The sequence below is a fragment of the Capricornis sumatraensis genome, chromosome 22 (assembly GCF_032405125.1).
Source record: "Capricornis sumatraensis isolate serow.1 chromosome 22, serow.2, whole genome shotgun sequence".
NCBI lineage: Eukaryota > Metazoa > Chordata > Mammalia > Artiodactyla > Bovidae > Capricornis > Capricornis sumatraensis.
Window position 1 is genome coordinate 52,880,107 of NC_091090.1, and position 72,089 is coordinate 52,952,195.

Here is a 72,089-nt window from a genome sequence, read left to right on the forward strand (position 1 = left end):
ACAAAAAGTAAATGTGAGAAACTTTAGAAGTGAAGAAAGAATGAAGAGAAACATTTTGAATGTGTTAAGAAATATTAGTTTTATTTAACCAGTTTTCACAGCTGAATATTTATTCTATAAAAACTTTACAGATTGTACAGTTTATATATAGTTCAAACTACGGAACGAAAAAAGTAGGTCCCACAGATGCAAAAATACTGCACCAACCAATCCAAGTAAAGGCAGATTGACACTCTGTAAGCTCTCCGCGAGGCCGGGAGGTGGTCGGTTCTAAGTAGAAACTTCAAAACTGTACAAAAATAAGGTTTTGATTTTATTTCACTCTTCATACATTCAATATGATTGCGAGCTCAGAAGCCTGCCGGGGGGACAGGCTTCTGGAATCGCCCCCACCCCTGGCGGGAATGCGGACGTCTATTTACACAGGGCACTCTCGGACAGCATCCTGAACTCGGTATATTGTGAAGACGTGAAAGCGGAGACCAAGACCATGAAACGTCGACGTAAGAAGGTAGTTCTCTTAAAAAGGAGTTTCTGCATTTAATAGTGTGCCAGAAGAATCTTAACTTATTAAATAAAATATATTCTAAGTGAACCTAAAAATTACACTTTATAAACATAAAAATACCTTTTATTTTTGGTGTAATACATCGATCGTATCTGCAAATAGAAAACCAAAACGGTGTATGAAGTAGTAGTTCTCACCCAGCAACAAGAAGCACTTGTGTAGTTATTTTTCAAAAAGGTCAGAAAAACTGATTATAAACCTGCTAAGATTAACTTACAACTTAAGACACCATACTGAAGCTAGTCAGTGATTCACTAATACTGCAAAACAAGCTTTCCCCTAGAGAGAGTGGTTTCTTCCTGTTAACTGGGTAAGAATCAGACATTTAAAAAAGAAGGAAGAATCAGCTGATAATCTCAGCATGAATCCTAGGCGTATTTTACTTCAGGGGTATATCCATCAGTGGGTGTTTAATCAGAAATATCGTAAAAGATAAGTCTTCCATTTGATTTAGAATTTTCTATCTATCTCTGAGGCTTTGGACCTCTTAGAGATAAGGGCATATCTTGTATCTTTCCATATTTCTATTTGGGGCAGGGGATGGCGAGGCTGGCTAACACCTCTTTCTTTTCTTCTAAAAGGAAAAAAAACCAAGGAAAACAAACATTTTTTCTGACACCCAAACCAAGAAAACACGCTTTATACAGTACTAGCTGAAGATAACAAAATTTAGAGCCTCAAAGAGCAACCCAGAGCTCCCCTTCATACTTCTACACTTGTGTGTGTATCAAGTATAAAAGAATGACGTTTGGACAAAGGAGTTTTGTAGTTATTTATTTTAAAGTTACAGTACTTAAAAACTCCTTGGCAATAAATAGCTTGGCTGTCTCAAGTCCTGCTGGCCGGCGGGCGCTCCGGGCGAGCCTGGCCCGGGCGTGAGGGCGGCGGCCCGGCCGTCAGAACTCGTCAATCTTTCTCTGCAGGTACTTCAGCATGGAGTCCATGCCCTGTGCCGAGCCCCAGATCTTCTTCAGCACCTCGCACTCCCGCTCGTTGGCCTGCTCCAGCTCCAGCCTCATGTTGCAGCGCACAAGGGCCTTGGATTCCTCAAGCACCTGTGCCAGACGACAAGCAGGAAGTGAGCGGGGACTGTGGCTGCAAGCGCTGGCGCCTCGCGGCCCCTACGCTTCTGGAAGCAGATACTAGACCCGAGGAGCCACCTGGCAAGAGGATCAAACGCCTTCTCCTAATGCACGCCAGGCCTGGTGAGTGTGTGACACACATTTCACCCACTGTGGGTAGGGGGCCAACTTGACTTCAAAGGGCTGTTAAGCTATTTCTTGACAGCCATGCTTTCCACACCCTGGTCCTGCCCTGGCAGCAATGATGCCCACTCCTGGGAGGCTCGCTGAGAAAGCCCACTGAGGGGACTTCTAACCAGAACTTACTCTCTGTAATGGGTTGTTGTGATGTCTGGGACAGTTTACAAGGGAGCTGTGTCAGTTAATAGGAAATAACGTTTCACCCTGTCATTTGCTAAATGCACTTTAGTAAGTGCTGGATATATGCCAACAAAACACAAACCTACGTTCACTGAGGGGAGAAAATGCGTGGAGAAATGCAAGGCTTTGGAAACGGTAAAGAATTTAGCAAGAATGCTCTCTGTACACCTCCACGGGACGTTTCTCAGCGCCTACGTCTGTCTAACTGCACTCCCTTAGCTCCTGCCGTGTGCAGAGGCCCAGCCTCGGCGTCTGGCTGTGTGTGCACCCTGCAGAGAAAGGGCGGAACAGGAGCTGGACGTACGACAGGGTTGCAGGAGGCGAGCTCCTTGATGCGGACCATGACTTCCTGGGTGAAGGTCCCAGGCCAGAACACCTGGGAGACCAGCCCTTTGCCGCACGCCTCCTGTGCCGTTAGCTTCCGCCCGCTGAGCAGCATTTCATTAGCCTGGAAGGAAGAAGAGCAGAGGCCGTGTGAGCCGCGGGGAGAGGCGGCAGGGAGACCCAGCCTGGAAACTCTCTGCTCCGAGTTCAGATGGTGCCCAAGGGTGAAGCAGGCACCGTGGGGAGTGGCCCACTGGCCGGGGACTCTCACTGAATCTAAGAGGTTCATGTGGAGCAGTACCACAGAGACTAACCAAGAAATCTAAGGCCTACCTGCTGCAGAGCCGAAGCTGCAGCGACACGCGGCTCTGGGGGCGGGGAGCTGAGCCAGGGAGGCAGGGGGCGCCCACCATGCGAGGGGCAACAGACACAGCGAGGCCTCCAGCTGGACACGTGGGTGGGGTCTCGGGCGGCACCAGGCAGAGAGGCCCTCCAGGGGCAATGGGGGTCAGGTCCCCACAGGCTGGGACCCAGGGGGCAGGTGTGGCTGCCCCTCCCGAGGACACGTCTCTCCTCACAGCTCTGGGCGTGGCCGGTCCCTCGGGCCTCGGATCCATGACCACTGCCCAGGGAGGTGGGTGCCCGGGAACCCTGCAGTCCTCCCTGCCCAGCCTCGCTGCCCACGGCCAAGGGCAACAACCAGTGTCCCCCTGCCTCACCAGGACGGCCCCCGAGGCCCGCAGCGGGCATCCGGGTAGGGGGAGATGGATCATCAGTTTCCTGCCCTTTTCACCTACTAATTTTAACGTCTGGTGGTGCTTCCTGCCTGAGGCCTCCTCTGTGTCTTTCCCAGGCAGGGGGAGGCAAGTTCTGAACCCAGAGGAGCGGCCGTCCCCGTCCCTGGCTGCCCAGCTGCCAGAAGCCATCAGGACAGCTGCCTGGACCCCCAGGGACTCTGTCAAAGGGCAAAGCTGGAGCCTGCACTCAGCAATGACACACAAAGCCACCAGCCACTCTGGTCCATGGCGGGTGCCCCGGAGCTCCTCGTGGGGTCAGGGGCTGCCTCACAGCTTCGGTAGCCCCCTGCCTGCCTCCGCCTCCTGCCCTGGCTCCAGGAGCGAGGACCGCCACGCATCCTTTCCAGAGATACAGAGCTACAGCCCAGACTCCTGGTGCGGCAGGTCACGCGGCAGAGCAGTTCTGTGCGGAAGCCCCTGGAAACTCGGCCCGAGGCGGCCCTCAGAAGTGCAGCTGCCAGGCTATCAGGTCAAGGCCCTTTCCACTGCAAACTCTCGGTGGTTTGAGTTACCGACCAGGCTAACGCTGGGGAGGGTCAGCGTTAACTATGCAGACATGGAGGCGCCTCGTGGAAGGAGGGCCTCTAGGAAATGATGCCAAACAGTGTCAATAAACATGCTATGAACCACAGCATGACAACCTCCCACGGGTTCACGAATGAGGACAAGAGCTGGATGACACGAGCGTCCAACGGGAACTGCCCAGAGGGACACCTGTACACGGTTAAGAGCAGCAGCAGCCGAGGACGGCTCCCAGGACGCCGCGTTGACAAGAGGTACTCACAGATGCTCCTCCCATGATCCTGGGGAACATCACGGTGGAACAGCCGTCTGGACTCTGCCCGAAGGTGGTGTAGGGCGTCTGGAACCACGCCTTTTCATTGGCCCAGACCACGTCACAGAGAGGCAGGATGGATGCTCCTAGCCCAATGGCCGGGCCATTCACGGCTACGATAATAGGTTTCTTGAACTGAATGAAGGTGTTCACAAAGTTTCTAAAACAGAAGGCAAATGGGGGATTACTCAAAACACTGCAAATGTGGGCAACAGAAAGAAATCTACTTGTATGGAATTCAGTACATCAAGACGTCAAGGCCGTGCGCGTTGACTGTAACTGGCGGTTCTGACGGCCTTCTAGCTGCAAAGGGCCCTGGCTTGTACCGCTGTGCTGCTAAGGCTGAGCGGCGTCCCAGAGGCTGGGCAGGCAGCTGTCGCTACAGGACCCACGCGAATTCCCAGGGAGCGGCACAGCAGAGGGCGCTCTCAGCTTGGGCTCCAGGAACCCTGTCTTCCCCTGATGACAGGGGGGAGCCCAGGAAACCTGAAAGGCCGCAAACCAGTCCAGCAGCTCTCCCGCAGGAAAGAGGGTGTGGGGCCACACAGGGCCACACGGACAGCCTGGGATCGGGCAGGAGCCTCAGGGCCTGAGTCTGGACTTGGTCTGTGACTTCAGACAGCTCACTGATAAACTGAAAACACAGGCATTCCTGAGTTTATATGGACCAGACAGAGTGATTCAGACACAGAGACGAGATGCTCAGCGGCTGGTGTGAGACCCAACAGAGCATCCCCCAGCCTGACACATGTCTGCACAGCACCTTCTGCCACTCGCGACAACCATAGAGCAGGCCTCCCAGGGGGCCTGGGCCCCTCACACAGGGGGGTGAGGGTCTCATAGCCCAGACAACGCCACTGGCCTCTGTTTTAGGATCAGGCTGGAAAGCTGGGCTGCTCTTCAGTTTAGGGCCGGAATCTTAACTGCATTCAGAGGCTGCGTCTTGTGAAGACTGAACACAGTGAAGGGAAGGACACACACACTGGAAATGAATACAAGATAATCCTTCAAGGCCGTCTGAGCTCTAGCTCAGAAGGACAGAATTCCAGATCCTCAGTCTGGGTGCTACTCCCTACAATTCAGCAATGTAGTCTGTTCAGATGGGCTCTGAAAGTCAGGACTTAGCATGCAGTCTCCCCCCGCCGCAGACACAGACATGAGGGGCCATGGATTTCTGGCAGGATGAGGTGTGGCGGGGTGGGTGGGTGTGTATACAGTGGGGAGAGGGGGCCTCAGTGTTTGGCAGCTGCACAACTCACTCGGGGGACTGTTCTCCAAGGCCTCTGGAGTCAGCCCTCAGCCCACTCAGGGTCCCTGGAGGTTGGGGGGATTGAGAATTAACTCACGCCCATGAAAGAGCATGGGGTCCTGTCAGGACGATCACCCTGGGATTCAAGGACACAAAGAGAGCCAGATAACCTCTAACATAGGTCCTTGAAATAATCCCAGACCATCTCCATGAAGCTATTCAGTTCTGCCACCTTCTGAGGATTCTAGATCAACAACCCGTGACGGAAATGCATCGTCTATGCTCAGTTACAGACGACTGTCAACAAAGTAACTGCCAAACTGTAACCCTGACTTAAAGCAGACATCTTCCCTGAGTGGCCCTGCATTCAGCTGCTCCTATGAACGCGGGCAAAGTGGAGATGGTTCCAATACTCACGACTGGAAGCCACGGACAGGGACGGTAGCTTCACAAGAAAGAGGGGATCAAACCAGTGTAACAATAAAGATTCTAGAGAGCAATGGTAGAATCTTGGACTGCAAGGAGATCCAACCAGTCCATCCTAAAGGAGATCAGTCCTGAATATTCACTGGAAGGACTGATGCTGAAGCAGAAACTCCAGTACTTTGGCCACCTGATGAGAAGAGCCGACTCATTGGAAAAGACCCTGATGCTGGGGAAGATTGGGGGCAGGAGGAGAAGGGGACGACCGAGGATGAGATGGCTGGATGGCATCACCAACTAGATGGACATGAGTTTGGGTAAACTCCGGGAGTTGGTGATGGACCGGGAGGCCTGGCGTGCTGTGATTCATGGGGTTGCAAAGAGTTGGACACGACTCAGTGACTGACAGAGAAATGGTTAAGGGAAGGGATTATCTCCACGCAGCACTAATCCTTCTCGTGCTGTATGTTCGGAGAAATGTTTGGAGCTGAACTTTTCCCCCTAAGAAGATGAGTTTTCTTTTTCTCTTGCTTGGGATGATAGCCTGCTCTGCACCCGGGGCTCCTCCCAGGAGCAGCAGGAGTGGACCAGCTTGCCCGGGAACGGACACCATCGCCTCTTCTCGTGCTAAGGACTCTGAGATGCCAGAGCGAGCACAGTCCGCAGAGAAATCCGTTTCACGTTAGAAACAAACAAAAGCTGCCAGACAGAAGTTTGCACAACTGCTTTTCTGTCCAGTAGAAACACGAGGGCTCAGCCCCACACTGCCAGAGGTGGGAGCTGCCTCTGGGCCCTGGATGCTCGGGACCATCTGCCTGCTGCTTTGGGGGGCGTAAAGCAAGCGTATTTTAAACCTTAAAATAAAACTGCATGAGCACTCAGATGTGTCCCATACAACACACTGAATTTAAACGTCAGCTTCCTCTCAATTGAGTGAAAGGCTATGCTGGGAACAGTGGGAAGGAGAGAGATTATATTTGCCACAAAGTTCACTTTTTAGTGAAAGTGAAGTTGCTCTTTGAGACCCCATGGACTGTAGCCTACCAGGCTCCTTGGTCCATGGAATTTTCCAGGCATGAATACTCTGGATTGCCGTTCCCTTCTCCAGAGGATCTTCCCGACCCAGAGATCGAACCTGGGTCTCCTGCATTGCAGGCAGGTTCTTTACCATTTGAGCTACAGGGAAGACCTTTAAAGCTTAAAAAGACCATTCAACAAAATCAAAATTCTATCCATTCTTTTGGAGAATATTTGCCATCCCACAGACCTCAGCAAAAAGTGAAAAAACCACCTACAAACGGTAAGCCTCAGAAATGCTTCGGGGAAATGGGAACCGAGCTGTCCAGGGCCGGTTTCCTGCCTCTCTCAGCCGAGCTCCCCTGCACGAGTACATCTGGGCCGGGACTGAACGCGACAAGGTCAGGGTGAAGGGCTCGTTTCCTCACGGGCTCTGCTCCCTCCTCAAGCCTCGGCTCCTCCTGGTCCCCTGGACTCCAAGAGCCTAACGCTATAAATTGATCGCTAATAACTTTATCACTCGTGTGCTGAATATTTTTATCACAGTTAATCTGCAAACTGGTCACCACCAAAAATCCCAGCCAGGGTCAGCCCCACAGAAACGTGAGCAGCTCACAGTCTACGCCTGTTCCTATCTCCTACCTTCCTTTTCAAAACTCAGGGTGGTGCTGTTCTCTGCCCGAAGATTTAAGGAATTTGAGGCAGGACACCACAGAACCAAACAAACAAGAAACATGCCCAGTAACAGCTTTGCACGTATAAACCAACTTCACACACAAAGCAAGAATTTCAGTGCAGATGAGCCAAGGTAAAGGGTAAGTCGATTGGCATCAACAGGACTTCACACCGAGCTGGGGGCTCAGACGGTAAAGTGTCTGCCTGCCGCGCGGGGGACCTGGGTTCGATCCCTGGGTTGGGAAGAGCCGCTGGAGAAGGAAATGGCAACCCACTCCAGTAATCTTGCCATGGAAAATTCCATGGACTGAGAAGCCTGGTGGGCTACAGTCCATGGGGTCGCAAAGAGTCGGACACGACTGAGCAACTTCACTTCACACCGACAAAACACATCATGTAGACAAAAACTGAGTGGATTTTCCTAAAGCAAGATTTGGCATTTCCCTACAAGACCAATCCAGCTTTTTGTGGGGCGTGCTGGAGTCTCAGAAATGGAATGGGTCGCTGAAGAAAACAAGCATTTAAAGCACCTGGGGTTCAACACACGAGACGGTGCTGATTTTTCTTCTTCAGCTCTGTCTGATCCCAATAATACAAGCCTGTGCCACGGTCAAGGGCAACCCCGTCCGGGGTGGGGCGCGGGAGGCACAGGGGGTGCCTCAGGGAGCTGTGTACGGGCAGGGCGGGGGGCTGGAACTGAGGCAGACAAACCAGCTCCCAAATCACACCGTCAGGTGGAAATTCACTGTGATCTTACGGAAAACATGCAGCCACCACCTGAGGCAAAAGTGTCTGCATCTTAAAAAGAACACTCAGTCCAGTCGCTCGGTCGTGTCTGACTCTCTGTGACCCCGTGGGCTGCAGCACTCCAGGCCTCCCTGTCCATCCCCAACTCCCAGAGTTCACGCAAACTCATGTCCATTGAGTTGGACTCTTCTTGTGTGACGTTATAGAACTCGTGTGTCGTAAAGCCTAGTTGACTGATTCCGGAGTTGACCAAATCTAAGTTATCACATACAGGAGAGGGCGTCTGTACTCCAGGGCTGCAAGCCCTGAACACATGGTGGACACTCCAGCCATGTGCTACCCTGGGCTCTCCCCCCAGACCCCACCCCCCTCCAACACGTGCTGGGCTCGAGCCAGCCTTGACATCGGTTACCTGCTCGAGGCAAGCTGCCCACAGAATAGACAGAGATGTATTAACTCTTGCTAGCAGCGGGTCTCAGGGTAGGAGACCCATCTTGGGGTCTGGTTCACGCCGGTGACCTCGCAGACCAGGGTGCGTACCTAATGGCCTCAGCCATCTTCCAGGGAGGAGAACCCTCATCCCACTCATCACTCATCTCAGGGGAGGAGACCCCCAGCAGCAGGGTCTGGCTCAGCTGGCCATCCCGTGGACAGGGGTGCGTACCTGATGGCCGAGGCCATCTCAGGGAGACCCCCAGCAGCAGGGTCCGGCTCAGCCGGCCGCCCCGTGGACAGGGGTGCGTACCTGATGGCCTCGGCCATCCTGGCGCTCTCCCGCTTGCGGTCGTCCGTCAGGCGCCGGATGAAGTAGATGAAGTCCAGGCCGCAGCAGAAGACGCTGCCCACGGCGCTGAGCAGCACCAGCTTGCTGTCGTCGGCCGCGGCCGTGCTCAGCGCGCTCTGCAGCTCCTTCATCACCTGAAAGGCACCCAAGAGCGTCTCCTCACTGCGCCATCCCAACTTGATCCACCGGAAACGGGTTCACCACCTGACACTGCTGCCCCCGTCTACCGAATGGCTCGCAATTTCCTTCTTTTCTGAAGCCGGGGGTGGGGAACAGTGGGGACCGAGTGTCATCACAGAGCCCGTCGGGAACGGAGTGTAACTCGGGGGACGTGTGCATCTGAGTTGCTACGCAGCGCTGTGCTCGTGGCTCCGGGCGGGCGAGCTCTGCTCTGTCCTCTTGGCATTTCTACCGCTTGGACAGCAGGTGGCACATGCAGCCAGTTCAAAGCAGCTGCTGGTTTGGTCCTGCTTTGTTTTCTGACACCAGACTCCCATTCTTGGGACGGAAACCTTAAGTTTGGTGCCCAAGTGCAGCAAGAGGAAGCACAGCATGGAGGCATTTTCAGTGGCACAAACCATCTAAAATGGTCCCTGCGGAGCATTTACACACACCAACATTCTAACGAGGTGCTGGGGACCAGCCCGGACCTGGGGTCCCCTGACCACTGGCCAACACCCAAGCTTTCACCTGGAGAAAGCCTGATCTACCATCCACAAGTGGGACATGAACTAATTTTAAGCATGAAATAGCTCAGGTTCAAACAGCTCTGATTTTTGTTAAGTCACAGAACTAAGCTTTTGAGCCTCTGGGAGCACCCGTCTCCCTCACCCCCTGGAAGCTACTTAATGACCAGCAATAACTGTGTAGGAATCACCGCAGCTGAACCTCCATTCCACGTGGAGCTGGAGGCTGATGGGAAGGAAGGTGGGGTGAGTTTCTGGAGGGCTGGACCCCAGGGGGCCTTAACCTCACCTGAACCGAGAGCTCTGGGAGCCCGAGGTGGGGGCGTGAGCACACACCTCACATGTGATTTCAGGGAGGCCCACCCCCTGACCCAGGCGGACGGGGGGCTCTTGGCCAGGAGGCAGGGGCTTGGGGCACCCTGCCCTCCCTGCTCGTAGCTGGACCCGGCCCGGGGCGGGCGGGCGGGGTGGAGTGCCCAGGGGAACGGGGGCTTGGCCTGCGGGCCCAGAGACGGCGGCCCCACGGCCCCCGCAGCAGCGCTCACCTCCGGGTTGAGTGAGTTGTTCTCGGACGACTTGGTGGACAGCAGGATGTGGGTGAAGCCGTCCTGCTTCCGGACCACGATGTCCCGGTACCTGTAGGCACTCTCTGTCTGCCGCACGCTGAAGCGCAGCCGCTTGTCAAAAGGCTGGTCTCGCCTGTCCTCGATGAACTTCCTCTTCCCGGCCGTCACACCCGTGACCGACGTCTGCAGGGTGGTGGTCCCGTTGGCCGTCAGCGCATCCATGAACGGGGAGGTGCCTGCGGGAGCCGAGGAGCACAGCGGTGAGCCAGCCTGCCCTCGACCCAGGGCTGACCGACAGTCCCAGAAGGTTAGAGACCAGAACCTCTGCAGAGCCTGCTTTCAAAGGGGCCTGCTGTCCTCGCACGTCCGACAGGAAGGAGCTTGCCCTCAGCCTTCCCTCCGAACAAAGAAAGATGGAAGGAACAAGCTGGGGGGAAGCTGCAGGACTTGTCTTTCGAAGAACGGAACTCAACGAGAACAGAGGACATGTCCTGGGCGCGAGAAGTTGAAAGAAAAAAGGAAACGGATTCAAAGAAATATTACTAGAGCCAAGGCCGTCTGGCACTGAGCCGAGACTGCTTCCGGGTGAGGGTCCACTCGGACAGACGTGTGAAGCAGCCCCCAGCTTCTGCAGGCCCACGGCCCCCGCGCCACCTGGGGCTCTTCCACGGGAGGTCTGGGCCTCTGTCCACAGTCCTGGTTCCGCTGCGTTTTCAAAGAGCCTCCTAGACGGCTGGAGACAGCGTCCCCTTCCCGCCACCCAGAAGGCCCGTCCCGCTTAGACTCCTCGCTCCCAGTGCAGGGGGCCCAGGTTTGATCCCTGGTCAGGGAACGAGAGCCCACACACTGCAACCAAGATTCGGCACAGCAAAAGGGGTAACTTTTGAAACAAGAATTCAAACGTTAGGGCAAGCAGTTATCTTCCTACTGGTGTGAACTGTCTGAGCATCATCTAACCTGGTAATAAATGTGCAGCCTTGGGCGGAGGAAGGAAGGGAGAGAAACCTACGACAGCTGGGCGACGCTTTGCTAACTCGACGAGTGAGAGGTTCTCTGAGAAGAACATGATCAATTGCGAGTCAGAGGTTTCCTGTAATGTGAAAGGGAGCTGGAGCCGCTGGAGGACTGGTGAGTGGATGCTCAGAAGTCAGATCATCCCCCTGCTGAAACAGGCAGACTCTCATTCAGCTGCTGGGACTGGAGATTTCTGAAGTTAAAACCAGATTCACTCTGGGGAAAATCTGGGAGCGGTGATACGTATACGGTACAAGAATAAAAAAGCACGTGGTAAAAGGTCCCGCCGTCAGCCAGGGACCCATCACCATCCCAGTCGTGGAGTCTGGTTTCCAGGTCTCCTCAGGGACAGGCTCCACACACAGCAGCAAGTGCTACACGAGCGCCGCCCTCCCATCTGCCGCGGATAGATCCGCAGTGACGCACGAGCCCCAGCGTCCTGCCTCGCTCGGCCGCACCCGACGGCATCTCAGGCGCCGGCGTCCACCCTCAGCTCAGCCTCCCTGCGCTTTTCTGAGGCTGCTCAGCAGTCCCCTGAACGGATGCTCTGTAGTGCTTTTCACCAGCGACCCTCAGATGTTACCGCTGAAGCCGCAGCGCATACCCGGGGCTGTGCTGTGCCTTCCAACGTGCCGGCGAACCTGCAGGGTCAGCTGCTGACGCACTCAGAAGCCGAGTATTTCTAACGGGAGAGCGTTTTACCAGCGGTCACTAGCGAGGGGGCACTGCTGGGGTCTTACCGAGGAAGCCGTCAGGTACCCTTCTGTTTTAACTTGTTACAGTGCAGTTTTAAGGGGTGTGAGTGCTGGGGGCGAGCTGATGGAAGAGAGGCGAGTGGACGGCGCGGGCGCCACACCACCCAGAGGCGCGGGCGCCCGCGGCTCACCCGTGCAGGGGGCACATCAGCCAGGCTGTCAGCACCCGAGCTGTTAACTGGCGCAGGGCCGGCCCGCCCACCCCACCCTGCTCCGCACGTCTCCAAGGGCCCCCTGGAGACCCCTGTCCACAGAGGCGGGACTTTCAGGCTACAGGTCCACCAGCCTGGACACGCGAGCTTGGCAGCAAGCTCCGCACCTCTGAGGCGGCAGGTCCCACGGAGCTCTCCGTGGTTCTGCACGTTCAGACGTGGACTCCTGCTGGCTCGTGTGACCAGCCCTGCTGAACTGGCCTTCACCTCCCTGTTGACACCCTGCTGGCTCTCGGTGGACATCACGGGCCCTGCAATCTCGCCAGCGGCTTGAGCGCCCTCCACCCCAGGGACCCTCTGCTGCCCACCCCTGGGGCCTCGTGGCTGTGCCCTCTTTGGGTGGAGAAGTGCTCACAGCAGGGCTGACCTTGGGCGCACAGGCGCCAGCCCGGGGCCACCTCCCTCTTGACATCTGTGCCCGGCCTGCGCTCCCCTGGGGCCTCTGGACTCGCTCTTCCCTCTGCCTGGAACGTTCTGGGCCTGGAGTTCTGACAGCTGCTTTCTTCTGCTCATCTCAACGGCAGCTGCACTGCCGCTTCCTCTTGGACCCACGTCCATGGCCCCTCCTGGCACCATCCACGTGCCGGCTCATTCTGGTGTTTCTAGTCCTCACCCCAGCTCTGTCTGTCTCATCTGACTTTTACTAACAAATCGTGGCTGGATGCCGCCACGCTCCTGAGGGCAGGGTCCCCTCTTTCGAGCTCACTGATGCGGCCCCAGTGCTCAGAACACGTGGTCACTGCTGACCGAACAAACAAGCGGAGGGAACCCCGACACCCCTCAGCCAGCCCCCTCCGCTCCGAGGGCAGGGTCGGAGGGCCAGCCGGCGTCAGGACAAGCGGGGACCGGAAAGCCGCACCGCAGAGCAGAAGCCGAGGCTCAGGACTCAGTGAAGAGGCAGACGCCGAGACCCGGGCAGAGCTGCTCCCACGGCATAGACCGTGCGACACGCGGCCCGCCTCAGACCTGAGCCCCGATTGACGGAGATGCAGGAACCGACAGCTCCTGGGGGGGGCGGGCGCCGAGACCACCAGCCGCTTTCCTAGGAGGCACTGGCGTGAAGTCCAGCCAGGAAAACCCACGTTTTAGTGTTGCCCTTGAAAAAAGTTTTATTTTAAAACAGCCTAAGAGCAAAAGAGATACCCTCAAACAGGTACTGCTGACCTGTTAAAATTCACTGCTTCAGAAAGTGTATTTCAAAAATGAAACGTGCTCCAACCATAAGAGAATCGGTCTCTGGATTTCCTCACTGGCCCACGAGACCCAGAAAACGGAACAAAACCCACCACATGACCGGTTCAGACAGCGGACTCCGGGCAGCGAGGACCGAGGTGGACACAGTGAGCCCGCCGACTCACCAGCCATCTGCCTGGAGGCTGCGTCCACGCTACGGGCAAAGGCTGACCCAGCGCGCAGACGGGAGGCGAGGCGGCCCAGGCGGCCGGAAGAAGAGGAGGGCCTGGGCGTCTCGGACAGTCGGGGCCATCCCTCTCTGTGATCTAAAGCCAGAGAGCCGGCAACAGAGTCGACAGAACCCTCAGCCCTCCTTTACCGAGTCTCACTTTTCAAAACGCTGTTAGCTACACTCTCACTGAACCCAGTCCTATTTAACAATATAAAAGCCTATCATTTCATTCCGATGAGGTAATCTGCATGCTGAATTCATGGAAAGAAAAGTTTTCAAGTGAACATAAACTAAAGGCAGACAGGCTTTAAACCTTCTCACCGCTTGCTTCCACAACACGCGCAAGGAGCCCTTTATCAATCACTGTACACGGCTCTCCTCCAGCTCCTTCCCTTTCGGTCCTGGCCCACGGGGCTCTCCGGATTTACGGTTCACAGGCTGGCTTTGGGCGGTCTTCACAGGGGACACTGACACACAGCAGGTGCTGCTCGAAGGCTTGCTGCAACATGACTGGTCCATCAGGAACAATCTGAGCACCTGTGCACCCAATGCCCATCGTGAGAAAGCTTGGACTGTGCTTCCTGGTTCCAACTCAGTGTGCCCCCCGCCCCCAAGCTGAGCCCCCTGGGCCCTCGCCAGCTCTGGGCCGTAAGAACCGACTCCTCGGAGCAGGAGGGCAACCAGCACAGTCGGGACACACGTTACAGATGAACATGCCTGAGCGCTGAGTGCGCAGCACCGGGTCCGGGAGCCTCCCGCCTTCTCAACAGCATCACCGGCGTCTCCCTCCCCCTGGCTGGTACCACCCTGGGAGGCGGGTGGCTGGAGGGGAGAGAAGGACGCCTGTCCTGACTGGTGGCTAGAGATGCGTGGGGTCTCGGCTGCCCTGCACGCCCACATCGCGTCCGGCACCTCCACCCTGCTCTGTCTGCTCCGTGTCGTTTTTCTCCTCTCGCTTGACCCTCATCAGCCTCACCACTTCTCTGCCTTCTAGTCTGGATAACTAGCTGTGTTAGCTGTAGTCAACTCACACACTCACTGCCTGTGTCCAACTCCAAGGCCCCAACAGTGGGCCTCCAACCTTTCATAAAAGTACCTCTCCTACAAAATGAGAAACTTTAAAACGTCAACTTAAATAAAAACACCTCAGGTGAATAATCCGGTTTTTCTGTAAGCCATGTCTCTCTCGTGTCTCTGACATCCCCTCTTGGGAATCAATCAGGTACCACCACACGCTCCAGGACGCAGGCAGGACCACCTGTATCCCCGCTTCCTGAGATGCACTGGAGCCATACTGAGCCTGCGGGGCTCCGAAACTTTGTACTGAGGAGCCACGCGCACACAGCATCTGTACGCAATTAACTCTTTATCTTTAAAGAGTAAAAGAACACCAAAGGATGGAGGGTGCAAAAAAGTGGCTGTAGTGTATGGAGCACACACAGAATTCCTTGAAATGACTAAATAGCTCATGAATGCCAGAGATACATGAAGGCAGGTAAATGGAAAACAGTGAAGTGGATTAGTTAAAAGTCTACGAGTATCAGAATTAAGAATCATTCTGAAAACCGACAGCAAAAACGACACAAGCTGTGACGTCTTCAGTTGATATTTTGTTTCTGGAGGGAATCAATCTAGGAATATTAAGTATGAAAAAGCGATGAGGTTTAAAAAGACAAATACTGTTTTGTGAGAAAAAGCGGCAATTAATGAAGACTATGCGATTTTAAATAAATGTTAGCTAATTAAATTTCCTGAAACCCACATGACATCAGCCTGATTAAACCAAAGATTCTCAACTGTGAGGTTCAGTCGTGTGACACTTGACCTGAGAAGTGCAACATCCCTCCGTCCACAGATTCTCAAACTGATTCACAGCAGCATCAGGGCGCAGCTTCAAAACCATGCTCCCGGGGCCATTCCCCACCACCTGGGGTTTCTGGGGTCCCTGGCAGGGAGGCAATCCTCTTGGATGACTCCGACGCCTGCTGCCTGACCAGCACAAGTTCCGTCTTAACGGGACTCTCTGGTCCCCAGAGGGAACAGCCTCAGTCAGAGGACGGAGACCAGTCAGCAGGAACGGTCCCTCCCCATCAGAGGAGTGTCGTCAGCGTCCAGATGCCTGGAACAAACAGGGAAATCGAGAGACCGAGCATGTGGCACAGACCAAGCAGGGAAGGACGCGGACCGGAAGACTGCAGGGGGCTGGCAGCTGCTGAAGCGTCGATCAGGGTGTCCGAGACGCAGAGGACAGTCCACACGAGCACGTGTGCTCCTCTCGATCAGCCACGGAGACGAGTGAACCAGAGGTGACAGCAAAGTCTCGGGGTCGGGGAACCAGTGGGGAGTCCGACAGTCGAGAGAAACGACAACTTCACCGTGGTCCGATCAGAACTGCATTCCCACGCTCACAGCTCAGGAGCCGAACGGTTCTGTTTACAATTCTGAAACCTTTCACAGTTCATGTCACGGAGAAGTGCAAACACCTCCAGGTCCGGAAGACGTCTACACCTGCCGTCACATGGCTTCCCGTTCAGTGACGACTGCTCACTTTCCCCCTATCCTTCCCAGAAAGCAAGAGGGGGAAACGTCAGTCATCAATGGAGTGTCTCAAGAAGTCACGACGGGGAGGCGGAGAGGGACGACAGACATCATGGGCCCGTCGGCACTTGGGGTCCCGGGCATCTCACTGAATCGGTTTCAAAACATGAAAACCAAGCTCCAGCATTCAGCCGCCCTCCTGAGGTCACGGAGCCCTCATCCAGAAGGTCAGAGGGTGCCTGCAACTCCCCTCTGGATCTGCCAGTCCTATAGAAAACCTCAGGGCTGTCTGTCACCTGGAACTCCTGCTGCCAGGCCAGGCGTGGGGAAGGGGCAGTCAAAGCCCTCAGAGAAACAGCTTCGGCTTAGCTGTGCTTCACACACACACACACAATTTTTGTCCTAAATAAAATATTAGCAAACATAATTTGGGACATAATTTTTTATTATGGCAAAATCACACAGCATTTACCATTTTAATCGCTTTTGAGTGTACAGTTCGGTGGCACTCAGTACATCCACACTGATGAACAACCACCACCGCCCAGCGCAGAGCCCTCCGCCCCCCAAGGCGAGCCTGTGAGCCACGGCACGCTCACCCCTCATTCTCCAGGGAACCTCCTCCTCCTCCCTGCGTCCACGAACATCATGGCTCCAGAGCCTCACGTAGGTGCAATCGCTTCACATTTGTTCTTCTGTGTCTGACATATTTCATTTAGCATAATATCTTCGAGGTGGATCCCTGCTGTAGCCTGTGTAAGAACATCATTCTTTTCTAAGGATGAAGAATACTCCATTCCAATATTAAAACAAAAAAAACCCACATTTTGTTTATTCAAGGATTCCCTGGTGGCTCAGAGAGTAGAGTCTGCCTGCAATGCGGGAGACCTGAGTTTGATCCCTGGGTTGGGAAAATCCCCTGGACGGAGGAGAAGTCTGGCGAACTACAGTCCAGAGGGTCGCAAAGAGTCGGCCACGACCAAGTGACTTCACTTTCATTCCCCAATGGCTATCTGGGTTGCTTCCGTGTTTTGGCTGTTGTGAATAATGCTGAATGGACATTTGTATTCACGAGTGGACAAATACCTGACCCTACTTCCAATTCTCTGGATATTAACCTAGAAGTAGAATTAGTACAGATCTGTGTCTGTTGACAGAAAAACAGACCATACAGTAATTCTATGTTTAGTCTTATGGAGCTGTATTTAGTATTTTCCTAAGTTAGCTAGACTGTGTTTAATTAGCAATTCTAACCAAACTCTTGGAGAAGATCCAAGTCACGGACTGGACTGGGATGACTTCCACTTTCTCGCTACGTTTCTCTGACTTTCCTGGGATAGGGAAGCGGAGGAGACAAACGCTGGAAAGGTCACTACAATCAAACACAAACTGTACAAGCATCTGGAGCCGGTTTTGAGCTCCTGATCCAGAGACAAAATCCTCATAAACACATTATTTGCTTCCCTATGGCCAGGACTGCCTTTCTCCCAGCCAGCCTTGCAGTCTGCAGGTACACGTGAGGCTGCCTGCCTCCCTGAGGGTGGGATCCGGGCCTCGCAGGCCTGCGCCTCTGGTCCTGAGTACCTGCCTTGCAGTTAGAGACCGTGTCTGCTGATGACATTCTGACAGGAGAGTAAAAGGAACCTGAAAATTGTTGTTCTCTGGAATAAACACACTCTGGTCAGCAATGTCACCGTCAGTTCAGTTTAGTTCAGTTGCTCAGCTTTTGTCACCGTCCAACTCTCACATCCATACACGACCACTGGAAAAGCCAGAGCCTTGACTAGATGGACCTTTGTTGGCAAAGTAATGTCTCTGCTTTTGAATATGCTGTCTAGGTTGGTCATAACTTTCCTTCCAAGGATCAAGCGTCTTTTAATTTCATAGATGCAATCACCATCTTCAGTGATTCTGGAGCCCAAAAAAATAAAGTCTGACACTGTTTCCCCCTCTATTTCCCATGAAGTGATGAGACCAGATGCAATGATCTCCGTTTTCTGAATGTTGAGCTTTAGGCCAACTTTTTCACTCTCCTCTTTCACTTTCATCAAGAGGCTTTTTAGTTCTTCTTCACTTTCTGCCATAAGGGTGGTGTCATCTGCATATCTGAGGTTATTGATATTTCTCCCGGCAATCTTGATTCCAGCTTGTGCTTCTTCCAGCCCAGTGTTTCTTATGATGTACTCTGCATATAAGTTAAATAAGCAGGGTGACAATATACAGCCTTGATGTACTCCTTTTCCTATTTGGAACCAGTCTGTGGTTCCATGTCCAGTTCTAACTGTTGCTTCCTGACCTGCATAGAGACCTTCTCAAGAAGCAGGTCAGGTGGCCTGGTATTGCATCTCTTTCAGAATTTTTCAGTTTATTGTGATCCACACAGTCAAAGACTTTGGCATAGTCAATAAAGCAGAAATAGATGTTTTTCTGGAACTCTTGCTTTTTCGATGATCCAGCAGATGTTGGCAATTTGATCTCTGGTTCCTCTGCCTTGTCTAAAACCAGCTTAAACATCTGGAAGGTCACGGTTCACGTATTGCTGTATGTCACCATATATTCTGCAAACATCTACGATCAGTTCAGGTCACAACAAGAGACACGGAGAGTCTGTGCTGCGTTCAGAGGATTCCTGGCACAAAGGTCAGTCCTCTGCAGCATTTGTGTGGAAGAGCCTGCTGCCGGCTCCGATCTTCCCTGGGGGGGTCCGCTGAGTTCCCCAGGGGGCACTCATCCCTCAAGGGACTTGGGCTTCTGGATCCAGAGAAGCAGGGAGCCCTCAAGGATCAGAGGAAATCTGAGCATCATTTTTACTCAGTTCAGCAGAAACGGCACTCACGCATCCCAAAGCTGTCGGCAGCAACATCTCAGACTGAAGAGCTGGAAACCCTCACAAGTGAAGTGTGCCCTTTGAAGAGGCTGATGGAAAACTTTCAAGCAGGGAGTCAAATTTTAATTACAGATGCAAATTCAAGCTTTCTAGTTTAGTTTTACTTATGAAAAAGCAAAATAAAAAGGAAAAACTACTACCAATAATAAATTCTATCATTCTAAATACACGTATCAGGATAAGTTCCTAAAGCGAATCCAGTAAGACTGGTGATGCTTTAAATGCAACGCACTTTAGTCTCTCATTAACAGCTGCCAGTGTAAGTCATATGCTGGAGAGAACAAACCTTAGCAAAAAATCTTTATGCTGTGTCACTTTAAAGTTTCAAAACAGGAACAGAAAATGGTCAGACCTACACTCTTTAGTCCTGAAATAAAGGATTCACAAGAAAAAAACTACAAGAAGGATAACAACTACCTACACGCTGTGAGTCTTCAGCAGTGGAATCTTACTGTTCATCTTACCTACAAAAATTTTATTTCTTGCAAAAACGATCCTACTTTATTTGACACAGGACTGAATTCGCTCAACACTTTTCTTTACAAAATTTGCACTGACTTTTAGAACTAGCTTTTGCAACTACTGCTTCAGTAAGAGAAGTAATTGATTATAATCTGATCTCCCTGTTTAATGGTGCCTGCCCAATAATTTTAAATCCTGCACCTTAAAGGAAGACATACTTGTGGTCAGGTATATGTGGAGTACAACCCGAGCTCTACTCCAGGTGAAGTCAGCTCAGTCTGCATTTACTGCGCTCAGTACGTTCCTGGCTAAAATGCTCAAGCGCCGACTTGCTAGTTGGGGTACAGGGGCGCCTCTCAGAGGCCGAGACTCCAAACACCCCTTCTTGGACCACACATCGTCACCCAGAGTAAGGCTAACAAGGTCAGGGTGTTTGCTGGTGTTCACGGCGAGGCCTACTTCAGCCTTCCATCTGCAAAGCCAACAGCTGGGGACCGGGGTGGACCCCGTCACCAGGACTTCCCGTGCTGCCCACGTGCCCCATCGGAGTCTGGGTCTCGCGCATCATGCGTCAGAGGACAGCAGAGCAGCACTTCTTCCTCGTGTAAAGTGACGCTGCTCAGTTGCATCCGACTCTTTGTGACCCCACGGACTACACAGGCCATGGGATTCTCCGGGCCAGAATACTGGAGCGGGTGGCCTTTCCCTTCTCTAGGGCATCTTCCTGACCCAGGGCTCGAACCCAGGTCTTCTGCATTGCAGGGAGATTCACTGGTAAAGAATCCGCGTGCAATGCGGGAGACCTGGGCTCTTCGTGTGACTTTCTAAAGCAGCCCTCCTCCCCAACCCTCACCGCATCTCTAAATGAGCAACAGCTTAAATCAGAAGTGCACCTGCACTGACTTGAACTGTGTTCTCAAACACGACCACGACTCGAGGTCCACAGCTCAGTGTGTGTTCCAGATGGGCAGGAGAGATCAGTGAAGCCACAAAGGTAAAGCTGCTGAACACACAACTCGCCCACAACAAGGTGAAGCCGGGGAGACAGCGCCGCGGGAAGCTGAGGCCCTGCACCTGGTCAGCAAGAGCGGAACACAGGCTGGGCTTCCTGGAGGCCAGGGCAAGGCTGCAAACCCCACTAAAAGACGATTCTAAACGAGAAATGTACTGCCTAAGTCGACGACCTGGTACTTCTAAGACCCAAGAGAAGTCACTCCCTGAGGGTCTTTGAAAGACCAAGAGACCAACACACACACACCCTCAGCCTCCCCAAACCAGAAGGAACAAGAGACAACGAAGGCAAAGAAACAGCACACAGCGCAAGTGCAATGAGAGTCGCGCAGGCGTGCCTGACTCTGAGACCCCACGGACTATACAGTCCACGGAATTCTCCAGGCCAGAACACTGGGGTGGGTGGCCTTTCCCTTCTCTGGGGGATCTTCCCAACCCAGGGATCGAACCCAGATCTCCCGCATTGCAGGCGGATTCTTTGCCAGCTGAGCCAGCAGGGAAGCCCAGAACACTGGAGTGGGCAAGCCGATCCCTTCTCCGGGGGATCTTCCCGACCCAGGAGTCCAACAGGGGTCTCCTGCACTGTGGGCGGATTCTTCACCAACTGAGCTCTCAGGGAAGCCAAGTCCACGGGGTCACAGAGGGTCAGACACAACTTGAGCACACAACGGAGCGGACTGCACACCCAGTGGGTCCCCCGAGTGCACCAAGGCGGTGGCCTCCCCCGCGTTCCCCGACACACGAGGGCCTTCCTCCTTAAACAGACTCTAACGTGGAGCCTCAGGCGCAGAGCTGATCCAGGCGGAGGGGAGGGGAGGGGAGGAGGATGTGCCGGCCCCTCGTTGGCCCCCAGACCCGCCCGGCATGGACGTGGGGCTGGACCTCCACCGCAGAAACATAGTGTGTCCCTGAACTGAGGATGCTCCATGAGAAAATGAGAAGATATGGTTTTATTTTAAAAGGAAACTGGCGGTGAGGACTTGATGCCTGTCTTCAGAGCTCAGCCGCTGGGCTAGGGTGACTGCCTGGGGGGAAGGGCAGGGTCAGACGGGCCACAGGGCAGGCCTGGGGCCAGAGACGGTCACCTCAGGCTCGTCACCTGCCCTTCCAGACAAGCTCTAACTGCACTTTCAGGGAGTTTACAGACCATGAGAACGAGGTCAAAATTCAACCCACAGGGAACTTTCAGGAAGCATTCTAAGTACCTGTGACGCTCACTCAGAATTCAGCTTCTTTTTAGTCAAGATTTATCTCATGAGGACCTAAAGGAAATTTACTCAGAACACAGAATATCTTTAATGTTCAAAACATCTGGTGTGAAGAATCAACTCCCGGAAGAAGGGCCAAGTTATGTTGTCTGTACTGAAAACACAGTCACCCACCCAGTGACCCCGCTCCAGGGATTTAACCAAGAACACTGAAAACATGTCCACGCAAGAGCACGCACACATGTGTTCACAGCAGCGTTACGCACAGGAGCTAAACGAGGGAGTGACCCAGACGTCCATCAACAGCATGGAATATGCACACTGCGGAGAATTATCCAGCCAAAAAAGGGACGAGGCACCCACTTAATCACTAACACGGATGAACTTTGAAAACACGCCGAATAAAAGAATACAGACACAAAATCCACACAGTTGGTTTCATTTACATGAACTGTCTAGAACAGGCAAACCCACAGAAGCGCAGAGTGAGTTCTCAGTTGCCAGGGGCTGGGAGGAAGGTGGAGAGGGGAGGGATTCCAACAGGCTAAGGTTTCCTTCCAAAGTGAAGGCAATGTTGAGGGACAGAACGGCGGCTGGGCTGCATAACATGAGGATGTGTTCAATAAAATCTGAAGTACAGCACTTTCAGAGCATGCATTATGGTGTGATGTCTATCTCACTTTTCTAAATGCAAAAAAATTACCTATTCAAACAGCAGAACCTCAACAGACAGTTGTTGGTTTGACATATATGTTTACATTCAAATTATATAAGGTGCTGTAAGACTAAAACCAGTGAAATCTGAACAGTCAGATCACTATTCCAAGAGGGGAACATTACAGGTCAGTGCCAATAGGATCTTACGTCTATAATATTATTTAGTAAAACAAATGCAACTGTGTATAAACAGCATAAAATATCATAGCTAAGCTGAGTTAATTCTAGGACTCAAGGCTGATTTGGTGTTTAGGGAGAGGGATGAGGAAGCAGCAGAACCCAGAGTAACTGACCCGTTTAAAGGAACAAATGGGAAAGAAAAGTCTCAACACATGTAGGCGACGCAACATCGACTCGTGATAAAACACTCTGCTGGAAACAGAGTGAACCTTTAACCAAACTACGGCCGAATTCTGAACTCCACCGCATCCCCGCCCTTCGCCGTCCCCGGGTCTCCCGCTGTGGACTGGCGGACTCTGGCAGCCTCGAAGCTGGAACAGAGACTCGAGGGGCTGTGGACAGGAGCCTGCCCCGCTGTGTCCTGGACACCACCACGAGAACGAGGCCAGAACAGCTGGAGGAGGAGGAGAGGCCCAGGCTGCTGCCCCGCCGGTCCTGGCTGAGGCCGTGCAAGGCCCGACGAGGATTTTCAGTCTCACTCTCATCCTCTCATCCTCTCATCTGATGCAGCTGTGGGCTGGGCGCCCGAGTCAGACCACCTTGAGCCCTTGCTGGCTCCCCGGCTCACTGGCAGCCACCCCACACAGCGACCGTGGGATCGGGTGACTGATGCACACAGAGCGCCTGTCCAGGCCTCGCCGTGCATCCCGCACCCACTGGAAACACGCTACACTCGCTGCACACACGCAGCAGCGCAGGCACTGGAAACGCCGTGCTCATGCACACACGCAGCAGCGCAGGCTGCCGCTTTCACCGCCTTTGTGCCCAGCCTGCTGCACTCCTCATCACCTCAGCCACGGTTCAGTGACAGACACGTCCGGCTTCTACTAGCCTAGAATGAGGAGAGAGAGTAATTCTAAAGACTGTGGCTGCAGTGTTTAAACTGAGGCAACGCCGGTTTGTAACACTGTACGTTTCACGCGCCTTCTGTGCACCCTGCGGCGTGCTCGTCAGCGGAGTCCGAAGTGTCCGCTGGTCCCACGCCGCTACCCGTCCGCCCATCTTGCCCTCCTCCACCTCCCTTCCCCTCTAACCAGCACCGTGTTTTCTGTCCACTTACACACACACACACAGAAACGTCACGCACGAATGTCGTCATCTGTTCCCTTCAGCGCAATGCCTTCTAAGTCCATGCTGTCTCAAACGGCGAGACCAGGTTTCTGATGGCTCGGTATGCCTTTGTGTGAGTGTGAGTGCGTCTGCCTCACGTCTTCTTTATCCATCCATCTGCTGATGGGCGCTTAGGTTGCTTCCACGCCTTGGCTACAGTAAACGCTGAATGAACACAGCGGTGCATGTCTCTGAATGAGCACCTTCACATTCTTTGGGTAAATACCCAGAAGCAGAACAGACAGACCACAGCTCTGTTTTCAGTTTTCTGAGAAACCTCCACACTGTTCTCCATAGCGGCTGCACCGATTCACATTCCCACCCAAAGGGCCCTTTTCTCCAACCCTCACCAACACTTGTTACTTCTTACCTTTTTGGTAACAGCCCTTTTAATGGGCATGAGGTACTATCCCAGTGTGGTTATGATTTGCATTTCCCTAGTAATTAGTGATGTGGAACATCGCTTCATGTATCACTGTTTTTATCCTTGGATCACACCTTTAAAAATCAGGGTCAAGTTCAACACTAATATGTTCCTATTTAAAAATAAGTTGCATCTTAGAGAAGAGGTTCGGGGGAAACGTTCAGCACTTCCATCTGGTGGCTCTTGGACAGGCAGCTGAACGCAGACCTAGGGGGAGTCTTGTTGAGATCAGAGACGCCCACCCACCCACCCCGAGGTTCTCAGATCGGCTGAGTGACATGCCCGACATGCCTCTACAGCAAACCACCTTAACGAGGAAACCTCGAATTAGAACAAAGAACAGCAAACAGAACATGAAAACAAGAGCTTAGATTATGCCGTTTAGAACAGCAGCCAAAACTACTAAGAGAATCTAAAGGAATCCGCTAATGAAAGACATGTAAGGTCTCTGCTCACAAGACTGAAAACACCTGTGCTGACTGCAACTATGCCAATCTCCCCTAAATGACAAGAGTGACCGCAACCTCAGTGCAGACCCCAGGAGGGCTCTGTTCTCCTGGAGAGTGGAAACTTCAAGCTGACCCTGCCCTGGACGTGGACATGGACAGGGCCCTCCTGAACAAGGACACGGGGGCAGACTTCCTCTACCAGACGCCAAGACTTCAAGACACTGCCGGTAAGACAGCGTGGGACGGTGAGAGAACAGACCAGAAGCCTGGAGACGGACCTGCAGAGATGGCCCCCCGGGGGGCCACCCGAGGCGGTTATGCAGCAGGGATGGCAGTGTACAGAGCCTGACAGCCACACATCCTCCAAGGCAGAGAGACCCAAACACAAAAGCTCCTAGAAGAGCGCGTGAGAGAACGGGTCTGGAGGTGAGACGAGACGCAACAGCACAGAAAGGAGCAGAAGAAACGGGGGACTGGAGCGCATGACACTCAGAACTTGGTCACCAGAGCACCGCCGAGCACGGAAGAGCTCGTCCGAAGACTGGAAAGGCCCGTGCCGCAGCCCCACAGAGGCCCGTCTCAGGCGCTGTGTACAGAGCACACACACAGGCTTCTCAGATCACTACAGCCACCCGGCTGTCACGCCATGCCCTGTTCACCTGGAGACGTGAGGAAGGTCCCGGTGCTTTCAGGACCACCGGGGGTGAGGGCCCTGCTTGTAGGATACCAGACTGTGCTCCCCGAGGGGAAGGAGCTGGCGAGGACGGGGAGGCAAGAGCGACCAGGGGCCTGCCCACAGCGCCCTCAGGCCAGACCCAGGCGCAAGCCCAGCTACCTGTCACATCTCCGCTGCCGGCGGCCCCTTCACAGCAGAGCTGAGTGTGGCATCAGAGCTGAGTGTGGCATCGGAGCCCGTCTGGCCCCAAAGCCCACACCACCTCCCACCTGGCTCTTCACAGCAGAAGCGTGCTGACCCCTAGGCTAGACTGTCCTCTTTGGTCCAGAGTATTCACCGAGCGAGGCCCGGGAGAGAGGGAATCCCCTGGAAGGCCTGAAGGGGGTCACCGTTCAGCATGAGGACTATTTCCGAGCCGAGAATTATTCAACCAGACTTTGTGTCCTCGGTGAAAAGCAAGAGGTATGGCAATGTCACAGAATCACCAAAGTGAACTACTTAAGACGAGAATCATGGCCTGTGTTTAGAAACTAATCACTTAAAAAAGTGATCCTGAGGCTGCCTGAAAGAAGCCACATTTGCTCCAAACAGACGCCTGTAAGTGATCTCTCTCCTTGATCAGAGCGGAGCAGACACAGGCAGCTGCCGACGATGCCGCGGGGTGAAGCGCCCCCCAGCTCGGCGGGCAATTGCGAGCGCGCGCATCCTGACGCCACTCTGTCTGCACCCCGCACACACCTCCGAGGGCGGGTGTGACATTCCTGTGAAAAGTGAGGCCCAGCTGCCTCCACAGCCCCTCGCCAGGGAAGTCGCTCCTTCTGGCCGCCTCCACCGCTATTTCTCCTGCTTTGAAAACAAACGAACAAACACACAACAGCCCAGGCTCCCCCGTGAGCGGTCTTCTCCTTAATTGTATTTGAAACTTCAAAATGACCATGATGATTAAAAACAAATGAAAGCAATGGTAGTTTTAGGAGGAAAAAAAAGTTCATCTTGAAACCATGTAATTTTGACTTTGATCACATGATATCAGTGTCGATACTGGGGCTGCTTATTTTCCCCAAACTCAAGAGAAAGCAAAAATAAACCAAACCTCCCTGGCTCACAGGACCGCCCTAGAGCGGGCATCCTCAGAATCACACGCGGCTTTGCTGCTTCTCAGCCACCCCCAGCAAGAGTCCGATGCTCCCGGGGAGCGGGATGACTTCTATGTTCTCAAATGATGAGAACTCACTCATACTCCTCGAGACACCTACACATCTTCTCAAAAGCTTCTTGCATCTCGACTTTTTACTCGTAACTTCAGAGTCCTCGCCGCCTGGCTCTCCCCTCCAACAGTCTCATGATCCTCTGTGCCTTTCCAAAACATGCCCCGAAAGAGGCAGGCTTCCTCTGTGTGCGTGGGGAAGCGAGACAAATCAAGCCAGTAACTGCTTCCCTCTTGGTATTAACAGCCATGGCATCCTTAAAGACACAAAACCACTTTCTCAAAATTGAGACCGAGAGTCTATTCAACGCTTAGAAGAGGCGCTCTCACACTGATTATTAATGAGGACTTTAAAGCCCACTATGACTGGATCCTTCGATCAAAGTTCTAAAATCAACAACTCTGCTAAAAACAGGTGCAGCCGCTATGGAAATACATTTTGGAGGCTCTTCAAAAATTTAAAACATACAATTACCATATGACCCAGCAATTCCTATTTCTAGGTATTTATCTGAAGAGAATAAAAACACTAACTCAGAAAGATACACACTCCTTTTTGTTCACAGCAGCGTTACCTATAATAGCCAAGATAGGGAACAACCTAAGCGTCCGTGGATGAATGTAGAGACGTGCGGCATGCACATACACACACCTGCTGTGTAACGCCTCAGAATTTACCACTCGCAGACACGGAAGAACTGTGGACACGAAGCAGCTGAGGACACAGAGGCCATCTGTAAGTTACAGGTTTCACCTGTGTGCAGGGCTGGCATCCCCAACACCCCCACAGTGTTCATCACGGGTCAACAGTAAATAACTATCAACCACCTTGAGATACAAATGTGTCTATGTCCCTGCTGGACTTGAAAAGTTGGTTGCAATTTTTGTGTGAGCTAACAATATTTTCAAAACCAGACAACTTGAGGCTGAGCAGCAGCCACCCAGCACTGGTCACTTGATTTCAAACCCCACCCCCCATGCTGGTTCTCCCCTGGCTGTATGCCAAGTCCCATTATATGCCCACGTTATATAGAGAAACGGTTATACCATTTCTATCTCATGGTTTCCAAAACTCCAAGTCCTATACTAAAAGGCAGTACTTGGCAGTTAAAGCAACTTCTCATTCATAAAATTGAGCAGCACAGTTAACCTGTCATCCTCCGTGGTGACGGCGATTAGGCTTAATTCCAAGAGCCTGGAGACAGGGAACAAGAGGAGCCTTGCTCCTGCCGCACCGCCCCTCTCACAACCCCGCGGGGTCCCGTGGAGGCAGAGGTCAGGGGGCGTCCGGCCGTCCTACACTCTCCCACCTCTCATGGTACCACTGTCTGTGCGAACACTGCGCTGACGTCTCAGTCCTGCCGCCCCCATCTGACACATGACAGGTAGACTCACGGGATGAGATACAAAGTCCTTACCCTGTTCCCAACATGAATCAATCAGAATCGTGGGCATACCTCCTAACATACCACGTCTCGTTAACTACTTGACTTGAGGGTTGAATTAGAACCAGAGATTGTCCCTGTTAAGGCTCTGATCCCTGTAGACTCCCAGAAATTGCCATGACGACAGCTATCCGCAGAATCAGCCCTGTGGGCTGGAGAGAGAAGGGTGCTGTTGAAAGTGGACCCCCACTCGAGCTGCCAGCCCCGGGGAAGCAAGGGGCTCCCAGACACAGGACGCATTTCAGGCTCCACGGCCTTCACCCCTGACCCAGACGGAACCAAGTGTTTTAATTCTCAAAAGCAAACTTTAAGGCTCTTGACCACACCCACCCACCCCCAGGATGAAGCAGGTCAAGGGAGAAAAGGCATCGGGACGCTCATCAGCTGCCGTAAACCCCTGAAGGCAGACGCCAGACAAGCCTGGGCACTCTACCCACTGGCGTGGGCGCCCTCGTCCTGCGTGGGGCCAGGAGGACGTGCACACACACGGGCTCAGACGTGAGCCGAGTGTGGTCCCCGGGTAAGGCTGATGCTGATGTGGACGTGAACTCTTCACGTTTTGAAAAAGTTAAACTACCCTCCCCTCTGCCCCCACCCCCTCCCAATCGGCAAGGGATATATTAAGAAAATCAACAGAAAAATGAATGCAAACAGGCAATTGTAACAAACGATGATACCATTTTCTGCCTTCTCATTAGGCAGGTAGATTTATGAAGAGTCGATTAAGAACAGGTGAATGGGCACCTGGTCTTCAAGTTTCTTTAGAGATGAATTTGCTCCCATCGATCAAAACCTTAGTTCCGCTGTAGCCCTTGTATTCACCCTTGCTCGCAGCAGCAAGTGATTCAGGAGGAGAGCATCTCCACATGTGCGTCCCCATGGGTATAAACACATACGCGAGGGGCGGGGGTCGCAGGGCGAGGAGATGAGGCAAAGCACAGAAAACGGTGAGCACGCGGACAAGGGCAGACGTGCTCTCCTCGCACTGCCTCCCAGCACCCCCGTAAGGCTGAAATCATATTAAAAAAAAAACAAAAAACTTACAACTTAAAAAGAAGTGAGGCAGAGATACGAGTCTTAACACAGAAAGTTCTCCAAGACGCAACGTCAAGTGAGAAAGACAAACCCAAGCATGTTTATGGAGCAGGACTCCACGCTGAAGAGTCCAAGCAGACGGAAAAACATCTGGACTGACATGCGTCGAATCACGACCGTTCCCTCTGGGGAAGGAAACGGGATTCCGCGGGGAGCAGGTGATGGCACACCGTCCCATTCCGCTCAGTGTACTTGTCCAATCCACAGCATTTATGGATTACTTGTGTTTAAGATGGGGGTATCAATAAAACATATTCACTTACAGGGGAAGAAACTATTTATATAATGTGGTTCTCCCCTAAAGGATGCACCAAGACGCCGGCCCCTGGGAAGGCGGGTGTGCAGGCAGACGGGAGCAGGACACACTGCCGCCCGTGCGTGTGCCTGAGGCCAGGCTAGCACCCAAAGGCAGAGCCAGGGACGCTGAGCAGGGAGCGCCCGGGCCAAGCACAACACCCCTGCTGAAAAGCATGCCACCGCCGCTCTGACGGCAGGCGCCAGGAGGCATTCACGGCAAAAATAACCACGACCCCTTTAAAGGACGGAGAGCTGTCCACCTGAGTGTGAAAACACATCCAAGACGTGTCAAAAAACTGAAAAGGACCCTAAGTGGCGGAGCCGTGAGACAAGCAGGAGCCACTGACGTGTTCAAAGGCGCGCGTGCCTGTGCAGCTCCCGCAAGGAAAGGACGGCCAGCAGCAGTTCTCAGAGCAGGACGAGGTGGTGGGAGCGGGAAGGTGGGGCTTTTACCTTTTTTTTTCCTTTGAGATGTTTTAAGATATTACAGAAAAACTGGACAGAATTTTTTTTTGGCCAACCCAATATTTTACATCTTCCAGTTCTTTAAAAATTTTAACTGTTAAAACACTTACTAAAAAGAAATTACGAACACCTGAAGACAATTTTAAATCAAAACCAAATAGGAACTAAGTCTAACTCTAAGAACCTAGAGTAGAGCAGCAGACAGTTAGCTGAACTTAGTATTAGCGGACAGTTATTTCCCATCCTGCTCCACAAAACCACAAAGTTACAGGAAAACGGCACAGGCTGGCACTGGAAGGTGCCCCCTGGAGGGCACCCTGGCCCCTGAGAGCTGTGGGCACGGAGGCGGGACGGGGCCTGGGCAAGTGCCCGGGTGCTGCTGCTGCTGCTGCCCTGGGACCACAACCCTGAGAGCCGCTGGCACGGGAGGAGACCCCACAGAGAGTGGGGAGAGAGAAGCCACACGGTCCCAAGGACCCCGAAGTGTCACTGGTCAACACTGCCCAGAGTCCCAGGTATCCCTGAGTGTCCCTAGAGACAGGGACGCAGGGGAGTGAGGAGGGGCGACCCCCAGGAGCAGAGGACAGAGCACAGAGCTCGGGGGGTGGGGGTGGGGCGTGGGCCTCCTCCCATGGGGACCCAGGCTTGTCCAGGCAGTTGGGAGCGTCCAGGACGCGGGGGCCCGTCAGACAAGAGATGCCAACCGACGATCTGCTGCTTTCAAAGGGAAATGCTTCGTGTAGCGCCCTTGGGCCCACGTTTAACTGACTGTCTGCTACTGTGTGGCTTCAGACACCCTCTTGTCCTGCGGGCACTTCCTGCAGCGCCCCAGCCTCCTGGCTTCTTAACCTCCCTGGATTCAGGTCCCACTTTCCGCACCTTTCGCAGTAAGCGGCCCCAGGCTGCCTCTGACAAAGGAGCTCTGAGCTTCCCCGACAGGCACAGGGGCCAGGACCTGTCTCACATTCTTACCGGAGGACTTTACGTGCCCCTCTCTGGAAGTAGCACGCTTCCTCCGGGGTCCTTGCTTTGACTAAAATGATCATGAGGTGGAGAACGTGGTCCACTGAGGTGTCTTCTCAGTCATTTTCCTCCTGAACCTGTTGTTACCAGCTGACTCTTTGCAACCCCATGAACTGTAGCCCACCAGGCTCCTCTTTCATGGGATTCTCCAGGGAAGAATACTGGAGTGGGTTGCCATGCCTTCCTTTAGGGGCTGAACTCTCATCTCCTGCACTGGCAGGCGGGTTCTTTACCAATGAGTTTGGACTTAAAATCCAGCTGCCAACCCTACACCGTAACGATAAGGTTTAGATGTCATGAGAAAAAAAAGTTTGCTAATAACATTTTCTCAAAGTCATACTTGTGGAATGGTGATTAACAACATATTTGAATTCACAAAAAAACAAAGTAATGATAATATAGTTTTTAAAAGCAATTGCTTTTGTAGGATTAATTCACCAGGCAATTAAAAGAGCATAAAAACAGAATCATTAACTTATTAATAAAATAGACTAGAAAGACAGCTGCACTGCCTAAATTTAAAACTTTTTCTATTTCTGAGTAAAGCAACATATTCATCTTTTAAACCTGTTTCATACTTAAAATCATCAAAAACTAAACACACATATGGTTAGTCTGTAAGAGTCACTGTGTGTATGTTAAAATTCTCCAGAAACATTTACTCTTTTGGGTAACAGACATTTAAATATCTGTTGTGCTTGGTAGCAAAAATATCCCCCCACACGATTAATGTTTTGAATAGGAGATGGTTCGTTTCCCAATGACCACGAGTAGCACTTCAATTAGTTTTAGAAAAACAAATCAGGGTTCTGGTGCAGCTCTAAAATTAACCCTGTGTTAAGAATGTGCGAACGTGGACCAACTCCTCAGAAGGGCCTCAGCCCAGCTTGCTGTGAAAGAGACACGCCAAAGGCAAGCACGGGCTTTTCTGGAAGGTTCTGTGCTCTGGCCCATGGACCTGTCTCTGCAACAGCACGCGCTCCCACTGAGCATGACCCAGGGATGGAGCCACAAAGGATGTGCTCCAGCGCCCCTGCAGTGAGCACCGTCCTGCCTGACACACTCACCCCACGCAGGCTCGGCTCTGGCCAAGGGGTGCGGGGTGCTGAGCCCCATGAGAGAAGATCCCTCCCGGAGCCCAAGTCCAGCGCCTCTACGCAGGAGGGTGACGGGAGGCGAGGCGACCTGACACCCCTGCAAGCCGGGCCCGCCGCGGCCCTGCAGACACTCCCGGGGGGCTGCCGGCCTCCCCACCATCTGTGTGGGGGGAGGGTCTCAACCTGTGGCGGATTTGGGGGGGCAGAAGAGAAGGACGCTCCCGGGGGCCCTGGGGAGTACGTCACTCTCACCCCAACCCATCCACCCCCACAGAACAAGATGAAAGGCCTGTGAGATTTTACGCTCACGTGCCCCTTGTGGTTTTAACCACAGCCACCCTTATAGATACTGAAAAAAATTTTTGAAAGAGTCAGAGTACTGAAAACAGAAGTTAGCAACTTTTAATTCAAATAGAAGCCACGGCACACCTTATGCCCAGAACTTAAGGCTTTTGCTGAGAGCAGCCAGCCCTGCAGAGCTGTGCCAAGAGCAGCACGTGGAGACAGAAGGGTCAAGACAGCTTCTAGTTTGTGGACGACCAACCACAGAATCTGAGTCCGCCCACCGGGACTGTGGCTGCCTAGACCAGGCAGAGTGAATGAGTGTGTGTGAGTGTGTGTGTGCACGCCTTCAGTTCAAAGGCGATGCGGTCTCTGTCACAGGATTCTGTATGTGTGTGTCTTCCTAGAGCAGGGGCGTGTGAACCTAGAAGAGGATGTGTGTGTGTGCCTCTAGCGTGCAGGCTACACGGGCTCTGTCACAGAGATTCTGTGTGTGCGTGTGTGCGTGCGTCTGTGTGACCTAGAGCGAGTGTGTGTGTGTGTGTGTGTGTGTACACCTCCTTCAGCCCGCAGGCTGCGCGGGCTCTGTCACAGGGACTCTAGTCTGTCCCCACAGCGGGAAGGCAGACGCAGACCATCAGCGTGAACACACATGGCTGCGTTCCAATAAAACTTTATGAAACAGAAATCAGTTTCTTATATTTCATGGTTCATGAAGTATTATTCCTCTTGATTTTCTCAAATGTCAGAAGATGTGAAAACCCTTCTCAGGTGACAGGCCACGTTGCACAGGCCACACAGGGTCTGGCCTGCGGGCGCAGGCCCTGTCTTCAGCAGCAGAGCTGGGCGCAGAGTAGGGCCCGGCGTCTGCCACGCAGGACGACACGTCCATCTGTCCATCTGGCGGGGGCAGCCAGTGATGGTGCAGAGAACAAGACGGGAGGAACTGAGAAACAGCGCGGATTCCTGCTCTGCTTGAACCCCACAAGCTCTGCGACTCGACCTCCCCATGAAGTGGAGCCTTCTATCGGCCACCACCAGGTCTTGCCTACCCCTGAACCGCTACAGCCCTTCCTGACACTGAGCTCAAGGCCCGTGGATGAGAGGTCAGCTCTGCAAATGCGCTCACACAAGCTCCCGGAGGCCGAGGGCAGGGAGGGGCAGAGCACACCGAGGCAATGGTGGAGCAGCCTGTCTGGCGACTGGGGATGGCTGTTCCGTTCAAGAACGGATGGGAAGTGGAAGGGGGCTCTCAGAGGGCAGGAAGCAAGGGGACCGGTAAGAAAGCCATGGTAGGTGAGAAGGCACCAGTACCCACCGTGAGGCAAGGCTTACATCAGAGGAGATGCGGCAGAATCCTAGAGGTGGCGGCTCACCAGGCCTGGGGAAAGCGCTGGGAGGGAAGCCGTCTATGCTGACGGCCAGGTGTGCGACCCAGCAGTCGGGCAGCCCACAGGATGACCACCTGAGCTGCACGGTCCAGAGGCAAGAACGGCATAAAAACACAACAGAAAACAGCACCCATGCTGAACGGAGCCCTACTCTGCAATAAAGATGCCAACAGCTGACTGTTTCAGAGAGACCCCCCAAAGTCCCAAAGTCTCTATTTGTGGTCGATACCCTATTGAAAGGCATTTCTGGTTATTTAGATGAGTTAGGACAGTAAGAACTGTGACTTCTAATCAATATTGCTCACACTTTGAAATTTCAGATGGATTCCTAACATGAGACCCAATGTGTAAAGATGCATAAAAGCAGAAACTAAAGAAATACCAGCCACGACCTACCTAGAAGGGGACGTTGTTTAAACCAACCGCAGGCGGCGGGCCAGCCCGCAGGCAGCCGATGGGACAGAGCCCGTGCTGACTTCAGAGGCCGACGCCCCAGGCTTCGGGTAAAGAGAGGACGGGCCAGTGAGCTCTCTCCAGGGTTCCCACAGACACACCTGCTCTTGTCGGGAGCAGGGCCCGCGGAAGCCCCCGGGCTCAGGCAGGCCAGCTCGCCTTCCGGAGCAGAACTGCGGAGGTGAGGGGGGCCCCCCACGCCCCTCCGAGACTGTCACTTACCTTTCCCATTCACGGCCAGCCCCGTGGCCATGGCCGCGGTCACGGGGCCGGATGCCTGCGGCACCAACGGGTGTATCCGGGGCCGGCTCCCCATCCGCGCCCGCTCTGCCCCTGGGCCCAGTAGGGCCCCGACCGGCTTCTCGGCCGCTGCCTCCGGGGCCGCCGTGTCCTCTGGCCCCTGCTCCACGGGGTCCGGCTTCTCGGGGCTCTCGTCCTGAAAGCCGTCCACTGCGGTCCTGCTCTTGATGGGGCTCTTGGGCACGAGGATCTTGATGCCCGACCGGGCCAGGTCCATGTTCTTGCGGGCGGCCAGGCCTGGCGCGGGGCTCTTCCGGAACTTCTGGCTGGCGGCAAACAGCGGGCTGCTCTTGGCCTCGTGCTCCTTACCCACCACTAGCGCTTTGGGGGCGGCCCTGGAGAAGCTGCTGTTGGTGGACCTGGAGATCTGCTTCCGGGCATTGTTCGGGGAGGTCCGGTTGGCCCTGGTGAAGGTGCCCTCCTTCTGCTTCTCGGTGTGGCGCCGGTTGAAGTCGTGGATGTACTCCTCACAGTTCACCAGGTGCTGCTCCGGCTCCCAGGTGTCGTCCTCGCTGTCGTAGCCTTTCCACCGAACCAAGTATTCCGTCTTCCCTTTCTTGTTTTTCCTTTTGTCAACGATCCTTTCAACCTGTTTAGAGAGGAAGAGAGAAAAGTATGAACACGTTATCTGAAAAATAAACCGTGAGGGTAACTAATAATAATGGAACATCAGTGCAGTCGCTCAGTCGTGTCCGACTCTTTGTGATCCCATGGACTGCAGCACGCCAGGCCTCCCTGTCCATCACCAACTCCTGGAATTTACTCAAACTCATGTTCATTGGGTCAGTGATGCCATCCAACCATCTCATCCTCTGTCGTCCCCTTCTCCTCCCGCCTTCAATGTTTCCCAGCATCAGGGTCTTTTCCAATGAGTCAGTTCTTCCCATCAGGTGGCCAAAGTATTGGAGTTTCAGCTTCAACATCAGTCCTTCCAATGAATATTCAGGACTGATTTCCTTTAGGATGGATTGGTTGGATCTCCTTGCAGTCCAAGGGACTCTCAAGAGTCTCCTCCAACACCAGTTTAAAAGCATCAATTCTTCTGCGCTCAGCTTTCTTTATAGTCCAACTCTCACATCCATACATGACCACTGGAAAAACCATAGCCTTGACTAGATCTTTGTTGGCAAAGTAATGTCTCTGCTTTTTAATATGCTGTCTATGTTGGTTATAACTTTTCTTCCAAGGAGAAAACGGAACATCAAAAACGAGAAAAACGGTGATGTAAATGACTGTCCCTTCTGGAGCCAACCCATCTACAAACAGAACAGTAACAGAACACTCAAGGTTTTAATGGTTTTCCTGAGATTAAGTCAAAGTGCTAAAATTTTAGGCCCAGAATATATGAAAGTGCATTACGTTGGTCATTTTTTTGGTGTGATTCAAAGGGGGCTCTCTTTTTACTTTTTATAATGAACCCTGACCGCCTGATCCAGTTTTCATGGTCACAACTGGGCAGTGTCAGGCATCGGCCGCTCCAGAAACAGCACAGCTGCGATCTGTGCCAGGTGGTCCGTGCCAGCCCACTGAGGAAACAGGGTCTGCACTCCAAGTATTACTCAGAAGCACTCGGTTAGAATCAAAAAGGTCAACAGAGGACCTAACGCTTTCTTGGTAATCAGGTTATTTACCTTTGAAACTGGGTTTTAACTAGTTTTACGGCAACATCTTTAAAGGAAGATGCTGTCAATCTCTGAATTTCACGATCAACACATCCCACAACAATTCCTGCACCCTTGCCATGAAACATATTGCTATTAGCATTACTGTGACAAATTCCACCACCTTAATTAATGTCCTACGTGTTAGTAGGGGATTGCCTATGATTCATGTGAACAAAATATATTTAACATAAATGTCTCCCAAGTTCTTGTGGAAATACTTAGAATCTGCTGTTATCTCTCTGGTCAACACAGAAACCACCAGCCCACTTCCCCAGTGGCAGCAGGCACCTCCATCCCTTATAAGTAGAGGCCTCAGCCACACAGCCGGCAACTCTTTAATTAAGGACACAGGTTTGAGCCATCATCAAGGTCTTCAGCAAAGTCACAGGTTAGGCCAGATGACACAACGGTGTACCTGCCCACCCCAGCAGGCATCACCCATTGGGAAATGGCCAGCATTCCCAAACAGCAAAAGCTAAGTGCAGCTTAGCCCACCCCCCAGCATCTCCCCTATTGTTAAGATACACCACCCCCCCCCCCCAACCCTCCAGCATATCTACCTGGGGTACAGAAAATCAAAGCCAGAAAACTACAGAACCTTTGGCCACCTGACACAAACAGCTGACTCACTGGAGAGACCCTGGTGCTGGGAAAGACTGACAACAGAGGATGAGATGGCTGGATGGCATCACTGACTGGATGGACATGAGTTTGAGCAATCTCTGGGAGCCGGTGGTGGACAGGGGAGCCTGGCTTGCCGCAATCTAGGGGGTCGCAAAGACTCGGACACGACTGAACAGCTGAACACCAACTACAGAAAAGCCTGAGGTTAAATACACGTTACTGCTTCTGTGCAACAAGGATGAAGGGTGAAGAAAGGCCCTGTCTGAGCAGAAGGTAGACTTTAGACCCAGCGGATGACCCCCCAGGGTCCAGACAGCAGCGCGGGGAGCTTTCAAAGTGGCTGTTCTCCTACTGCTTTTCTCGTTAAGAGTTGTGTTTAAGGGCCTAAGTATTTCCATTCAAAACATGTATTTCTGGAAAATTCCACGCAAATCAATTTCATGGCAGCAATAACTGAAAAGTTTTAAATACAAGGGACTAAAGAGATTACCTTGTAAAAGCGAACTATGTTTAATATTTTCTTTCTGTATCAATCTCTACCCCAGAAGCACGACGGAGAACCAGGGGAGCCTGTTCCCCTCAAGCTACCGCGGGGTCTCATCAGGAAGGGCGGGCCGCCTCCGTCCCGTGTCCCGGGTGCTCCCTCCGGGACGATCAAGGCCCACGGGATCCCCCCAGCTGGTGCCCCAGGGCCTGGGCAGCGCTGTGAGCGCACGGCGGTCAGACGCTGCTCGGACCCCGGACAGAGGAGGCAAGAGCCTCAGGCAGGAGATCGGGGCTTTGTGAGGGGCCGTGCGGGCGTCCAACCGCGGCGCTCCGCCACTGCAGCACTGAGACAACACGACTCCACTCATGGACACTAAGGCCGGGGCTTATTATTTTCACGCGTTCCCTAAAACGTGACGCCTTTGGTTTCCTTCAACTATTCAAAACCCGGAAGGCACCCAGCGCGTGCCACAGCAACAGGAAGGCGCGGGGGCCCCGAGCGCGCATGTGCAGCTCTAACTCTCGCGGGGACAAGGGCCCCAGGGCGCAATCTCGCGCGGCTCCACCAACTCTCGCGCGGGCGCGGTGCGTGCAGACAGCGCATGCAGCTGACATGGTACAGAGACGGGCCGCGCCGGGCGCGAGACACACGGTGAGTCAGTCAGGCCACCGCCGCTTCGGGCCCCTCACAACTTCACACCGAACCAGGATATGTTCCCCCCTTTCAAGGACAAACGTCCTCCCCCCCTGACAGTTTAAATGTAAAGCATTGTTTATTCCTTCTCTGGCTGAAATCATCTCCCACAAGAAGGCACATCACCTGCATTCAACAAGATTTTACTAGAAGCTCGATGTTATTTCAGAGCACTTGCGTGGTGAGGAACACCTGACCACAAGACAATGCATAACGAACTCTCTTTGGGTTTTCAGTCCCTTCCTCTTGAAATCCACCTCATAACTGGTTCTGATAGCCAGTATCGACGCACTTTCTTAAAGTGTTAATATATACCAAGTATCCACTTATAGTACAGAATTTCAATGCAAAAATTTTTTATGAAACAAATTCTTCATAAAAGCACAGAACTGCAGACAGAGGTTCTTTTTGTTAGGATTTCTTTCTAAAATTCAATCTACAAAATCAAAATGTGAAAGAAGTAAAACCAAACCTTCCTTAACACAGCAAAGTCCTCTGACAGTTTACAGAGCAGTAGAATTAATCAAAAAGGGTCATTCCAAAACCCAGCCCACTTTCACTGCCCTTGGAGCACACAGCAATCAGGGCCCAGGAATGAGTTGGGATGGGCTGAGCGTTGCACAAGACAGAAAGAAAACAAAGGTTCTCCGACCGCCTGCGGCATGTGGAATCCTAGTTCCCAGACCAGGGAGGGAACCTACACCCTTGGACCGCCAGGGAAGTCTCTCTCTGAAGCTTTCGTAGCAAAGTAGCACATCATCATTGTGACTTGGAGGGAAGCAAAAGTGTTTTAAGTCACAAAAAAGCAATAACCATGTTAGAAAGCTGGTAAGCCAGACTGCATCAGAAAACAATGTTAAGAAACTGTATAAATAAGCCACAGATTGGGAGATAATATCCAGAAAAAATTTCTCCAAAGACTGGTCCCTAAAACTACGAAAGAATTCCTTGCATTCAATAATGAAAAGACCAAAATGTAATTTAAAAGTGGGCAAAAGATTTAAGCATACATTCCCAAAAGAAGATACCGGAATGGCCAGTAAAACACATTAAGAAAGGATGAACCCTCATGGTTCCTGAGGAAATGCAAACAGACAATGCCATACCACTAATACCCATTAAAATGGCTAAAACAAAAAAAACACCAAGGTACAACTGGAAGATTCACACACACATTGTCAGCAGGATTTTAAAGTGGCACATCCATCGGCATTTTATAAAACTAAACAAACACCCACCCTATGATGCAGCAATTTCAATCCTTACTTACCCAACAGGAATGAAAACATACATCTACAAAAAGACTTGTACAAAACTATTTATAGAAACTGTGTTCATAATGGACCCAAACTAGAAATAGTCCACGTTTGCAAGTCACTGGGCAAACGAGTATGTACAATAGGCTCAGCAAAAAGAAATCAGCTAGTGACACACACATACGGGTGAGTCTCAAAACCTTACACTGAATGAGAAAACCCTTCCTACAAGACTGCTCACTGTATGATTCTATTTAAATGAAAATTCTTGACCAAGCCAACCCCCTCCCCATCCCACCCCCACTATTACTGAAGAAAACAAAAGGTTCTTAGGGAACTGACTGGGAAGGGGCATCAGCTAGCCTCCTGCCTGGGGTGATACTTTCTAGCTCAGTGAGACTTTGGGCTGCACAGGTATGTGCTTTTGTTGAGGTCAGCTGGATAGTATTTAGAACAGTATACTCTGACTATAGTTCACTAGACTAGACTATGACTATCACTCTAATGGCAGAAAGTGAAAAGGAACTGAAGAGCCTCTTGATGAGGGTGAAGGAAGAGAGTGAAAGAGCCAGCTTAAAACTAAATATTAAAAAAACTAAGACCATGGCATCCAGCCCCATTATTTCATGCAAATAGAGGGGGAAAAGGTGGAAGTAGTGATATATTTCCTTTTCTTGGGCTCTAAAATCACTAAGGATAGTGACTGCAGCCATGAGATCAGAAGACCTTTGCTTCTTGGCAGGAAAGCTATGACAAACCTAGACAGTATGATGAAAAGCAGACATTGCCGACAAAGGCCTGTATAGTCAAGGCACCAAAGAATTGATACCTTTGAACTATGGTGCTGGAGAAGACTCCTGAGAGTCCCTTGGACAGAAAGGAGATCAAACCAGTCAATCTTAAGGGAAATCAACCCTGAATACTCCTTGGAAGGACTGATGCTGAAGTTGAAACTCCAGTATTTTCATCATCTGATGTGAACAGCTGACTCACTGGTAAAGTCCCTGACGCTGGGAGAGATTTGAGGGCAGATGGAGAAAAGGGCGTCAGAGGATGAGATGGGTGGATAGTATCACCAATGCACTGAACATGAACTTGGGCAAACTTTGGGAGATGGTGAAGGACAGAGAGGCCTGGCATGCTACAGTCCATGGGGTCACAGAGAGTCAGACACGACTGGGCAACTGAACAACAACAGTACTGTTTAAGTGTTTACAGTATAGCATTTAAGACTGTTAGGAAAAAATCCATAAACAAATATGGAATTCAAGTTAATCAACTGCATGCTAAATGAAGTTTCTCAGTGGGGAGTGTTCTGATGGACACTTAAGATGTGCTGATGGACAGATGGCAAGACGGCACGCAGGATGCTCAGGGAGTAGTCTGGAGCGGGCCTATGAATGGTCGCTGTGAAATATTTTCAACTCAGATGTTTACAACTTCTGTAATTAAAATATGTTGAGTAAAAAAAGTCAATATTCATTCATACATGCTGGTGCACAGAAAGTGCATGAAGTAATGGGGCTGGATGCCATGGTCTTAGTGTTTTTAATATTTAGTTTTAAGCTGGCTCTTTCACTCTCCTCCTTCACCCTCATCAAGAGGCTCTTTAGTTCCTTTTCACTTTCTGCCATTAGAGTGATAGTCATAGTCTAGTCTAGTAAACTACAGTCAGAGTATACTGTTGTTCTAAATACTATCCAGCTGACCTCAACAAAGGCACGTACGTGTGCAGCCCAAAGTCTCACTTTGCTAGAAAGTATCACCCCAGGCAGGAGGCTAGCTGATGCCCCTTCTGAGTCAGTTCCCTAAGAACTTTTGTTCATTCATTCATAATGGTAATGCACAGAAAATCCACTTAAACAGAGCCGGGCGACCAGCAGGGGGAGCTCTCACCCCTGCATCCATAGCAGAGCAGAGTGGAAAAGAGGCTCCTTCTTCCCGCCAGGAATTGGCCAATGAGAAGCAGGCACTCTGTTTACCAGCCCTGCCCGCTCCCTTGTCGCCTCTATAAAAGCTGCTCCTTTCGTTGAGGTCCAGACTTACAAGTGGCTGCCACAGATGAGACCTGAATTGTAATTCTCTGCTGATCCTGGATAAATCCATCTTTGCTAGAGAAATACCTGGCTATTTGCTTCAGGTCAACATCAGTGAGTGTGGAAAATTGTTTAACAGCTCCTTAAACACATACCTACCTCAGCAATTCTGCTCCTACACACCTACCCGAGAGAAACGGAAACGTATGTCCATGGACAGACCTGTAGGAGAATGGACACAGCAGCTTCATCCTAACAGAACAGCTGACGCAAGTGTCCATCAACAGGAAAGCGTATGGACGAAATGAGGTCTGTCCACACTTTGAACTGCTGTCCACAACAAAACCCCACAAGCATCGACTTGTGGGACACAAGTGAATGTAAACATCACCGTGCCCAGTGAAGTGAGACACACACACTATGCAACACCGCTTGTACAAGGTCCCAAGGAAGGCAGAAGCAACCCGTGGCGAGAAATCAGCACAGCGGTGCCAGCTGAGAAACAAACTCCAAGAAATAACTCGGCAGACGACCCAAGATAGTGGCGGGGGCAAACAGAGAGCAGGTGGGGGGAAGTCCAGGTGCCTGGAGAAGGCACGTGCCCCACCCCTCAGAGCCAGGCCAGGAGCCCCGCTCACTCTGCCACCACATGTTACCCACAGACACAGAGTCAGTCCTGATTCCTTCAGTAGTGACTGACTGACTGAATTCTGCTGTTACATATATTCATTAACTTATTCTTGAAGCAGGCTGGTAGAATGTAAGGATAAAAAGTTTTGATGGCCATGTTTTTGCAAAGTGTTAAATGTTAAGTTACATTTCTAACAAAAACAAACATGTTATGATTGAAGTTATCAGCAAATGTGGATTTCCATCTGCCCCAAGAAAAATGCACAGAATGTGCCATCCTTACTCCCACCTTTCCTCCCGGCGAGAAGACCAGATACTGGAGGTGGAACCATAGCCACGGTTACCGTCTCCCTTCTCGGCTGGTGGTCTGCAACTCTACATGCACACGCAGTACACGGACCCTGTTTGCTGAAAGTCGTAACACTCACCCCAGCCATCCACTTTTTCTTCTATGACTTACACAAGTGAAAACGGATTCAAATTTTTTAAAGAGTAAGCCACTTAGAAATTTCACCAGTTAAGTCACATTTCTGGCATTTTGTTCTGAATAAGAGTAGGATGATATATCTGGTACCAATGAAACCACTTGCTTCTTGCATCGTGACAAACAAACCACAAACTGAATCCAATCTATATATGTGTGTTGTATAAACAAGAGTGAATCCAGAACTATTCCCGCACAGCTGCTACAACCGAAAAACTATTAAAACGTTATTTCATATCATCTGTATTAATCTTTGAGGTATTCAGATACCTCAAAATAGGAAAAAAAGCATTTGTTATTTTTCATTGACAACACAGACCAAAGATGCAAAATAGAGAGCCTGAAGAAATAATAAAGAAATTTCTGTTCTGAATCAGAATGCTTTACTGTCTGGTTTTATTAAATGGATGGAGACAAAGATGAAATTGTTCAGGAAGTGAAAACAGATAAACTAGGATTTCTGACTTTGAGAATGTTCCTTTTCCTAACAAAATAGCAAAGTTAGAAACTACAGTCCTACAGGCAAGCCTCCTATATCCTCAATTATTAGAACTCTCCCCAAGTATTCACTTCTAAACCTACATGTTCCACAAAGAAAGCCAAGCCTAAATGCCAAAACTTGCCAAAATTAAATAAGAATACACCAGGTGCCCACGAAGCACATGACAGACTTCACTGATACCCTCTGGTGAAAATCATTCTCATAAATGGTAAGCTGAGTCACAGAGAGGACACCTTTCTGTAGAAAATCCCTCGGGTGCTCCGCTAACAGGAATGAGTACACCCACCAGAGAAATACCACCACCCTCTCTGGAGGAAATGCAACTGCTCTACAGCCTACAAGAGACTTGAGACTCTGCACCAACACACGTGTGCACAGACTCAGACCAAGGGCAGACAAACCATTTAGGAGCCACAATGCAACCGCTTTGGCCAGAAACCCAAGCCTCAGCTTGGGTTGCCATGGAAGCCACCCTGAACGGCCCCCGCAGTGCAGAACCGGGACCCGTGCTCACCTCTCCCACTGTAACGTGAGCGTTAGAGACCGTGCGAGCTGTACCAGGGGTGCAAAGGGGTGTTTCTAAGAAAGTGCCCCTTTCATAAATTTTTCTCTTTTCTGGCTGCACCAAGGGGCATGTGGGATCTTACTTCCCTGACCAGGAAGTGAACCCATATCCCTCACACTGGAAGCATGGAATCTTAACCACTGGACTGCCAGAGAAGTCCCACACCCCTTTCTGTTTCCTCTGAACCCCATCTAGGGGAGACTGTTTAGGGCAGAGGGGCACTAACAAATAGTATTTCTACACAGAACCCCAACAGCCTTTGGACGATCATGGAAGGAGTAAGCAGAATCAATGTTTGCAGACTCTGAGCCTGACAAACCAGCTCTGCAATCTGCCAAGTAGAGGTTCTGATCGTGAGACCCTGACAGTCTGGCTGTAGGCCCTTGAAGCAGAAGGACTGTAAAATCCAGTCCTGTTAACCAGTGTCAACCCACCCACCCATTCCACCAAGATGTATGAAGTCCCTGCAACATGTTGGGTTTCTGCTTTTTCTGAGGATACAGGAGGAAACAAAAACAGTATTTATTTCTATATTGAGAGTTAAACTCAAGTGAATGGAGTCAGACAAATTAATAAATGTGAAATACATTAAATACACTTAATTGCGAAGAAGAGAAAAACCACAGATGACGACAGGGTAATGGCAGAGAGGCTGCTCAGGAGGTGGTGGTCTTTAAAGATAAAAGAATTCAGCTTCAAACACATTATGAGGAGACGTGGACGAGGTCATGAGACTCACACATCTGGAATGTGAGCTAAAGATAGAAATTTGGAATTTGCAGGAATTAAAAGTCATTAAATCCACGAGATCATGAAGGGAGTTAAGTGTGGGGAGAGAGAGAAAAAAAAAAGTTTGAGGACTGGGCCCTGAGACATTCAAACATTTACAAAACGGCACAAACAGGGGAGACCAGCAGAGACTATGAAGGGGGAGGAAGGAGAGATGCTGGAGGAGAGCCAGGAAGTGGTGCCCCAGAACCAGGCGTCTTAAAAGGTCAGTCCATCTCGTCTCATGGTCTTAGCAGATCCAATCAGACACAGAAAGAGCAAAGAATAGGTTGACAAATCCTTTCCATGGAAAAAACAACTACAAAACTTGGCAAAGCTGAAAAACAACTACTGGGCCTAGAAATCCAACAAAGGTGACCAGCAGATTGACAAGCGTATACTCATGAAAATCAACTTAAGTCTGTGAGAAGAGTGGAGGGCGGGGACCTTGCCGCCAGCTCCAACACATCAGTGCCTCCGCCGCTGTGGGGCTGGCCTGGAAAGGCTGCAGTTTAGCTGTCAAGGGGACCGACGGGACTGACTTGATTGGGAGCAGAGGTTAGAAAACCCACTCCAGGAAAAGGCTGCAGGTCTCCTGGCCAAAGGCTGAGGCCCAGTAATGGTGGCTGACAGTGGAGGAACAGGCAGAAATTTAAAGGGAGGGCCTGGAAACGAGACGGGCCTTGAGAGGTGTGATGAACAGACCACATGCCCTGCACACGATGGACACTCCAGGCGGCTAGCAGCGGGCAAACCGGAGCAGCCTTGCAAGTCATCTGCATTTTGACTGCACTCCCGACCCAAACACAAACCCCAAGTGGAGGTAAAGCCTCCTGGGCTCAAGGTGTCTGACCACAACCTCTGACCACAACTTGACCAAAAACTACACAGACACAGGAGTGACCTCTGCAAAGTCAAGAGGAAAATCCAGGTAAGAGCTGGGGTGGGAGAAGCTGAGCAAAGAAATGCATGGCCACGCAACACAAGGCTACAGGATTCCTCAGATTATGTTCACAGTGGACTCAAAACACACATACAAAAACAAAATACTCAGGAAAAAAATTAAAATGCTGAAAAGTAAAGTATGAGTCATACTCAGAAAATAAAACAATAAGAACCATCTCTCAGTTTAAACAAGATTTGGGTTTAGCAGAAAAAGACTTCAGATCAATTCTTTTATATATATATATATATATATATATATATATATATATATTAAACCTGAAAAACACACACACACACACATCAACCACCTCCAAAAAGAACAATGTTTAAAGAACTCAAGGAAAATATGACAATGATTTGAACAGGAAGTAAGAAATAGACCCTACAAAAATAGAACAAAAATTCCAGAGTTGAAAAATACAGTAATTGAAATAAAAAATTCACTAGATGGACTAAACTGCAGATGAGAAGGGAGAAGAATCAGTGAATCTGAGAGACTGACAGACTTTACCCAAAGTGAAGAACAAAGAGGAAAAAAATATTAAAAGGGCATACATAATAAAGAGGACATAAAAAAGAGGAAAAGCAGAAAAAAGATATTTTAAGAAATAATGGCTGAAAATGTTTCAAATATGAAAGTGATTGTTTACAGATTCAAGAAGTTCAAAGAAGCCCAATCAATATAAATAAAAGGAAATCCTTAAGTTAGAGAATCAGCTGTTAAAAGTTTTGGAAGCTAAGGCCAGAGAAAATCTTGAAACCAGCAGGAAAATAAGAAGCTAACGTGTTTAGGGAAACAACGATGTGCTGAATCGCTGGCTTTTCATCAGAAACCATGGAATGTAGAAATAGGAGAAAGACATATTCAAAGCACCAGAAGAAAACAGCAATTCTGTATCCAGCTAAACTATCCTTCAAAAATGAAGGCAAAATAAAAACGTTCCAAATAATGATACTGAGAAAATACACTGCCAGCAGAGCTGCCTGACCAAAAACACCACGGGAAGTTTCACAGGTTAAGAGAGAAAGATTCCAGACAGTGATGCAAAAGCAGAAGAAAGGAGCACCGGAAAGAGCAAGTATGCAGCTAAATATAAAGACCGGTCGGACACGGGTTGCTTTTCCTACTTAACTTACTAAACGGAACAAAACTGTATAAAGCCAACACTGTAACACTGCACACACCTAACATCCTGGATAGAATGTGTATGACTAAAAGCACGAAGGAAGGGGGAGAAAGGGAGCTTCCCTGGTAGCTCAGTTGGTAAAGAATCGGCCTGCAATGCCGCAGACCCTGATTCAATTCCTGGGTCAGGAAGATCGGTGGGAGAAGGGACAGGCTTGCCACTCCAGTGTTCCTGGGCTTCCCTGGTGGCTCAGCTGGTAAAGCATCTGCCCGCAATGCGGGAGAGACCTAGGTTTGATCACTGGGTTGAGAAGATGCCCTGGAGAAGGGAACAACTGTCCACTCCAGCAATCTGGCCTGGAGAATTCCATGGGTTGCAAAGAGTTGGACATGACTGAGCAACTTTCACTTTCAAGGTAATATTAACCAGAAGCAGACTGTGATATGGGAAGGCAACGACAACCCACTCCAGTACTCTTGCCCAGAAAGTCCCATGGACGGAGGAGCCTGGTGGGATGCAGTCCGTGCGGTCGTGAAGAGTCGGACACAACTGAGCGACTTCACTTTCCCTTTTCACTTTCATGCATTGCAGAAGGAAATGGTAACCCACTCCAGTGTTCTTGCCTGGAGAATCCCAGGGACGGGGAAGCCTGGTGGGCTGCCGTCCATGGGGTCGCAGAGTTGGACACGACTGAAGTGACTTAGCAGCAGCAGCAGACTATGAAACGTTAAAATGCGTATTATAATTCTTTGAGCAATCACTAAGAAAATAAAGACGTTTAAAAGTCACAGAAATTAATATGATAAAGGCAAAAAATGTTTAACATGAAAGAAAACAGGGACCTTCCCTGGTGGCTCAGCGGTAAAGAAGCTGTCTGCCAAACCAGCAGAAATGGTTTGGATCTCTGATCTCCGAAGATCCCACACGCCATGGGACAACTAAGCCCAAGCACCACCACGAGTGAAGCCTGCAGGCCCTAGAGCCCAGGCTGCGACGAGAAGCCACCGCAGGGAGAAACTCCGGCACCGCACCTAGAACAGTCCCCGCTCCCTGCAGCGAGAGCAACACTCGCTCAGCAACAAGGACCCGACACAGCCCAAGATAGAATGTTTAAGGTTTCTTAAAAAAAAAAAAAAAAAAGGCGTAAAGAAACAGAAACAATGAGATAAACAGAAAGCAACTGGAAAACTGACAAATGGAACCACGTCAATAACGACTCGAAGCATCACAGAGCCAAGCACCCCAACAAAGAGCAGAGCGGCAGAACAGACCCAACAAAGCAGCTGCATGCTGTACCAGAGACTCAACCTTAGATTCAAAGGCGAAAACAAGGCAAAAGAACATGAAAACAGGCAACCACTCGAGAGTGGTTATATTCATGTTAGACGAAACAGACTTTCAGTCAAGAAATGTTATTCGAGATAGACAGGAACGCTTCACGATGATAAAAGGTCAGCGTATCAGGAAGGGATGATGACTATACATGTATGCGTACACCTAAGGGCCCCAATATGTGAAGCAAAACCTGAAACGAAAGGCTAAATAGACAAGCCTATGTTTATAGGTGAAGGTTTCAGTATCCTACTATCAATAATTGAAAGAACAGAACAGAAAGAAAACAAGCAATGAAATAGAAAACTGGATGCTGTCCTCCAACTCTCCCTACCCGACATTTATAGAACATGCCCTCCTGTAGCAGAATACTCATTCTTTTCAAGCACACGAAACATTCACTGCCACAGACCATATTCTAGGCCCCAGAAAATCTGCAAGGGCTCAAGACATACAAACATATCCTATCTAGACACATCACACTATCAAAAGCTAAAGACAGAGAGAAAGCTTGCTCACTGACCACAAGGAGTTAAATTTCAATTCTGGAAAATTTCCCAAACTTGACATCAAACAACACACTTCTAAATATGTCCCACTGGTCAAAGAAAAAAAGCACAAGGGAAATTAGAAAGCATTTGGAAGTAAATGAAAATGAAAATGCGTCAAAAATTTATGGGATGCAGTCAAAGCAGCGCTTAAGAGTAAATTTTATAGCTTTGCACACCCACTCAGGAAACAAGAAGCTTAAAAAAATTAACAACCTAAGCTTTGCACACCTACTCAGAAAACAAGCAGCTTAAAAAAATTAACAACCTAAGCTTTGCACACCTACTCAGAAAACAAGAAGCTTAAAAAAAAATTAATAACCTAAGCTTTCCATGTTGGAAAACAAGAGCAGAAGAGTAAATTAAGCCCCAAACAAGCAGATGGTAGTAAATACTGAAGACCTGAGGAGAAATCAACCCAACAGTGGAACACAACCAAGAAAAATAATAAAACTGAAAGTTGGTTCTTTCAAAAGATCAACAAACTAATACACCATTAGCTAGACTGACTGAAAAAAAAAAGGGAAGAGAGCACACAATCTACCAGTAACAGAAATGAAACAGGGACATCACTGTGTGACAGAGATTTTAAGGACTACAATGAAATAGTATATAAGAAGAGCAACTCTATGCCAACAAACTAGGCAACTCTGATGAGAGGGAGACATGCCTAGGAAAATATAAATCATCACAATGGACCCCAGAACGAACAGAGAGTCTATACAGACTTACAAGTCCATAAATTACTTAGTAATTTAAAGTCTTCCCACAAAGAAAAGCACAGGCTCAGATAATAGCTTCACTTATGAACTGTACAAAATATGCACTGAAGAAAAAAGCAGTACAAATACAAGCAAAGATCATGGCATCTGGTCCCATCACTTCATGGCAAGCAGATGGGGAAACAGTGGAAACAGTGTAAGACACTATTTTGGGGGGCTCCAAAATCACTGCAGATGGTGACTGCAGCCATGAAATTCAAAGACGCTTACTCCTTCGAAGGAAAGTTATGACCAACCTAGACAGCATATTCAAAAGCAGAGATATTACTTTGCCAACAAAGGTCCGTCTAGTCAAGGCTATGGTTTTTCCAGTGGTCATGTATGGATGTGAGAGTTGGATTATAATGAAAGCTGAGCACCGAATTGATATGTTTTGAACTGTGGTGTTGGAGAAGACTCTTGAGAGTCCCTTGGACTGCAAGGAGATCCAACCAGTCCATTGTAAAGGAGATCAGTCCTGGGTGTTCTCTGGAAGGAATGATGCTAAACCTGAAACTCCAGTACTTTGGCCACCTCATGCGAAGAGTTGACTCATTGGAAAAGACTGATGCTGGGAGGGATTAGGGGCAGAAGGAGAAGGGGATGACAGAGGATGAGATGGCTGGATGGCATCACCGACTCAATGGACATGAGTTTGAGTGAACTCCTGGAGTGGGTGATGGACAGGGAGGCCTGGCATGCTGTGATTCATGGGGTTGCAAAGAGTCAGACATGACTGAGCGACTGAACTGAACTGATACAAGCACTGTCAGAGAACAGGAAGGACCACTGGCCTCATTCTGTGAGGCCAGTTTTACTGACCAGAAAAGCCAAACAAGGACTTCATTAAAAACAAAGCTAATAAAAGCAAGCAAGCAAACCAAAAACCCCTGCAGAACAGTATTTCCAGTAAAAGCATAGACACGGAAATCCCAAGCCATATTCACCAACATATAAACAGGATTAAACACCATGTCCAAGTAGGATCATTTCCAAAAAGGGAAGGTTGGTTTCACATCTGAAAATCAACTAATGGAATACCTTATTAGTAGGATAGAGAATAAAAGCCACAGGATCACCTTGGTGCCCAGATATGCCTTATAGTATCGCTTTCTTCTTTCTTATGCTGCTCAGTTCATAAGTGAAGCTATCTAAGAACCGTTTGAACCATTTGACAAATCTAAATTTATGACCAAACTTAAACTAGAAACTTTCTCAGCTGCGTAAGGAAATCTACAAAAACCTTACAGCTACTGTAACACTTAATGTGAAAGGCTAAAGACATTCCCCTAAATACCCTAGAAATTACAAGTGAGATGTTAGTTCTCAGCACCCCTCCTGACCCTCAGACTACAGCTTCTACACAGCACAAAAGGGCAAACACAGACAGATCAAGAACGTACAACTGTCTCTCTACAAACGGTGTGATTCAGTATGCTGAGGAACACTAAGCAATCTACAGAATAACTATGAGAACCAGTAGGTGGGTTTGGCCAGCTTGAAGGGTTGCAAGTCCAGCATATAAAACTAGACTGTATCTCTATGTAGGAGCAGTGGATAATCCAAGGGCAACCCCATTATCAAAACGTTACCAAAGAGAGTAACATACTGGGGAATCAACATCAGTTTAATGACAGAAGTTCAAGAATTTTACACTGAAAACATCAAAATGTTACTGGGAGAAACTGAAGATCTAAATAAACAGGGTTCATCCTGGTCAACGTGAGGCTGACGTTTGCTAATCCAAAAAGGACAAGGAAGCGCTCGACTCTGCTTTTCCTGTCTTTGCCAAGATGATGTTCTCGATAACACAGTCCATCTGAAGAGATCTTGTGCTCAAACCATCGGACGCTGATGAGCCGGGAGGGGTTGTCGGGTCTTCAGCACCGAGTCAAACCAGAGAGCTGCCACAGACATCTGACAAATTACTGCTGAGGAACTCTCTTTGAAGCTGTAAATGAGGACATGGTCTAGGAATTATAAACTAAGGATGAGAAAAATTAAAGAGCTGTCCTGGAGGGGGAACTCTGCACACGGAGGGCGCTGCCAGACGACATATACTCCAACGTATTCGTGCTCTGCCCCAGAGGAAGGCAGCTTGGGGAATCCTTGCTTATTAGGCCACGTTTGCAGCTCTGAGCTGACTTCGTTGCAGGGAATACCGTTTTAACGGATACAACACTTATTACTTACTGTGGGTTTTATGTTTATATGGCTGGAGTAAAACAATTAGGGTAAGCTGTTGCCAGGCCAAGCTGGTGTCTTATTTATGAATGGGTTTAGGGTTGCTTTATAGGCTTAAATCAAAATCAGTCAATTCATCCACAAAAGCCTCAACACACAAACACTGAACATTTCTTTCAAAGCTAGGACGTACGGACTGTGGCAAGGGATCAGATCTAATTATAGGGAAGGGAGGCTTTCCACTGTTCACCCTGTAGTGTGTTGTTTGTTTAACATAACACGAAAGCAACAACAAAAGGGCAGACGCATGCAGACCCGCTTGGCGACTTGACCAGGACTTGGATCGTTTCTTGCTCCTGGCGCCTTTCTTGTTATGCCTGCTGCTAAGTCGCTTCAGTCGTGTCCAACTCTGTGCGACCCCATAGACAGCAGCCCACCAGGCTCCCCCGTCCCGGGGATTCTCCAGGCAAGAACACTGGAGTGGGTTGCCAGGGCTGTGAATTACCTAAGAAGGCTTGCTGGGAGTTAACGGGGAATATACACTTTGTGCTGGCTGCTGGATTCCAAGGAGGTGGTCAGGATAGCCAGATTCAAGCAGCCATGCAACCCAGGGACTGAAAGATTTGCAAGTGGAGGAGTACACCGCGGACAATTCAGCACCAGGAGCCGCTCTGTGCTGAGCAGACCTGGGCCAGTACCGCGGCAACAACTCAGTCTAACCAGCAGAGTGACGATGCTTGAGATGCGTTATCTCCCCGCAGTAAACAAGAGCTTTACAAAATAATCTGCAGGACTGTTTACTCATTTAATTAAGAACTCTGCATTACTCATTAATATATTTTTTCCAAATAATACTTTAACTGCTGAAAATCTTTATTAAGTATCCAAGTATCTGCACCCTTCCTGCTCCACACTCCCGAACGGAGGACCAGTCGCCCCATTCACCAGTCAGCACTTCACCAGCACAGCTAGATTCCAGCGTGCGGTTTCCAGAAGCCAACTGCTCTTGATGATCAAATGACGTATTTCTATTGCCTGACCTACAGTGTCATCACAAAATGTATTATATTCAGTGGTCTCCCTGAACACCATTATAAATTCAGAGCTATAGAATTTCTATAAGGGAAGGAACTCCATGAACACTTTAAAAACGGATTTTTACAAAACAATGGTGACTGTATTTTAAGTGGTCTCAAAATCGTTAATGGGAAAATAAAACCACACCAAGTTTCCCATCACCACCTTTATTAAAATACAGACTTTCTCACTAAAATACAAATTTTACTTGTTATCTAACCAAAGGTCACCAAACTCAACTTTTTAAACACACAGCGGTTTTAAGAGGTACTGAACGCTACATCTTCAATTATACCTCAACTAGGATGAGGGCAGAGCTGCTTTTGTCTGTTTAAAAGCCAGCTACCTCCCCAGTGCCCGGCACACAGACAGTCGGCAAATATCTCCTGAGTTCATCAAGGAATGACACGCGATGATGGCATTTGGCTGCAGCATGACTGAGAAGATTCAATTATCTAAGGCTAAAAGGAGTTAATAGTTGTCGCCTGCACTATTTATAAAGCCTTTTTACTAATAATATTCCTTTTACCCACACAACCCTATGAAGTAGGCTGAACATTTGTTACTTTTACCAGCTTATTCATGAGGACACACGTTCCGGAGGGAAAGCTGAGGCCCCTGGCCAGCACGCTCTCTGCAGCGGCAGGGCTGGGACGGGCCCTCAGGCCCCGGCCTCCTAGCTGTGTGCTCTCCCCCTGTCCCACCCTCGCCCCGTCTGTCCTGGCACGCTTCACTGCTCCATCTTGCCGAGTCTACACGTGAGTATCACCGTGGCACAGAGCTCACAGGTTTGTTTCCAGCTGCGTCCCTCCAACTTTTAACTGCCTGGCACACAGCAGGTGCAAAATAAACAGGAATTCTCTTTACAATTTTTTTTTTTTTGATGTGTGTGTGCGTTGACAGACCTAGTCAGTGTATCAAAAAGCAGAGACATCACATCACTTTGCCAACAAATGTCTGTCTAGTCAAAGCTACGGTTTTTTCCAGTAGTCATGCATGGATCTGAGAGCTGGACCATAAAGAAGGCTGACCGTTGAGAAGTGATGCTTTTGAACTGTGGTGTGGGAGAGAAGACTCTTGAGAGTCCTTGGGACTGCAAGGAGATCGAGCCAGTCCATCCTAAAGGAGATCAGTCCTGGGTGTTCATTGAACAACTGATGCTGAAGCTGAAACTCAATACTTTAGCCACCTTGTGAAGAGCTGACTCAGTAGAAAAAGATCCTGATGCTGGGAAAGACTGAGGGCAGGAGAGGCGGGTGACAGAGGATGAGATGGTTGGATGGCATCACCAACTCAGTGGACATGAGTTTGAGCAAACTCCAGGAGACAGTGGAGAACAGAGGAGCCTGGCGTGCTCCAGTCCACAGGGTCGCAGAGTCGGACATGACCACTGAACAACTGAATTTGTTACAACATTGCTTCTGTTTCATTTTTTGACCAAGAGGCATGTGGGATCTTAGGTTCCCGACCAGGGATGGAACCTGCACCGGCTGCATCCCCTGGACCAGGGAAGTCCCAGAAGGAATGATCTAACAGCTTAAACTTGTGGGGCAGGGACTCCATTCTGGAATGACCATTTAGGGGAAATTTTATGTTAAAAAATAAATGAACAAAGTCCTTTGAATAGTAAAGATTATATTCAGGAGCACTGAACTGAGAAAGAATAAAGAAAATATACTTAAATAACTGCCCCCAAATAAACTATTAATAATAAGCAACATACCAAGCAGAGAGCACTTGAAGAATCTTTGAAAAAAACATACCACCTAAGTATCACACTGTTCAGTGTTGGCCTTACTTTCTGTAATTTCCGTTTATAACTCTGTTAACCTCAGAAAGCACGAGGCAGATAATCACTGATGGATGCTTTCGTAAGGCTTCCCAGGTGGCAGCAGGGCAAAGAATCCACCTGCCAAAGCAGGAGGCCCGAGGGACACTGGTTCAATCCCTGGGCCGGGAAGATCCCAAGAAGGAAATGGTAACCCACTCCAGTATCCTTGCACGGAAAATCCCATGGACGGAGGAGCCTGATGGGCTGCATACAGTTCACGAGGCCACAAAGAGTCAGATGTCGCTGAGTGACTGAGCACATATATTTCCATAAAGACTCATTTTGCCAAAACTTAGTTATTATCTGTTTCAGTAATTGGTTCCGTTCAGTCGCTCAGTCATGTTCGACTCTGTGACCCCATCAACTGCAGTGTGCCAGGCTTCACTGTCCATCTCCAACTCCCGAAGCTTACTCAAACTCATGTCCATGGAGTCGGTGATGCCATCCAACCAACTCATCCTCTGTGGTCCCCTTCTCCTCCCACCTTCAATCTTTCCCAGCATCAGGGTCTTTTCCAATGAGTCAGTTCTTTGCATCAGGTGGTCAAAATACCGGAGTTTCAGCTTCAGCATCAGTCCTTCCAATGAATATTTAGGACTGATTTATTTCAGGATGGACTGGTTGGATCTCCTTGCAGTCCAAGGGACTCTCAAGAGTCTTCTCCAACACCACAGTTCAAAAGCATCAATTCTTCAGCTCTCAGCTTTCTTCGCAGTCCGACTTAGTCACTAAAGTAATCTGTCTCTTGCCTCTGTCACCTTCAAAAACAGAAGACTATCCCACCCACTCCTAGGCACATATATCCGGACAAAACTGTAATTCAGAGAATTACATGCACCCCTATGCTCACAACAACACCCTACACCGTAGTCAAGACATGGAGACAACCCAGATGCCCACTGACAGATGACCAGATAAAGATGCGGGGTGTGTATATAGACACACACACACATACACACAATGGAATATTACTCAGCCGTAGAAAAGGATGAAATAATGTCACTTCCAGCAACATGGATGGACCTAGAGATAATCAATATGATTAAGTCATGGTAAGTCAAAGGAAATACCATATGATATGTAGAATCTAAAATATAACACAAACAAATTTATCTATGAAACAGAAACAGAAAACATTTGTGGTTGCCAGGGTAGGGGGTGGGGGGAAGGATGGACTGGAAGTTTGGGGTTCGCAGATGCCAACGATCACATGTTAGAGGGGTAACCAAACAAGGTCCCACTGCCTAACACAGGGAGCTATATTCAACACCCTCAAGTGAGCCATCACTGGAAAGGAAGGTGGAAAAGACGACTTATATGTGTAAGTAAAGCATTTTGCTGTACAGCAGAAATTAACACAACATTGTAAATTAACTACAGGCCGATAAGATTTAGAAAAATAATAAAGAACAGACTGACCTGCACCAGTGTCACAAGGGGCCTCACACGGAAGCCTTAAGGAGACCGTCTCAGATTGTCATCCATGTAGTTAAAGGCTAAGACCCTCAACACTGAGTACCCCCCAAAAAATCAAATCAAGACTGAGATGCACCATCAGAAGGCAATACATAGCCACACATCGAAAACTGTCTTGGTCTATTACTTCTCCAAGAAGTATCCTGGTCAAAATATCTGGCTTTTCACTAAACGGAAAAAAAAATTCAGGTCAGCCACTCATGATGTAGCTTCCTCCTTGCCTCTGAGACCTTCGCTGTCATCAATTTCAACAAGAAAGCTGTGATTTGTTCTTAATAGTCCTGCTCATTTACTCATGTGTCAAAAACAGAACATTTTCAAAATCCTAACAAGAGGCATAAATCTGGTCCTCCCTACTAAGTAGCAACTGATGTGAAATTGACTGGTAATGTTTGGTAAAGGATATCAAAGGTAATTCTGTCTAAAAGTTTTCACAAAACTCTCCAAATTCTATAAAAATCTGCCATAGGAAAGAATTTTAAGCAAGGAATCAATCTGTTATCCTTGAGCTTTACCCTAAGTTCATTCATTTATTAAACAAATATTGAGTGCCCGCTATTTGTTTGAGACCTTGGATATTATATGTGGATTCCTTTGCCCCGCCCCACCCCCAAAATCCTGCCTTACAGAGGTTACTTTATTTCTGGAAAAAGCCTGTCAAATTTCAAAGAATAGGTGATTATGATTAAATTTTACTAAACTTCATCATGTATAAGTGAAAGAACAAACAAGTAACAGAAATTTTAACGCTGGTCATAACCAGACCGCTCCCAGGCCTTTAAGTGCGACACGTGTCTGCTGGCAAGAATGCTCAGAAAAGCGTTAGCAGATCTTCCTAAACATTCTTATGGCAATCCCAGCCTGCAGGAAAAACCCCAAAACTCCTGCAAACAGTTCCTGGTTCCATCCCCAGACTGCTGGGGGCTTCCTGCATCTTCCAGGTTGCAGAAAAATACGGCTGCTATTAAAATAAAACAGTGATTGTGAATGTTTAAGGGGTGGTTTGCTTTCTGTCTGCTCTAAAGCACAATGTTCAGTTCAGTTGCTCAGTCGTGTCCGACTCTGCGACTCCATGAATCGCAGCACGCCAGGCCTCCCTGTCCATCACCAATTCCCGGATTTCACTCAGACGCCTATCCATCGAGTCAGTGATGCCATCCCAGCCATCTCATCCTCTGTCGTCCCCTTCTCCTCCTGCCCCCAATCCCTCCCAGCATCAGAGTCTTTTCCAGTGAGTCAACTCTTCGCATGAGGTGGCCAAAGTACTGGAGTTTCAGCTTTAGCATCATTCCTTCCAAAGAACATCCAGGACTGATCTCCTTTAGAATGGACTGGTTGGATCTCCTGGCAGTCCAAGGGGCTCTCAAGAGTCTTCTCCAACAGCACAGTTCAAAAGTATCAATTCTTTGGCACAATGTTACAAGTCTGAATTTAAAAATCACCACTTCAATCTTGGGGGAAAAAAGTGTTAAAGGTAGAACTTGATGTCTATCATGAGCTTCATATAGTGACTAGACAAATCCTACTTCACACTTTTTCAGTTCATGACAAGAAGAAACTGGAAAGACCCTTACCTTGAATTTTCCACCTATAATCACTCAACAGTCACCACTGAGTGTCAGGTTTAGAACACAAAAGTGATTTGGGACCTGACCCGACTAGCACAGGACGCTCGATCTACACCAGCCTCGTGGCTGATGGAAGAAGGTGGAAAAAACGCATTCCAGTCCACCCAACAGGATGCTGGGGACCTGCAAGAGCTGGGTGGCACCATGGTACCTCATCAACGAAGGAGATGGGTATTTTCACGTGTTAGTGTCTTCCCAGGACCTCCTGACTCTCCGTGCTTGGGACAGGACCCAGATCTGCAAGCCGCCCTCACACACAGATGCTGCACGTGCACACGGCCCTGCAGGACCACTAGTGATTCCGAGGTTAAGTCAAGGCTGGGTTTCAAGCGCAGGATCGACATGACCTAACTTGGGAATTATCAGCTTGCGGGGTGGTTGTGTACAAGTAGAGTGTGGGCGTGAGGCTGTAGTTGAAACCCATTAGGAAACTACTTGCTGCCCAAACTGGGAAACAGAAAGAGAAGCTACAGAGAAGCTTAATTTTATAGATTCAAGAGGATAAGCATATGTGCTGGTTTGCCTAAGACAGTCTTGACTCCCATCTGCTGTCTCCATGCCCAATCTGGTCTCACACATGTCCTTTTCTCATTTTTAACTAAGTATTATAGTTTACCACCATTAACCTACGTTTTTGTTTTGATAAACCTCTACTGTGTGTACCCTGCTTCTGCCACGATCTTACCAGTCATGTGCAAGACACATGTGCAATGAACAGAGTTCTCATTTAACCATGTGGTTACATCTGAGAGTCAACCAGCAATAAACCACCAATTTTCCAGGCCCTTCTCACTGGTGAATTCTCTCAAACATTAAAAGGAGAATTAGCGCCAAACCTTCTCAAATTCTTTCCCCAAAGAGAAGAGGGAATACTTCCTAATTCACCCCATGAGGCGTATCTTGATAATAAAGCCAGATAAAGATGTCACAATAAAGCTACACATCTGTATCTCTTACAAATACGGAAGCAAAACTGAAAGTCACTCAGTCATGTTCGACTCCTTGCAACCCCACAGACTATCAGTTCGGTTGCTCAGTCATGTCCGACTCTATGCGACCCCATGGACTGCAGCACGCCAGGCCTTGTTGTCCATCAACAACTCCGAGTTTACTCAAACTCATGTCCACTGAGTCGGTGATGCCATCCAACCATCTCATCTTCTGTCATTCCCTTCTCCTCCTGCCCTCAATCTCTCCCAGCATCAGGGTCTTTTCCAATGAGTCAGCTCTTCGCATGAGGTGGCCAAAGTATTGGAGTTTCAGCTTCAACATCAGTCCTTCCAATGAACATTCAGGATTGACTTCCTTTAGGATGGACTGGTTGGACCTCCTTGTGGTCCAAGGGATTCTCGAGTCTTCTCCAACACCACAGTTCAAAAGCATCAATTCTTCTGCGCTCAGCTTTCTTTATAGTCCAACTCTCACATCCATACATGACTACTGGAAAAACCATAGCCTTGACTAGACGGACCTTTGTTGGCAAAGTAATGTCTCTGCTTTTCAATATGCTATCTAGGTTGGTCATAACTTTCCTTCCAAGGAGTGAGTGTCTTTTTATTTCACGGCTGCAGTCACCATCTGCAGTGATTTTGGAGCCCAAAAAATGAAGTCTGACTCTGTTTCTCCATCTATTTTCCATGAAGTGATGGGACCAGATGCCATGATCTTCGTTTTCTGAATGTTGAGCTTTACGCCAACTTTTTCACTCTCCTCTTTCACTCTCATCAAGAGGCTCTTTAGTTCTTCTTCACTTTCTGCCATAAGGGTGGTGTCATCTGCATACCTGAGGTTACTGATATTTCTCCCGGCAATCTTGATTCCAGCTTGTGCTTCTTCCAGCCCAGCGTTTCTCATGATGTACTCTGCATAGAAGTTAAATAAGCAGGGTGACAATATACAGCCTTGACGTCCTCCTTTTCCTATTTGGAACCAGTCTGTTGTTCCATGTCCAGTTCTCACTGTTGCTTCCTGACCTGCATACCATGGACTATACAGAAGCAAAAACCCTCAACAAAATACAGCAGATTCTCAATATTCACAGCAGTTATGCTGGAACAAGAAGGCAGTGTCTCCTTGGTCGATTTCAGCTACAGGTGCATGTCAGGTGACTCGAATTTTCCACCACTTTCAGAGCATCATGAATAACCATGAAGGCACCATGATACTCATTTTGGGGTTACAAATAAAGTTTAGCATTTGGAGAATTCACAAACCTGGAATACACAAAATGAGAATCAACTGTATCACCAAACTGAACCCACATTAAAGGGACTGTGACCAATTTATCCCAGAAACAAGGGTAATTCAACAGAAGAAAATCAATATATCACAGATTAATATTTCACATTAATAAAACAAAGAAAAAAAAACCCACAAGATCACTTCAATCAATGAGAAAAGGCTCTGATAAAATCGGACCCTTTCATGATGAAAACATTCAACAAACTAGGAACAGTAGAGAACCTCAACACGATGAAAGGCATTTATGAAAAACCCAGCGTTAACATCTTAATGGTGAGACCAGGATGCCCCATTTCACCACTGCTATTCAACACTGTAATGAAGTGCTAGCCAGAACAATCAGGTAAGAAAAATACATAGGAAGCACCTAAATTAAAAAAGGAGCTTTAGTAAAGCTATCCCTACTCACAGATGACAGGATCTTGTATACAGAAAACATATGGAAAGGATTCACACGAAAGCTGAGAAAGCAAATCAATTCAACAAAGTTTCAGGACACAAGATGAGCACACAAATGTCTGTGTTTCTACACACCTGGCGACAGATAACACTCGAGGAGATCTACAGATTCAGTGGAATCGCTATCACAATTCCAACAGCATTTTTTTTTTGCAGAAATGGAAAAGCTGATCCTCAGATTCACATGGAAGGGTTTCTGGAGAGTCACAGCAACCTTCAAGTAGAACAAAGCTATTAACAGGAGGCTCATGCTTCCCAATTTCAAAATTCTACCCAACGCTATGAAAATCAAAGCACTGGGGTCCTAGCGTAAGGGTAAACACATGGGAATTGAACTGAGGCTGCAGATGCACCTGGCCATGGCCCACTGACTGCTGACAAGGATGCCGAAGTCCAGTCAGTGGGAAAGGACAGTCCCTTTAACAAAAGGTTCTGGGACAGCCGGAGAGCCACCAGTGGAAGAATGAGGGTGGAACCCCACACCTCACACCATATGCAAAACAACTCAAAATGGAGCAACATCTTAATGTAAGAACAAAACCCACAGGACACTTAAAAGAAAATCCGGGGATAAATCTTCATGACAATGGAGTCAGCAATGGATTCAACATCCAAAGCACAAGCACAAGGGAAAAAAAAAAAGACAAACTGGTTTTCCAGTTTACAGTTCTGCATCTCAAAGGACACTATCAAGAGAATGAAAAAGTAGCCAACAAACAGGAGAAAAGAGAAAAGATCTGAAAATCGTGTCTGTGATAAGGGTTTAATATTCAGAACACGTAAAGAACTCCTACAACTCCACAACAAACAACTCCATGGAAAAACAAATGGGCAAAGGACTAGGTATTTCTCCAAAAGTATACAAATGTCTAATAAATACATGAAAAGATGGTGAACATCATTACTATGAGATACCACCTCACACCTACTAGGATGGCTATGCTTTAAACAAAAAAAAGAGAGAAAGTAAGTGTTGGTGGTGTTGCTGGTTGGAACGTAAAATGGGATAAACCTTGGAAACCATATGTTAAAAGAAGTCAGACACGAAAAGACAAGTATTACGTGAGTCCACTTACATAAAACACCCAGAATATGCGCAGTTCGCTGAGACAAAAAGCAGCACAGTTTGGTTCTTTTTCAGGGACTAGGAACAGAGAACGAGGTGTTTTTACTCGAGTTACAGAGTTTCTGTTTGGGAGGATGGAAAAGTTTTGGTAATAGACAGTGGGGACGGTTGGACAACACTGAATGTTGCTGCTCAGTGCCACTGAGTCTCACACTTAAAATGGCTGTAACTGCAAATTTTATATACATTTCATCACTGTAAATAATGAAGGTATAGATAGATACAATACCCAGCAGCTAATCAAGACTCCTGAGCTTGGAATCTCCACACTGACAAGGAAGGCATTCTTAGCAGAGACAGATCGAAAGTTACTCCCAGAAGCTGGCAGTATTTTATGACAAGCGCTGTGTACAAGCATGGGGCTTCCCTGGTGGCTCTGCTGGTAAAGAATCTGCCTGCAATGCAGGACACCCCTGCACTGGGTTGGGAAGATCCCCTGGAGAAGGGATAGGCTACCCATTCCAGGATTCTTGGGCTTCCCTGGTGGCTCCGCTGGTAAAGAATCAGCCTGCAATGCAGGCAACCTGGGTTCTACCCTTGGGTTGGGAGATTTCCCTGGAGAAGGGAAAGGCCACCCACTCCAGTATTCTGGCCTGGAGAATTCCGTGGACTGTATGGTCCATGGGGTTGCAAAGAGTTGTAGGAGCATACATCATTGGGAAATGGAATTGGGACTGTTCTCTGAATATTTACTCTTTCTGTTAAACTCATCACGGATAAGATTAAGAATCTTCAAGGTAAAGGTCATCATTGAAATATGAATACTAGTGGGAACTGAGGGAAGCTAGCCCCCTGTTCATACAGAGGCGCAAACTCGGTGCTAACATTTATTAAGGAGACGCTGAACCCTCCTGCCTCTGCTTTCTGCAGACGGGGAAGGACCCCGACTGCCACTCCACCCCGAGGCTCCCAGGCTGACGCTGCCATCCCCACGGCAGAAAGAGCCTCGCGCGTGTGAGCAGGGATGCCCACGCGGTCTCAGGCAGGATGAGGCACAGCTTCAAGGACCTCCTGTCCTGCAGGGACTGGCTCCTTCACACCCTCCAGGTTCATCCTTGCACCGCAGCATCCCACGGTGAGATCAACGGACCCTCCCCAACCCCAAAGCACAAAAGTGGAGCTCTGGGGCCACAGATGTGCTATCTGCATGACCTGGGTATCATTTGAAAGATGAAAATATCTTGCCCATGATGACGAGAACTTGAAGGCCATGATGAGGGCTTCATTCTCCACACTGGACGGCAGCCACGCATGCCGAGGGGGGTCCCCACCCCGGCCACGGCCTGAAAAAGCAGCCGAACGACCGGACACACTCACAACGGTTTGTGGAGAGAGGCTTCTTCTGCTGGCTCCGTAACACCGAGGTCACTTTCATCACCTGAACCAGGAGCTCCTGACCTTCGACCCTACCAGGTGAGACAGTTAAATATACCTCTTCCGCTTTCAACTCTCAACATGTGAACTGACCCTGCATGGTTCACACAAAATTACAGACTATTAATCAACCAACAATCAATCAATCAGTAGTGTCACTGACACAGAAACTCATTTCAGCTAAGGAACATGAAGCGTCCCTTTATTACTGACTGATGAGAAACAACTATATTCCCACCAACAAACATTCAGGTATATGTTTTTGTAAATCAATTTGCTACAGTTATTGCATTTCCCCCCCCATACTAATATTGTTACTCTTTTTTAATGTACTGTTTAAGCTAAAGGAGATTCCATTTATGGCAGTCATAGTTTGCTTTTAAAAGAGAAGGCAAGCTAATTTAGAGAAAAAGCAAACAGTGTGGGTGGTACTCATACTGCAAAAATAAAGAATTTCAGTTTGGGAATTTATGCTATGGCAGCGATTACCTAATGGAAAAGGCAGATGCGTGTTTTAATCTACAGGACTGTACTTTATTAACTTTTTTAAGAACACACAGATCCCCAAGGACACTTTCACATCAAGAATCCCTCTGTGACAACAATCCTCAGCCCCCTGCTACGCATGCTGTTCTTCTGAACCTTCACTCACTTCACTCGGCCCATGAAGGATCCAGAGCTCACTGGATGAAAAGGTGAGAAAGAGGCGAACAGTCATCGAGAATCTCCATGAGCTCATTAATGAGATCAGTACAATCAAACGTGAGATAAGAACAAATGAACTCGTTTACAAAACACAGACTTGTGGAAGGGGTAGGGGAGGGGTAGACTAGGAGTTTCCTACTGACATGTACACACTACTACATATAAAGCAGCTAAACAACAAGGGCCCACCAAACAGTACAGGGGAGTATACTCTGTACCTTGTAATAATCTATACCGGTGAAGAATCTGAAAATATTCACACACACACATATAAAACTGAATCCATTTGCTATACTCCTAAAACTATCACAGGGCTTCCCTCATAGCTCAGTTGGTAAAGAATCTGCCTGCAATGCAGGAGACCTGGGTTCAATTCCTGGGTTGGGAAGATCTCCTGGAGAAGGAAATGGCAACCCACTCCAGTATTCTTGCTTGTAGAATCCCCTGGACAGAGGAGCCTGGTAGGCTATAGTCCATGGGGTAAAGAATCTGAAAATGTACACACACACACGTATATACATAAAACTGAATCCGTTTGCTAGACTCCTAAAACTATCACAATATCGTAAATCAACTAGAGTAAAAAATAAAATTTTTAAAAGTGAGATATCAAAATTTAAGAACTGAAGTATAGTTGACTTATAATATTGTACATTCTGTAGAGCAAAAGATATGTATTTTTAAAAGTTACAACTGGCAGGAGAGAAGGAAAAAGCACCGTCAACACAGCACCGTTACTCACAGCAGGCGAGCCTGTGGCTGATGGGAACATCAGCGCAAGCACGCCTTTGAAAAGAAAAAGGACTTAAGATGGCCAAAGAAAAGCAGGTCCGCTCTATTAAGACAACCGTACACCAGTTTTGGTCCATCAGACAGAAGGCTGCGGAGAAGGCGATGGCAGCCCGCTCTAGTGTTCCTGCCTGGAGAATCCCAGGACGGCGGAGCCTGGCGGGCTGCCGTCTACGGGGTCGCACACAGTCGGACACGACTGAAGCGGCTCAGCAGCAGCAGCAGCAGCAGCAGCAGACGTAAGGCTGATAGGCAGCAGTGTCGATACAAATACAGGAAAACAGACATTCGACGTGAATGTGAACAAGCGACTATCTGGAAGGCAGTCCAGTGACGCCCAGGGCTTCTAACTGTGTGTACTTTTGGACCCAGCAGTCTATTTGGAAAACTGGTAAATACCCTAAAGGTCAGCAAAGAAAAGTTAAATTATATAGCACATCCATACTTAGGAATAGAAAGCAGGAGGCTCCCCACAGAGGCGGGCGGGTGGACAGGCGCGCTGTGACCGGGAACCACACGAGGCCAACGCCAGCTCCACAAGAGAGCGCAGCACAGCCGCACCCACGTGACGTGACGTGACGTGACGCCGCTCAGCCGTGTCCGGCTCTGCGACCCCGTGGGCTGTAGCCCACCAGGCTCCTCTGTCCATGGGATTTTCCAGGCAATAGTACTGGAGTGGATTGCCCACTTCCTTCTCCAGGGGATCTTCCCAACCCAGGGCTCAAACCTGGGTCTCCCGCATTGTAGACAGATGCTTTACCGCCTGAACCACCAGGGAAGTCCAAACAGTGAAAGCTGCTCAGTCATGTCTGGCTCTTTGCCATCCCAGGCCCTCTACAGTCCATGGAATTCTCCAGGCCAGGGTACCGGAGTGGGTAGCCTTTCCCTTCTCCAGGGTATCTTCCCAACCCAGGGATCGAACCCAGGTCTTCCACATTGAAGGCGGATTCTTTACCAGCTGAGCCACAGGGGAAGCCCAACAACACTGAACATCCTGTCTCTCTCCAATATGTACAGCCACACACACACACACACAGGCGTGTACACGTGCTCTGAAAGGGCAGGCGGGAGGCTGAGAAAACAGAGGGCCCCCTTTCCACCTGCGATTGTTACTGAGATCTCAGCAGGCACTGTTACAACGCGAGCTCCGACTGACAGGTGACCAAGCTGACTCTGAGATTGTGGGGTTGGGGGGCATGGGGGCACCGAGTTGCAGAGAGAGAAAACCAGGATCGGTTGTGACGCATGGGGCTGACAGCTGGCCCTGCGACGTCCCATCATCGCAGGGGACCCCTTCTCCCAACGCGTTCATGCCAACGCCGCGTGCCGACAGGAGCCCACAGGGACCTCAGCCCCGAGAGGTCTGCTCTGCTCCAATAACCCGAAACCCTCGGCGACCTGCAACAGAGCTTCCGAGAGCGCCAACACCTCTGACTTCCCGGGCTGGCCGTGCAGTAACTCAACAGGACGGCCAAGCCACTCTTCAGCTTCCTTTTCTGAGAGGCTCAACTTTAATTTACTTAAAGGTTGCTTCTCCCCTCATGATTTCAACTCTATAATAATTCGCTAAATATAAAAACAGCTGCTTACACACAAAGTTTAAGAGAACTTATTACTCCAACATTTTTGGAAAATGCGTTTTGTTCCCAAAAGTTTGCTAAGAGTAATTTTAACTAAAAGTGGAAATGAAAATAGTGTGAGTGCGGTACAGACCCACTTAAGTTAATGCTCATTGTTATTAGAAATAAAAAACACGAATGTCACGTCACCAAAGCTTCTGTTCAAGAGTCTGAGATGGAGATCTTAAGATGAATTCCACCAAAACATCGAGAAACAATTTCATTCTGACAACAACTGATACCCAAACCAAAGGAGAATAGCTCAAAGTGAAAAAAACAGTATGGGTCCATTTCAGAGCCGAGATCTAAACGTCCTAAACGTGTAAGTGAGCAAACTGAATGCCACCAGGGGCAGTAGAAGAACCGTGACCGAGGGGGCGTGGTGGTCCCAGGAGCGGCCCTCAGGTGCAGGACTGGGTGTGCTGGTCGCTCCGCCGTGTCCGACTCTCTGCCCGCTGGGCTCCACTGTCCGTGGGGTTCTCCAAGCAAGAATCCTGGAGTGGGTGGCCGTGCCCTCCTCCAGGGGATCTTCCCAACCCAGGGATCGAACCCGGGTCCCCCACATTGCAGGTGGATTCTCTACCAGCTGAACCACAAGGAAGCTCTCAGGTACGGGTGAAGCAGAACATTATCACCAGATGCTGGAAAAGCTCGCATGGGTTGAAATGATTAAGAAAGACTTCTTAGCCAAATGAAAAAAAAAAAAAAAAAAAACCCTGGACAGGAGAAGACCTACTGCAGGGTGTTTTCAGAAACGACCACGCTCTTGACGGCGGTGCGTCAGACGTGCTCCTGGTGAGCGGCCAGAGTGACAGCTGGTGTCCCGTCCTGCCACCCGGGAGCCCGCAGCCCACTCTGGGTGAGAAAGTGAAATCCACGTGTAAATACTAAGGGGGATGTATGTATAAACCCGTAATTACTCAGGAGATCCGGGCGGTCTAACTGATGACTAAGATGATTAGCGTCGAGCAAGGGAACCAGGCACAAGATCAACACACAAAAGGACCTCGGTGATTCTCCTACGGGCTGGCAGTCAACGAAAAGCCAATCTTTTAAGAACTCTCATTCATAACAGCTAGAAAAACTTCCTAAGAATAAACCTAACAGAAAATAAAACTACCATACGCAACCCACATGTACATAAATGCATAGACACATACAACCAACTATAATGCTTTAGCTGAAGGAGTTACAGCTAAAATAGAGAGAGATGCCACATGCAGGCCTAACAGCAGAAGGCTCCAACTTCCAATCCATATGAATCTAGAAATTCAGTACAATCTCCTGCCATGGAAACTCCAAAAGAACTTTTCACAAAACCTGACAGGCTGATGTTAAATTTCCTATAGAAGACAGATGTGAAATTTAAGTCATTGTAATTCTGAATCCCATGAAAGATGGGACTTGATATGAAACTTGATACGAAAACACGAAGCTGCAGTAATTAAAACAATGTTATAAATAAAGAATATGCAAATTGCCCACCAAAACAAACTCAGAGTCAAACTGACATAGCCACTCTGGTGGAGGGCAATTTGAAATTAAAAATGCTCACACTCTTCCATCCAGCTATTTCCTCGGCCTGTGTACACGAGACACCGAAGCCGGGAGAGTTCACTGCAGCACTGGGCGTCTCAGAAAAACAAAGGGCTTGCAGACAGGCTCACGTCCTCCAGTGGGGAAGTGACGGGGCATCTGACAATGCACAAGGAAGGTCAAGAGACGGACCCACCGGACACCAAGACAGAGACCGTTTAGCCTCCACGGGCATTTGGGGATGGAGAAAGTTCCAACAGCAGACCACTGACGTAAATTTTAAACGCACTGGCGGGGTCTCCTACGCTCACCGTAGGCACACAAAATCACATGGTACGAAAGCCTAGGAGTTTTGTTAGAGGGCAGGTTTTGAGCCCAGGTTCGCAGCTTCTACATCTCTGACCAGCTCCACGAGATGCTGATGACTGAGCGGAGCGAGAGTGCAGAGATGCTCCGGAAGCTCCTGAGGAGACTGATCCAGGGGTCACTGGGGTGGGAAGGAGGCGGGGGTGAGAAGACAGGAGATCAGGAGCCAGGGTGAAAGAGGGCGCCTGCCTTCCTGATAACGAACAATGTGGCTAAGCGTGGTGTCATTAAAAGCTAGTTAAAACACCGCTATAGGCCACTCCTCAGAGTCTCGCTGCTAGATGCTAGGGCTCTCCCAGGGGTCAGATCACAGTGCGGGGGGGGGGGGGGGGGGGGGGGGGGCGGTGGTCAGTGACGGCTGCTCTGCCCTCGGAAGATGCTCGGTAGTTGGCCAGAAGAGCCCCCCTGGAGGGAACTTAAGCTGGGGGTGACGGCCTACCCCCACTGCAGAGGTACTCTTACAAACACTATTTTAAATCAAGCATTCTATCTCTGCTGAAACTTTTAAAGTAAGTTTATTAAAAATAAACACCTGCTATTTTTATCTGAAGTCGTATCTATGCAACATAATTCCGAAGTTTTCCACGTGGCTTACTGTGAGCATCACTGCTGTCGAGTATTCCTGCTAATTAATCTTTCCAGAGGAAACTGTTCTTAACTACCGAAGAATTAACAAATGTGCAGACAGGGCCCTTCTACGGTGACAGCTAGGAAGAAGTCTCCAGGCCTGGACCTGACAAGCCAGGGATCTGACCCCGAAGCACTGCCTGCTCCGGGTTAAGTCCTGACCTGCTTCCAGGCCGTTCACAGCAACCACGTTCCTGCCCCCTTTAACCAACCAGGTACCTTCACCACCAAGGGCTGGATGAACACGAGCTATCATACTCGGTTTTGGAAATTTCTAGAAGTAAAAGCAAAATTTACTCATCAGGTTGGGCGGGTGGGAGCTAATTCACTCTCTGATTAGCATGTTAATAGGTCTTAGTGTCTTGAAATAGACTCTGGCTTATATAGGCATTATTCCCATTCAAAAGCACCATCTAGTCTAGCCTAATTTTTTGTCTAGTGTGAAAACATAATTCAAACCTTTACTCTAGCTAAAGCCATTGTTACCCACGGAGCTTCAAGAAACAATTCCTCCCTGTTTTATCAGATTCAAAACAAATACAGCTGAACTCAACGTGCAAACACCGTCAGGTGTGCAGAAACTGACTGCAGGACGGAGTCGAGGAAACCGGTGTTCTCCCTGTTGTTCTACAAGGAACACGGGGAACGCAGAGGAAGTACCAGGCGGGGAGAAACCCGGGACACACAGGGCAGAGACACGGAGATGCAGTGAACACTCGAGCTGCATGGGCCAAGAGTCCTGCAGGATCTTCTAACTGTGTGTTTTCATTTAAGTGATGAACCTACAAAAAACAGCTCAACCATTAAGCGGAATTACTCTTCTTAAGGGTTTATCTGCCACTGAAAGACACACACGGCAGGTATGCCTACAACTGGCATGGCACGGAGACTGGGAGGGGCATCAGGGTTCCTGCCCCTGGAGCAGCGGATGTATGTTACGCAAGTCCGCGAAACACGCTAGATAGAGCAGAGCAAGGGCTACTCTGCTGTCCACAGGGTGAGGAGAGAGCCATGCTAAGACCACCCACGAAGAAAACAGGAAACCCCAAGCAGATCCGACAGCCTGAGCTAGCCTTTCCTCCTGGGAGAGCAGAAGGCAAGCGTCCAGGACCAGAGCCGGGTCTTTCTGGCCCTCAGACCGCTGACCCGATGGGGTGACCGAGGCCTCGGTTCTGCAACATAAACTGTTCTCAGAGGGCATGAGTACCACGCGCTTTGCAGGGATGTGAGGATGTTTGAGGGGAGGCCCTGGAGTCTTGCACTTCAACAAGAGCTTCTCTGAGTCTCACTGCATCCTTGTGGGGAGAATTTGGAAGAGGGTGATCAGGCAAGGTGACGGCCATAGGCCCTTCTCACTGATGGTCTATGAGTCTCTGAAATGTGGCGAGTAGTCTAACCACACTGTTCTCTGCCTTTTATCTACACCAGTTATGTCTCTAAGTGACTGAAAAACCCAAGCTTCAAAAAAGTTACAGCACGTACACTGCCTTCCTAAGGGGAAGACGGCAAACTCTTAGAACACGCACAGAGAACAGAGGTATTTCAAAAATCAGAAAGGTTAAGAGAGCAGAGAAGGCATGCTAAGTAACGAGACACGTCACGGAAAACGAAATATTTTCATTTTTGCCACTATGGTGGACAAAATGCCTTAACTAGTCCTTCTGGTTCAACAAGCAAAGAAAACGCTGAGTTATTTTAAAATGTACCACTCATAAGCGGGCAAGTAGGAAAACCTTTAAGAACATAAACACGAAAATGCAATGATGAAGCAGGGTGAACACAATCGGCAGTCCGATGCCTCCCTGAAGGCTCCCACGGATGCCCGGCGATCCAGAGGCCCGGAGACGGAGCCTGCGAGGCGGGACGGGAGGCCAAAGACCCACAGGCGCAGCCGAGAGGCCAGGCGTCCCCCCAACCCCCCACCCCAGCAGAGGGACGACCGGGGAACGCTCGTCATCGTCAGCCCCGCCGCAGGAGGGAGCTGGTGTGAGAACGGGCAAGAATTCTGACCCAAAGGCCCCGTCTCCTCTCAAGACAGGAGGAACTCAGGGAGGATGGGGAAAGGAGAGGGTGTCAGTTTTTCCAAGGCCCTAAAAAAATTATCAAAATCTTCAGCAATAGCCAGAAGACCCCAAACCACAAAAATACTGCTGAGAAGGGAAAAATCACAAAGAGCCACGAGACTCCAATGGACCATGATCCGTGCAGGTGGGAAGCCACAGGGCGTGGATGGATACGAACGGAGGAGCCCCAGCACCATCGGCAGGGGCCCTGGAGAGCACGGCACACCCACAGGGGGCTGGCGGCAACCTCTGCACACTCACCCACGGGTGAGCGTGGAATCCAGGCCGGGGCTCAGGGGCCTGGGCTGGCTAGGCCCTCGGGGTTCCCGACACCGAGCCGGCGGAGTTCCTTCCGCTGAGGGAAACTGCCGGGGACCGGCTAAACCTTGAGCAGACGTGGACAGCTGGGGCAGCGGACAGAGGAGGGGCAGGTGAGAGCTGAAGGCGAGGGTGCAGGGTGCAGCCGGGTCTCAGGAAGACCAGGGTGCCGACGAGAGGGAGCTCAGGGCTGCACCTCGAGAAACCCTCTCCTGACCCGTGCTCCCCTTCCGGAAGTGCAGAGGCTACTTTTAAAAGAAAATGAACAGCAAAAAAAGGACGGTGGTTGAATCTCACACAAACGTATTACAAAGAAAAAAAGAAAAGAATAATCCTACAAAGCAACGAAAGCACACAGGAAGACATGCTCGTGAAACAGATAAATGTTCCCTAATGGTTCCAAACAAACCAAAAGCCACTTCTCTGCAATGGCAGGAGGACTGAGGAGGTCATGAGGACACTTGTAACATTTATGAAACATGCACTGGAAAAAAAAAATTAAAAAAACTACCTAAAGACAGTATGCCAGCAAGTTTGGAAAACTCAGCAGTGGCCACAGGACTGGAAAAGGTCAGTTTTCATTCCAATTCCAAAGAAAGGCAATGCAGAAGAATGCTCAAACTACTGCACTGTTGCACTCATCTCACACGCTAGTAAAGTAATGCTCAAAATTCTCCAAGCCAGGCTTCAGCAATACGTGAACCGTGAACTCCCTGATGTTTAAGCTGGTTTTAGAAAAGGCAGAGGAACCAGAGATCAAATTGCCAACATCCACTGGATCATCGAAAAAACGAGAGTTCCAGAAAAACATCTATTTCTGCTTTATTGACTATGCCAAAGTCTTTGACTGTGTGGATCACAACAAACTGGAAAATTCTGAGACAGATGGGAATAACAGACCACCTAACCTGCCTCTTGAGAAATCTGTATGCAGGTCAGGAAGCAACAGTTAGAACTGGACATGGAACAACAAACTGGTTCCAAATAGGAAAAGGAGTACATCAAGGCTGTATATTGTCACCCTGCTTATTTAACTTATATGCAGAGTACATCATGAGAAACGCTGGACTGGAAGAAACACAAGCTGGAATCAAGATTGCCGGGAGAAATATCAACAACCTCAGATATGCAGATGATACCACCCTTATGGCAGAAAGTGAAGAGGAACTAAAAAGCCTCTTGCTGAAAGTGAAAGAGGAGAGCGAAAAAGTTGGTTTAAAGCTCAACATTCAGAAAACGAAGATCATGGCATCTGGTCCCATCACTTCATGGGGAATAGATGGGGAAACAGTAGAAACAGTGTCAGACTTTATTTTTTGGGGGGCTCCAAAAATCACTGCAGATGGTGACTGCAGCCATGAAATTAAAAGACGCTTACTCCTTGGAAGAAAAGTTATGGCCAACCTAGATAGTGTATTCAAAAGCAGAGACATTACTTTGCCGACTAAGGCCCGTCTAGTCAAGGCTATGGCTTTTCCTGTGGTCATGCATGCATGTCAGAGTTGGACTATGAAGAAGGCTGAGCACCGAAGAATTGATGCGTTTGAACTGTGGTGTTGGAGAAGACTCTTGAGGGTCCCTTGGACTGCAAGGAGATCCAACCAATCCATTCTGAAGGAGATCAACCCTGGGATTTCTTTGGAAGGAATGATGCTAAAGCTGAAGCTCCAGTACTTTGGCCACCTCACGCGAAGAGCTGACTCACTGGAAAAGACTCTGATGCTGGGAGAGATGGGGCAGGAGGAGAAGGGGACGACCGAGGATGAGATGGCTGGATGGCATCACGGACTCGATGGACGTGAGTCTGAGTGAACTTCGGGAGATGGTGATGGACAGGGAGGCCTGGCGAGCTGCGATTCATGGGGTCGCAAAGAGTCGGACACGACTGAGTGACTGAACTGAACTGACCTAAAGACAGTGCTTACAGAAGCCAGTTCATTCAGTTGCTCAGCTGTGTCGGACTCTTTGGCTTCCCTGTGTTCCTGGAGCTTGCTCAAACTCATGTCCATTGAGTCAGCGATGCCATCTCATC

At 49.5% G+C, this 72,089-nt stretch overlaps 1 protein-coding gene across 1 annotated transcript; it reads right to left on the reverse strand.

Annotated features, from left to right (window-relative positions):
• Positions 1-235: 235 nt before the first annotated feature.
• CDYL (chromodomain Y like) lies at positions 236-34,572 on the reverse strand. Its single transcript, XM_068994247.1, has 6 exons — positions 34,139-34,572; positions 10,093-10,349; positions 8,823-8,995; positions 3,916-4,126; positions 2,315-2,458; positions 236-1,623 (listed from the first exon to the last, which is right to left on the reverse strand). Exons 1-6 carry the CDS (start codon positions 34,431-34,433, stop codon positions 1,465-1,467), a joined length of 1,239 nt encoding a protein of 412 aa, XP_068850348.1. The 5' UTR covers positions 34,434-34,572; the 3' UTR covers positions 236-1,464.
• Positions 34,573-72,089: the final 37,517 nt, after the last annotated feature.

Bases quoted from the DNA above. Each gene is read 5' to 3' on its own strand.
- CDYL (XM_068994247.1), bottom strand. From the start codon at position 34,433: ATGGACCTGGCCCGGTCGGGCATCAAGATCCTCGTGCCCAAGAGCCCC. The intron at 10,350-34,138 runs GTAAGTGACAGT...CGGCTCCCGCAG, and splicing joins GCTGGCCGTGAATGGGAAAG to GCACCTCCCCGTTCATGGAT. The intron at 4,127-8,822 runs GTACGCACCCCT...CTTCTGTTTTAG, and splicing joins AGGATGGCCGAGGCCATCAG to AAACTTTGTGAACACCTTCA.